General features: G+C 45.2%; 1 long non-coding RNA gene across 1 annotated transcript; it reads left to right on the forward strand.

The window, feature by feature from the left end:
• Nucleotides 1-38064: 38064 nt before the first annotated feature.
• Nucleotides 38065-44301, forward strand: LOC106601137 (uncharacterized). The gene is made up of 2 exons (XR_001327955.2): nucleotides 38065-39548; nucleotides 42188-44301. It is a non-coding gene; the product is annotated as an uncharacterized lncRNA (long non-coding RNA).
• The last annotated feature ends 27788 nt before the right edge of the window (nucleotides 44302-72089 follow it).

Genomic DNA, 72089 nt, shown 5'->3' on the forward strand with positions numbered 1-72089 from the left:
TCATCCTCATCTCTCTCTCCCTCTCCTTCATCCTCACCTCTCTCTCTCCCTCTCCTTCATCCTCACCTCTCTCTTCCCCTCCCTCATCCTCATCTCTCTCTCTCTCTCTCCCTCTCCCTCTCCCTCATCCTCATCCTCACCTCTCTCTTCCCCTCCTTCATCCTCACCTCTCTCTTCCCCTCCTTCATCCTCATCTCTCTCCCTCTCCCTCTCCTTCATCCTCACATCTCTCTCCCCTACCTCATCCTCACCTCTCTCTCTCTCTCTCTCCCTCTCCTTCATCCTCACCTCTCTCTCCCCTCCCTCATCTTCACCTCTCTCTCCCCTCCCCTCTCTCATCCTCACATCTCTCTCTCTCTCCTTCTCCTTCATCCTCACCTCTCTCTCCCCCTCCCTCATCCTCATCCTCACCTCTCTCTCTCCCTCCCTCATCTTTGTCTCTCTCTCTCTCCTCCTCCTTCATCCTCACCTCTCTCCCCCTCCCTCATCTTCATCCTCACCTCTCTCTCTCTCCCTCCCTCATCTTTCTCTTTCTCTCTCCATCTCCTTCATCCTCACCTCTCTCTCTCTCTCTCTCTCCCTCCCTCATCTTTCTCTTTCTCTCTCTCCCTCTCCTTCATCCTCACCTCTCTCTCTCTCCCTCCATCATCTTTCTCTTTCTCTCTCTCCCTCTCCTTCATCCTCACCTCTCTCTCTCTCCCCCTCCTTCATCCTCACCTCCTGTCCCTCTTTCTCTCTCCTCTCTATATATTTCCACCCCCTTGTTTGCTGCTGCAGTCTTTTGATTTAATAAAGCTTTGAATCTGTATCTACCACAGGAATAGTAAAGATACTCCATCTCTCTATGGTCCAGTCATTCCCTTCATTAAAAGTGTTGTGTGTAGGAGACACTTGGGGGTCGTTCTCTAGCCTATTTCATCACAATGACCCCTATCAACCCAACCAATCAGAACTAGGAGAGTGGAGAGAGAAGAGTCTGCGCGTAAATAACAGCACTGGGTCTGAGTGTCTAAACACACTCCCACGGCTTAACACAGAGACCTGACTGAACAAAGCCCAGTGTGTGCGTGCGTGCGTGTGTGTGTGTGTGTGTGTGTGTGTGTGTGTGTGTGTGTGTGTGTGTGTGTGTGTGTGTGTGTGTGTGTGTGTGTGTGTGTGTGTGTGTGTGTGTGTGTGTGTGTGTGTGTGTGTGTGCGTGCGCGCGTGTTTGTGTGCGTGCGTGCGCGTGTGTGTGTGTATTTACTTCTCAGGCCCAGTCACAGTGCTCTGCTCTGACCACTGGTCCATGTGAGATTCTGACCACTGGTCCATGTGAGATTCTGACCACTGGTCCATGTGAGATTCTGACGCTGTTTAATGAACGTGTCAGGAAGAATGCTGTTAATCCTGAGGAGGGGTTCTGATAAACAGCAGGAAGGCACTGATGAGACCAGACCAGGGAGGGACCAGTCGGTCACTATGGTAACGCCATGCCTGGTGACAGAGCGGTACACACCAATTCCCACAAGGTGACACAAGATGTATATCTCTGTTAACCTAGCAGCAGTGGTCCCCAGAGAGGGTCAATTACTAACACGACACAGTAAAGCAGACACACACACACCTGTCTTACCTCTCTCACTAACACACACACCTGTCTTACCTCTCTCACTAACACACACACCTGTCTTACCTCTCTCACTAACACACACACCTGTCTTACCTCTCTCACTAACACACACACCTGTCTTACCTCTCTCACTAACACACACACACCTGTCTTACCTCTCTCACTAACACACACACCTGTCTTACCTCTCTCACTAACACACTCACCTGTCTTACCTCTCTCACTAACACACACACCTGTCTTACCTCTAACACTAACACACACACCTGTCTTACCTCTCTCAATCTCTCAATGTAAAAAAACCTGACATTTTACTCCAGTTTTACTGCCACTTTGTTTTTCCACTCTCTGTGCAAGTGAGCAAGTGATGTTTGTGTGTGTGCGTGTGTGTGTGTGTTTGTACATATACAAGGTGCTAACATAGCAAGAGTACTGTGTGTCTTACAAGGACAAATAAACAAGAAAACAAAATGGTTTATCGACCTGCCTTCCACAACAACTCTCTACCCACCAAGCGAATGAACAACTAATACATACAGATGAGAAATGAATGGCATACTGAGTCCTCAATGACCTTGTAATGATTCTGATGCATACTCAGAGTCAGCTTACAGTAATTGCATTAGGCTCTCTACTGGTTTACTCAGGCATTAGGAAGCATGATTCAGCAAGCTGATAGTGAGAGTGTTGATTGAAATTCCCAATAGTAAACAAGCCATTTCTGCAATCCTGATCTGAAGTTGGGATTTAAAGCAATTTGAATGGGTGGGTGTGGCTTTGCATACCCATAATATCCATTAAACATTCCTGTGTGAGCGTGTGTGAGCATGTGTGAGCCTGTGTGAGCCTGTGTGAGCGTGTGTGAGCATGTGTGAGCCTGTGTGAGCCTGTGTGAGCCTGTGTGAGCGTATGTGAGCGTGTGTGAGCATGTGTGAGCTGGTGTGTATCTGTGTACTTGTGAGGGTGTATGTCTTTGGAAGTGTACGTGTGCATGTAGGATTTGTAATGTGTAAGATGTTTCAACAGCAATCATTCCTCCCTCCTGACACCTCATTATCATGTATCTGAAACTATATAATTGCCTATTATTGCCCATGAAAGTAGAGGATAAATATATTGGCCCTCATTCAAACTATGCTCCCTCTATTTCTTTCGCCAAGTCTTTCAGGATAACTACTGTGCCCCTAATTTGCCCCGCTCTTCCTCTCCCCTCATCTCTCTCCTCCTTCTGTAGGCTTCTCCCTGTGGGGCTGTCTCCCGTTCTCTCCCTGTGGGTCTGTCTCCCGTTCTCTCCCTGTGGGTCTGTCTCCCGTTCTCTCCCTGTGGGTCTGTCTCCCGTTCTCTCCCTGTGGGGCTGTCTCCCGTTCTCTCCCTGTGGGTCTGTCTCCTGTTCTCTCCCAGTGGGTCTGTCTCCCGTTCTCTCCCTGTGGGTCTGTCTCCCGTTCTCTCCCTGTGGGGCTGTCTCCCGTTCTCTCCCTGTGGGTCTGTCTCCTGTTCTCTCCCAGTGGGTCTGTCTCCCGTTCTCTCCCTGTGGGGCTGTCTCCCATTCTCTCCTTGTAGGGCTGTCTCCCGTTCTCTCCCTGTGGGGCTGTCTCCCGTTCTCTCCTTGTAGGGCTGTCTCCTGTTCTCTCCCTGTGGGTCTGTCTCCCGTTCTCTCCTAGTAGGGCTGTCTCCTGTTCTCTCCCTGTGGGTCTGTCTCCCGTTCTCTCCCTGTGGGTCTGTCTCCCGTTCTCTCCCTGTGGGGCTGTCTCCCGTTCTCTCCCTGTGGGTCTGTCTCCTGTTCTCTCCCAGTGGGTCTGTCTCCCGTTCTCTCCCTGTGGGTCTGTCTCCTGTTCTCTCCCAGTGGGTCTGTCTCCCGTTCTCTCCCTGTGGGGCTGTCTCCTGTTCTCTCCCTGTGGGTCTGTCTCCCGTTCTCTCCCTGTGGGTCTGTCTCCCGTTCTCTCCCTGTGGGGCTGTCTCCCGTTCTCTCCCTGTGGGTCTGTCTCCTGTTCTCTCCCAGTGGGTCTGTCTCCCGTTCTCTCCCTGTGGGTCTGTCTCCTGTTCTCTCCCAGTGGGTCTGTCTCCCGTTCTCTCCCTGTGGGTCTGTCTCCCGTTCTCTCCTTGTGGGGCTGTCTCCCGTTCTCTCCCAGTGGGTCTGTCTCCCGTTCTCTCCCTGTGGGTCTGTCTCCTGTTCTCTCCCAGTGGGTCTGTCTCCCGTTCTCTCCCTGTGGGTCTGTCTCCCGTTCTCTCCCTGTGGGGCTGTCTCCCGTTCTCTCCTTGTAGGGCTGTCTCCCGTTCTCTCCCTGTGGGTCTGTCTCCCGTTCTCTCCCAGTGGGGCTGTCTCCTGTTCTCTCCCAGTGGGGCTGTCTCCTGTTCTCTCCCAGTGGGGCTGTCTCCCGTTCTCTCCTTGTAGGGCTGTCTCCCGTTCTCTCCCTGTGGGTCTGTCTCCCGTTCTCTCCCTGTGGGGCTGTCTCCCGTTCTCTCCTTGTAGGGCTGTCTCCCGTTCTCTCCTTGTAGGGCTGTCTCCTGTTCTCTCCCAGTGGGGCTGTCTCCCGTTCTCTCCCTGTGGGTCTGTCTCCCGTTCTCTCCTTGTAGGGCTGTCTCCCGTTCTCTCCCTGTGGGGCTGTCTCCCGTTCTCTCCTTGTAGGGCTGTCTCCCGTTCTCTCCCTGTGGGGCTGTCTCCCGTTCTCTCCTTGTAGGGCTGTCTCCCGTTCTCTCCTTGTGGGGCTGTCTCCCGTTCTCTCCTTGTGGGGCTGTCTCCCGTTCTCTCCCTGTGGGGCTGTCTCCCGTTCTCTCCCTGTGGGGCTGTCTCCCGTTCTCTCCCTGTGGGGCTGTCTCCCGTTCTCTCCCTGTGGGGCTGTCTCCCGTTCTCTCCTTGTAGGGCTGTCTCCCGTTCTCTCCTTGTAGGGCTGTCTCCTGTTCTCTCCCAGTGGGGCTGTCTCCCGTTCTCTCCCTGTGGGTCTGTCTCCCGTTCTCTCCTTGTAGGGCTGTCTCCCGTTCTCTCCCTGTGGGGCTGTCTCCCGTTCTCTCCTTGTAGGGCTGTCTCCCGTTCTCTCCCTGTGGGGCTGTCTCCCGTTCTCTCCTTGTAGGGCTGTCTCCCGTTCTCTCCTTGTGGGGCTGTCTCCCGTTCTCTCCTTGTGGGGCTGTCTCCCGTTCTCTCCCTGTGGGGCTGTCTCCCGTTCTCTCCCTGTGGGGCTGTCTCCCGTTCTCTCCGTGTGGGGCTGTCTCCCGTTCTCTCCCTGTGGGGCTGTCTCCCGTTCTCTCCCTTGTAGGGCTGTCTCCCGTTCTCTCCCTGTGGGGCTGTCTCCCGTTCTCTCCTTGTAGGGCTGTCTCCCGTTCTCTCCCTGTGGGGCTGTCTCCCGTTCTCTCCCTGTGGGGCTGTCTCCCGTTCTCTCCCTGTGGGGCTGTCTCCCATTCTCTCCTTGTAGGGCTGTCTCCCGTTCTCTCCCTGTGGGGCTGTCTCCCGTTCTCTCCTTGTAGGGCTGTCTCCCGTTCTCTCCCTGTGGGGCTGTCTCCCGTTCTCTCCTTGTAGGGCTGTCTCCCGTTCTCTCCTTGTGGGGCTGTCTCCCGTTCTCTCCTTGTGGGGCTGTCTCCCGTTCTCTCCCTGTGGGGCTGTCTCCCGTTCTCTCCCTGTGGGGCTGTCTCCCGTTCTCTCCCTGTGGGGCTGTCTCCCGTTCTCTCCTTGTAGGGCTGTCTCCCGTTCTCTCCCTGTGGGGCTGTCTCCCGTTCTCTCCTTGTAGGGCTGTCTCCCGTTCTCTCCCTGTGGGGCTGTCTCCCGTTCTCTCCCTGTGGGGCTGTCTCCCGTTCTCTCCCTGTGGGGCTGTCTCCCATTCTCTCCTTGTAGGGCTGTCTCCCGTTCTCTCCCTGTGGGGCTGTCTCCCGTTCTCTCCTTGTAGGGCTGTCTCCCGTTCTCTCCCTGTGGGGCTGTCTCCCGTTCTCTCCTAGTAGGGCTGTCTCCCGTTCTCTCCTTGTGGGGCTGTCTCCCGTTCTCTCCTTGTGGGGCTGTCTCCATCCCTCCATCCCTCCTCTCCCTCTCTCCTCTCCATCCCTCCTCTCCCTCTCTCCTCTCCATCCCTCCATCCCTCCTCTCCCGCTCTCCTCTCCTCTCCATCCCTCCCCCTCCTCTCTCTCTCTCCTCTCCATCCCCCTCCTCTACCTCTCTCCTCTCCATCCCTAACCCCTCCTCTCCCCCTTCCTCTCCCTCTCCCTCTCTCCTCTCCATCCCCCTCCTCTCCCTCTCCCTCTCTCCTCTCCACCCCCCTCCTCTCCCTCTCTCCTCTCCATCCCTCTGTTTATTCAGCTCTCCTCTCCATCCCCCCCTCCTCTCCCTCTCTCCTCTCCTCTCCTCTCCATCCCCCCCTCCTCTCCAGGCTCAGTCCCATCACAATGCTTATCACAGCATCCTTTATCACATTCCAGCATCCCTTCTCTCACTCCATTTCTTTCTTCTTTTCCCCTGCTCTCCTCCCTCTCTATCTCTCTCTCTCTGTTATCTATGTTGTGCAACCCTAAAACCGCATCAAATTTAATAGAAAAACCTACGCTGCATCTAATGTGCATGATATGAAACAGTCAAATCAAAGGCCATGCGTGTGTTGGATAAGTGCGTTTGTGTGTGAGACAGAAAAAGAGAATGACGGGGGGGAGAGAAAGAGGTATAGCGAGAGATCAAGAACATGCACAGTTCACAGCCACAGAGTCTCAATAGCTCTCTGAAGGATAGCTATTGAGCCCTTGTAGTAAGTGGAGAGAGAGAGAGAACCACATTTAGACCCAACCAAATCATGAGAAAACAAAAAGATAATTACTTGACACATTGGAACGAATTAAAAAAAAACTGAGCAAACTACAATGGTATGTGGCCCTAAACAGAGAGTACACAGTGGCAGAATACCTGACCACTGTCACTGACCCAAAACGAAGGAAATCTTTGACTATGTACAGACTCATTGAGCATAGCCTTGCTATTGAGAAGGTCACCGTAGGCAGACCTGGCTCTCAAGAGAAGACAGGCTATGTGCACACCGCCCACAAGATGAGGTGGAAACTGAGCTGCGCTTCCTAACCTCCTGCCAAATGTATGACCATATTAGAGATACATATTTCCCTCAGATTACACAGACTTGCAAAAAATTCGAAAACAAATCCAATTTTGATAAACTCCCATATCTATTGGGTGAAATGCCATAGTGTGCCATCACAGCAGTGTGTATATAGACATAATATGACATTTGAAATGTCTTTATTCTTCTGGAACTTGTGTGAGTGTAATGTTTACTGTTCATTTTTATTTTTTATTTCACTTTTGTATATTATCTACTTCACTTGCTTTGGCAATGTTAACATATGTTTCCCATGCCAATAAAGCCCCTTGAATTGAATTGAATTGAGAAAGAGAGAAATAGAGAGAGAGAAATAGAGAAATAGAGAGAAATAGAGAAATAGAGAAAGAGAGAGAGAGAGAGAGAGAGAGAGAAGTGAGGGAGTAGGGAGGCTACTCCACATGGCTCACCTGTAATGATTCCTCTACAGATCCAGGCGTAGAGATAAGAATCTGGGGGCTTCAGAGTGTGCTAGTAGTATGGACTAACCAGAGGACATAATGAGGCTGTTGAGCAGGCAGAGAGGGCCTGGCCGGACGGAGCCCCCTGAGGTGATGAGGGTCTGGCTGGGGGCTAAGCAGGGGCAGGGGAGACAGATGCCTGGATCACTCCCATACTGATGCTAATGAGAACATAGCCAATTAAAAGGCCTGTCTCCAGATCACTGGGCCTGAATCCTGTAGCACTGTCTACCAGTGGACAGAGGGCACGGTGATGGGGAGAAGGGATGGGGAGGGGGGCACAGCAGGGATAGAATACAGACTGACCACCACACCCCGACCCGAGAGCTCCAACTGTAACACAGGGTGTAGGAGAGCAGTGAAGCACAATGTGACAGGCTGGCCTGCGCTGCGCTGCGGTGTGGTGCAGAGAGGCAGCGCGACCCCGTGGACCCTCGGTGACGACGCCTGCACTGACACTTGACATTACAGGCCTCCCCTGCCAGGCTGCCAACAGAGAGACACACCGTCCTGACAAAGCTGCTTCTGAGGGGCTGAGGAACCTGAGTCACATGTCTCATTATGCACTGCTGGGTCACCCAGGCCACGTCTCTCCCTACCTGACACTGAAACTGGGACACTGGAACACTGGGACACCAGGGGACAGATAACTCATCTCCAGGAGAGAGGGGCGGAATTTAGTAGATAAGGCTACAGTTGAGGACAGTGTGTGTGTGTGTGTGTGTGTGTGTGTGTGTGTGTGTGTGTGTGTGTGTGTGTGTGTGTGTGTGTGTGTGTGTGTGTGTGTGTGTGTGTGTGTGTGCGTGCGTGCGTGCGTGCGTGCGCGCGTGCGTGCGTGTGTGTGTGTGTGGGTTCAGGGATGGATGTGCTGACTAAAGGGCTCCAGGCTAATCACGACACTAACGGTAATGGTTATGCAGGGATGGCCAGATTGCCTCATTAAGGACACTCAAGTGTTGTTTAGAAAATATATCTGACTGTCCAGCTAGAGGATATATGTGTGTGTCGGAAAGAGAGAGAGAGAGAGAGAGAGAGAGAGAGAGAGAGAGAGAGTGGCAGTAGATAAACAGAAACCTTTCTTTGCTCTGTGACATCACCTTGGCAACAGTGGGATATGGGTAGAGCTGCATGTGCTAGTGCCCATAGGCAGGGCTCACATGGTAAAGGTATGGTAAGGGCATGGTAAAGGTACGGTAAGGGCACGGTAAAGGTATGGTAAAGGCATGGTAAAGGTACGGTAAGGGCATGGTAAAGGTATGGCAAGGACATGGTAAAGGCATGGTAAAGGCATGGTAAAGGCATGGTAAAGGTATGGTAAAGGCATGGAAAACAATGGCTTGACTTACATTTGATATTACCATAATTAAGTATTGAAATGTTTGTGAAGGTTTGGTATGGTGTGGCTATTATTACAGTTTTCTACAATTTCTAACAAGCGTTTACCTATACTTAAGATACTTTTTCTAAACTCTTAACACATCAACACACCCACATCACACAATTAGCCAAATAGTTCATTTCTGCTCAAAACCACCTTTTGTTCCTTAAATACCAACTCTACATTTCAAAATGCAAAAAAAACTTTATCTACATACATTAACTAGATTTTTCAAATGTACAAGGAAAAAACATTTTCTTAACTACATTTTCTTAACGGAAACACTGGTGTGTGTGTCGCATTTTGGATAGAAGCCATAGTTTTATGTGCCAGTGAGAGAGAGTGAGAGAGATGTGGAGGGAGTCCCAGTGGTAGCTCTTTAGGCCTCCACGGGTCTGGCTGCTGTGTGTGTGACGAATGAGTCAAATACGGCATCAATGACTCAGACACTATGATATGCTGTGACTAGCTCAACTTTTTAAAGCTCACACTTGCATTCCTCTACTGCTCTTTGAGTAGGATGGTGCGTGTGTGCTAAATCGTCACATGAGTATTGTGTGTGTGTGTGTGTGTGTGTGTGTGTGTGTGTGTATGTATGTGTGCAGTTTGGAATTGGTGCTAAATCGTCACATGAATATTGTGTGTGTGTGTGTGTGTGTGTGTGTGTGTGTGTGTGTGTGTGTGTGTGTGTGTGTGTGTGTGTGTGTGTGTGTGTGTGTGTGTGATTATGCAGGAAGGAATTGGTGCTAAATCGTCACATGAATATTGGATAGGATCCCTCATGCTGGGCCCGGTCTCCACGGCAACAGCTTGGTGGCAGGATTTGAGTCAAACTGAAACATCCTTGCCATGTAAAGATGTTAGAGTGTTAAAGATGTTAGAGTGTTAAAGATGTTAGAGTGTTAAAGATAATAGAGTGTTAAAGATGTTAGAGTGTTAAAAATGTTAGTGTTAAAGATGTTAGAGTGTTAAAGATGTTAGAGTGTTAAAAATGTTAGTGTTAAAGATGTTAGAGTGTTAAAGATAAGAGTGTTAAAGATGTTAGAGTGTTAAAGATGTTAGAGTGTTAAAGATGTTAGAGTGTTAAAGATGTTTGAGTGTTAAAGATGTTACAGTGTTACAGATGTTACAGTGTTAAAGATGTTTGAGTGTTAAAGATGTTAGAGTGTTAAAGATGTTAGAGTGTTAAAGATGTTAGAGTGTTAAAGATGTTACAGTGTTAAAGATGTTTGAGTGTTAAAGATGTTAGAGTGTTAAAGATGTTAGAGTGTTAAAGATGTTAGAGTGTTAAAGATGTTACAGTGTTACAGATGTTAGAGTGTTAAAGATGTTAGAGTGTTAAAGATGTTTGAGTGTTAAAGATGTTAGAGTGTTAAAGATGTTACAGTGTTAAAGATGTTACAGTGTTAAAGATGTTAGAGTGTTAAAGATGTTAGAGTGTTAAAGATGTTACAGTGTTAAAGATGTTTGAGTGTTAAAGATGTTAGAGTGTTAAAGATGTTAGAGTGTTAAAGATGTTACAGTGTTAAAGATGTTACAGTGTTAAAGATGTTACAGTGTTACAGATGTTAGAGTGTTAAAGATGTTAGAGTGTTAAAGATGTTAGAGTGTTAAAGATGTTTGAGTGTTAAAGATGTTTGAGTGTTAAAGATAATAGAGTGTTAAAGATGTTAACACCTGTCTGTTGACTCATCACCCCTCTCTCCAGTCTCTATCCTGCCATTTCAATGGATTTAGTCTTTGTTCACAGACAGACATTATGTACAAAAGGAGATTTTTCACCACCAAGGTACGAGTGATCAGATGCAAACAGCTATTAACTAAGGGAATGATCGAGATGTTCAAATGAACGTCGGCCATTTTCCTAATAGTCATGTAGCGCTAGCACCATGCTAACAGGGTGTATGAAGATCCCTCAAGGCTGGGTGGTACTGTCACGTTCCTCTCTGCTCCTCTCTCCTGGTTTCACAGAGCATGTGAGGCAGTGGAAGAGGCCTTGGGAGGGTGGGGATGTTGTGGGGAAGATTATCAGACAGGGCTTTCTGCATGAGAGGCTACGGAGCAGGGAGAGCCGAACTGACAAGTCCATTAACACACAAACACCCACACAGCGGAAACAATGTAGACTAGACAGTCTACTCCCACCACTAGGAGACACTAACAGACTATCTCATGTTAAGAGGCAAACACTATCACACACACACACGTACACCCGATTACATCCACACAGACACATAAAGACACACTGTACACAACCTCATATGCATCCAACTAAACCGTAGCCTCTGACACACGTGGATCCTCGGTTTCATCAGCAGCTTTGTAAACCTGTCTTCCCAAGGTCGACCTGTCAGGTGTACCAGTAACCCTCCTGGCCAGGCCTAGTGAGGACTTCAATCCTCACTAGCCCCCTACAGCTTGATTACTGAGCAGGATATAGGAACACACACAGTACAGTACATAACATGACGCCTCTAAAGCTGTCCCATCAATTCATTTCCATGGACGCATGCTAAAGCATGCATTTGTGAAGGAAATGTCATACTCCAAAACACATATTCCCATAACTGTTTGAGCCTAGCCTGCCGTCTGCAAAGACAGCCTTCATGATACATGAGTTTTGTATTTGGAGAAGAAAAAAATATCTAATATCTGAATTAGCCTCTCCTAACATGATAACTGCTACCCAGGAAGACATGTCCAAAACCAGCAGAAATGACATTTAGAGAGCTGTTAGCATGTTAGCATCCTTCATGTAATGGAATGATTTAACATTCAAGACTGGACTGGAGGACGGTGGGTCTCTCAGGTCTGAAGGAGAGAGGAGAGGAACAGTGTCGTAGCAGGGCAGCGGGGAGCTAGCCTTTCATTGTGCTGTGGGATAGACAGGACGGTGTGACATATCGATCTGATATCAGCTAAACAGCACTGACTGTACCGCTGCCTCCATTACAGCCCTGCCACAGCAGGCAGGCAGGCGCCACGCTGTCCTGACACATGGCCTTTTCCTCCCTTAGTTTGTAGCGCTCGCAATTAAACATTCTCCGCCACACTCTCCCAGCTATCACGTCCAAGACACCACCACTACATCAAACCACAGCTATGATGGAGGGAATTTCAACTACTTGGAGAAAAAAAGAGAGACTCGCAAACTGTGTGTGTGTGTGTGTGTGTGTGTGTGTGTGTGTGTGTGTGTGTGTGTGTGTGTGTGTGTGGACAGAAGAATGGAGAGAACAGGCATGGGTCATAAGCAGAGGGAACATCAAACACGTCCATCTCTTCCTCTACACTATTCCCACTATCCTTCCTTATTCCTCCAAATCCCAAGCAAATAGCTGTCTTCTCACAAGGCTATGCTGAGGTTATTGCTCCAACATTGCCTCAGCTTTACCTTATTACAACAGTATTTACTTGACTCTAGTTAAGAGGCTTTGTGGCTCCAGGCGTCAGGCTCACGGTGGCTTGAGCAGGCTGCTTTTGAGACACACAGCTACGCTATCAGCACCACTTCAGATGTCTTTGACAGAGTTGCACAAGGTTCTCCCGACAAGACTCACAAATTAGACCGGTTTTGTCTCTTGAAGGAGGAAGTTTTCTGTTCAATTTATTTAAGCCAGATGACTGTGGTAGGAGCACAAGAACAGCTACTCTCTTTATTGAATCCACTAATTGGCTATTTACTTGGCTTCTGCAGAGTGACGGAGGTACTCCACAATCACTTCAACTGTGTTGAAAATATTAACAGGCAGGCTCCTATCTGATGTCACACAGGGGAGGAGATGGAGGAAAGGGAACAGGAGGGCAGGAGAGGAAGACTGGAGAACATTTGAGAGAATTAGATAGAAGGAGATATGGTGCAAGCGTGAGACGGACAAAAATGTGAGAAATGGAGAGAACAAGGGAACGGAAGAGAGAGAGAGAAAGAGAGAGAGGGGGGAAGAGAGAGAGAGAGAGAGAGAGAGAGAGAGAAGGGGGGAAGAGAGAGAGAGAACGAGAGAGAGAGAGAGAGAGAGAGAGAGAGAGAGAGAGAGAGAGAGAGAGAGAGAGAGAGAGAGAGAAAGAGAGAGAGAGAGAGAGAGAGAGAGAGAGAGAGAGAGAAACTAGCAGCCAGCGTCTTAGTCTCCATTTTCCACAACCTCTGCCATGGCAATAGCTTGACGTTTCTGGGGACGAGGAGTGAGAGACAGGAGACAAGACAGACACCTGTTGTTGGGTGTGTTGAGTCAAGTGTTCTCTCTTTTACTAATGAGTGCACAGGGCTTTGGAGGAGAGGAGATGGTGGTGGTGGGGATAGGGGTAGGAGCTGAGGTGGAGTAGGGTGGGAGATAAAATAAGCATCAGTGACAACATAAAAATCAGTCGCAACATCAACACCATTAACAGCCAGTATGGCGTGTGGCAGCGCTGGGCTGACATACGGAGCAGTTGCATGGTGAAGTATGTCAGTCTGTCTGGGTGTGTGAGAGAGAGGAGAGCAGTCAGGGATGGATGCGGGACTCTGGGGAGATGGTGTGTGTGTGTGTGTGGGTGTTGGTGGTTGTGACTGGGTTTCAAGGGTTTTGTGTGATGGACGGCAGGCTAGGCAGCACAGACAGGAGGCGGAGAGGCTGTCTTTCCGTCTGTTACAGTGCTGGTGGCTGTGTGTCTGTCTGTCTGGGAGGCTCAGGCTAGAAATCTGGGTGGGTGCTGCTGGGTCGCTTACTGCAGCAGGAGAATTCTCTCAACTACACACCACACTGCTTTTAACCAGCCTGTGTTGTTTGTCACCTCCATTGCCAGCACTGTGTGTAATAGTACAAGATGTTCTGAACCATGTTCGTTTGAGTCATGATGCTGGAATATTCAATATTGTAAACGATATGCAGACAGGTGTTAAGATGAAATGATGTCATGAAATATGGATCCATACATAGTAAACCAAAATCAGGGACACTCATATTAGTATATGTTAAGTTAGGTATGGTATGTGTTCATTTGTGGAGGTCTATCATTCATTTCGTATGATATGTTACCAATTACAATTTGTATGATATGTTACGAATTACAGTTCATATGATATGTTATGAATTGCAATTCAAACAATATGTTACAAATTTATATGATAAATGGAGAGAGAGAGAGAGAGAGAGAGAGAGAGAGAGAGAGAGAGAGAGAGAGAGAGAGAGAGAGAGAGAGAGAGAGAGAGAGAGAGAGAGAGAAAACACACACACTAGCAGCCAGGGCCTCAGTCTCTATTTTCCACCATCTCTGAGAGACATGTTGTTTAGCCATGGCAACAGCTTGACGTTTCTGGGGACGAGGAGTGAGAGACATGAGACAAGACAGACACTTGTTGTTGGGTGTGTTCTCGCTTTTACTAATGAGTGCACAGGGCTTTGGAGGAGAGGAGATGGTGGTGGTGGGGATAGGGGTAGGAGCTGAGGTGGAGTAGGGTGGGAGATAAAATAAGCATGAGTGAAACATCAAAATCAGTCGCAACATCAACAGCCAGTATGCCATGTGGCAGCATTGGGCTGACATGGAGCAGCCCACCCATCCACCATGACCAACCTTCTGTCTTATGTAGCCATACCAAACGTAACACATCAGACTAATTTGAGTGTCCCGGATTTTCATTTACTATGTTACGTCTATTCTATGAGAGCAGGCTGGTCCTTTGATCCCTCCACAAGCAACAGTTCATCTTCTCCTCCTCAGCGCCACCTGATGGCTACAGAGCATCAGTGCACCTGTTAGTAATTACATTTGAGTCATTTAGCAGACACTCTTATCCAGAACGACTTACAGGAGCGATTAGGGTTAAGTGCCTTGCTCAAGGGCACAACAACATATTTAGGACCTAGCCAGCTTGGGGATTCGAAATAGCAACCTTTCGGTTACTGGCCCAATGCTCTTAACCGCTAGGCTACCTACCGAATGGAAGAGCAACATGCCACTCTCCCTCCCTCTCAGCACTGTCTTGAGGCCGGGCTCCAACAGGGTGTCTACACTGTCTACAGTATCACCTCACAGGGCATCCCCTCACACTCACTGGGCTCCAACACACAGATACCTCATATAACCCACGTAACATAAACTCTATCATACACATACATTCCCTGTGTTCTGATACTCAGATACCCAACATACAACAGTAGGTTTTCCCTGGCTGTGGCCCGATAGATACAACACCTACCGCTGTCCCCAGTAAACAGGTACAGAACACATAATCCGGGCCCACGCACAAGGGAGCTGGGAGGGGATTTATCACTGTAAGCCAGTAAGATATTAAATGAACGAGGAGCACTAAAATCCCGTCGGTACTGTATGTCTGCCTTCTGCTTTCTCATAACCTCGGAAAACCAGGAAATCGTTTGCACTCCTAAACAGTGTCCCAAATTAGTACCCTACGGGCCCTGGTAAAAAGTAGTGCACTTAATTGGGAGTAGGGTGCAATTTGGGACGCAGGCATAACCCCTGCAGCCAGACATACACAGAGAGACAGGTAAAGTGAATTTCCCAGCAGCTTTGAATGAAGTAAGCGGTTTTACAGTGTTTGCCTACACATGTAGAGAGCGGAGGGAAGCGACACGACACATACAAGACAACCCACGGTGGGGTTCCACGTAGTCAACGACGACGCCCTCCCCAGTGGAGGTGTGACTGTGCTCCGACAGACAGCAACATAAAGAGGATTAGCCCAGCAAACGCTCAGCTGCCCCATCAAACAGACAAATCCGCACAGCAGCGCTTTAGTGCGCACATGATTACCGCTCAGACTGATAATTACCTCAGGTTGAGTTTAAAGGGGAGCCGGGTGTTTTTAGGTGGGTTTGGTTTTCCTGAGTTTATTAGCGAGTGTGACAGATGAGAAACATACTGTGGGAGCGTGCTTCATCCCGAAAGGAATGCCTGTCTAAACCTGACTAGCCTTTTCAAAAGGGCATGTCTTCCGTTTACTGTTCACTGGTACCGTGACATTTACAAGGTTAGCATAGGTTCTGCAGTATCACTTTGTTTGTCTTGACATTGTTTTTGGACCTACAGACCTTTTGTCCAGCGGTCTATCAGTGTTTTGTTATTTGTCATGTTCTGTGTTTTTTGTGGACCACAGGAAGAGCAGCTGCTGCCTCTGCAAAAGCTAATGGGGATCCAAATAAACACCCATGCTATGCCTGTGATCCAATGGCAGCCACCAGGGCATGTGGATGGGATATGCCTACTGCCTGTAACACAAGTGCTCCCCAAGACAGATCTGACACATAGTAATGTGATACGGGGTGTTGTCTTGTCTCTTCCTTCCTGCAGTAAATCCCAACCCAAAAAGAGACAGTGGCAACGGGAAATCATGGCTCTTCCACAACCCAAATCCGATCCAAATAAACACATAAATAAACCTAGTCACTGGTTCAGGTTGAATGTGTCCATATCAGAGCTCCCATAGATGATGTGTCCATCATCTAGCTCCCATAATCCCCCTCTCCTGTGTTTTAGAGAGAGGAGAGAGAAAAAGAGACGGAGAGGGAGATGAGTGTGAGGGAGTGAGGGAGGTTGTTGCTCTTCATCTATCATCTCCCCTGCCTCTTGGCTCTGTGAGACTCCACTTGAGATAACAGAGGATCAGGGTTATAATAGGCTCATTAACGGAGATCTGGTGTCAGGAGGACTCAGAGGGTGTCATGGTGCTGAAACAACCAGGACCCCTGAGATCCCTGGAAGAGATTCTAGGGTCCACTGTCTGTGGCACGGAAGGGGTTAAGGAGAGGAGAAGGAAAGATAAGGCCGTCACACTGCTTGTCCCTGGTGTGTGTGTGTGTGTGTGTGTGTCTGTGTGAACGACTGTGCGTGCATGTCCATGTACGTGTGTAGATGTGTGAATGTGCACGCGCGCTGTGTGTGTGTGTGTGTGTGTGTGTGTGTGTGTGTGTGTGTGTGTGTGTGTGTGTGTGTGTGTGTGTGTGTGTGTGTTGGCAGTGTGCTATAACAAGTACGATCCAGTCATCATTCTTCAGGTCAGAGGACATGTTTGGCATTTGCTTTGTTTGTCTTTTTACATAATTGCACATCAGGTGTCGCCGGTGGAACAAATTAGAGGACATGGAGAGAGAGTGCGCTCAGTGTAAATAATTACTGTGGAACACACCGTGGAATGACAGCAGTGGAGAGAGGGAGAGATGGAGGGAGACAAGAGTGAGGGAGGGAAGGACAGAGGAGAGAGATATGCAGCAACATCTGAAATGAGAAATGTACCAGGAACAGAGATGGAAAATTGGGGTGGGGGGTAAGACAAAACTAGGGAGACAACTAGGGAGACAAACAGACACAGACAGACAGACAGACAGACAGACAGACAGACAGACAGACAGACAGACAGACAGACAGACAGACAGACAGACAGACAGACAGACAGACAGACAGACAGACAGACAGACAGACAGACAGACAGACAGACAGACAGACAGACAGACAGACAGACAGACAGACAGACAGACAGACAGACAGACAGACAGACAGACAGACAGACAGACAGACAGACAGACGAGCAGCGACATAGAGAGGGACATGGACGCCCTGTCATCCTCTGACAGTCTCAAAATAGAGTGGAGCGCACGGTGTGCCCTTGTCATCTTAACACCATGATGGTGACAGCACGGTTAGCGAACCACACGGAGGCTAGCACTCAAGGCTAATACACACAGAGCACTGGACAAATGAGAGAATGTTCAGTACTTACAGAGCCTTGCGTAGAGAGACCGAGGTCCAACAGTCTCACACAGTCACACCAGGAGGACATCAGAAGGAGAATCAACCATCTCATCACCCTACCCAATCACCTAGCACCATCTGTGCGTGTGGTGCACATGCGTGTTTCGAACTGTGTGTGTGTGTGTGTGTGTGTGTGTGTGTGTGTGTGTGTGTGTGTGTGTGTGTGTGTGTGTGTGTGTAGTTCTGTATCTACACAGGAAGATGATGACTAGATGTGAACGTGTGAAGGGGGAAGAATCAGACACAGAAGGGACGAGTATCCAATCCGCCACTCAGCCACGAGCACAGAGGAGAAAGCTCTATCTCTCTATCTCTCTCCTTCCTCTTTCTCTTGCTCCCCCTTCTTTTCCCACTCTTCCTCCCTCTCCCCATCTCTATTCTTTGCATGGATGAGTGGCGATAATGGTCAGTGTCTGTCACGCAGACTGACCCAGATTTACCCAGAGAGAGAGAGAGAGAGAGAGAGAGAGAGAGAGAGAGAGAGAGAGAGAGAGAGAGAGAGAGAGAGAGAGAGAGAGAGAGAGAGAGAGAGACAGTGAGAGAGAGAGAGAGAGAGAGAGAGAGAGAGAGAGAGAGAGAGAGAGGAGAAAACACACACACTAGCAGCCAGGGCTGCTAGCAGAGGGGATCTTTCCACCACTGGGAGTTGGGTTCCTCTCAGGTCAGAACCCCACAACCAACACTCTTCACGGGGGTGAGAAAAGTGTCTTCCATGGCTCTTCCTCACTTCCTCACTACCTCTCTATGGCGAGGGAAGGCAGCCTGGGCGTGGATGTGTTCAGCCCTGTACATAATATAATAAGAAGAATATATGCCATTTAGCAGACGCTTTTATCCAAAGGGACTTACAGTCATGCGTGAATACATTTTAAGCACGCATGGTCCAGGGAATCATTACCACTACCCTGGTGTTAGAAGCACTATGCTCCACCTACTGAGCTACAAACGACCACAGTCCAAGTCATTAGGGGCAATATCCACTGTAGTCTGCTTCTGTATTAATGATGTACTACAGAGAGGGAGCAGCTTCAGCGAGAGAGACAGCTACAGGATTCCTGAGGGGTGCCTGGCAGGGCACTGGGCTTTGTAGTTTCTCTCCAATCAAACGTGATCCCCGATCAAAAAGGCTAATGTCTATGCTCATCACACATTCCCCCAGTGGCCCCGCCCTGCCGGCGCCGAGCTGCGTAGCCACGGTTACCGTGGAGGACAGTGGGGGTGGGGGGTTGGGGGGGGAGCAGGGTGAGAGAGTCCTACAGAGGTATGTGTTTGCCTGAGGAGAAAGGGCATGTGTCAGTCGGTTTAGAAGGAAGGACGGGTGGATAGGGCGACAGAGAGGGAGATATAGAAACAGAAGGAGGAAGATGAGTGAACATGAAGGATTAGATATTAATCCTTAAGAGTCCTGTAAGTAAAAATCCTCGAAGAAAAAACTAAAATCTGTCAGTTTAAGATAGAGATATCATTTTTTGTTGTTGCCTGGGCTGCAAAATCCACTGCGTCTCAATCCATCACATTCCACCTATGTCGGCCTTCCACATCTGCGATGAAAGGTGGCCGAGGTACAGCGGTGTTTGTAGGACCAGGAGACATCCCGGAAATCGGCCTTCTCACAAAAACATCTGTAGCGTCTGAATGGTTTGGCCTACTCTTACGACCACTCTCTGTTTTGATGTACGATCCCCACATGTGTCACGGGACTCGTCTGAAGGTCACCCATACAAACGAATGAAAGTAAGTCATTTTGTGCACCAAAAAATATGGGGTTAATTATGTGTAAAAAAACTAAAATATTTTGTGAGCTTCCTATATTTCCTAGATATAGGACAGACACTTCAAGACCTTAGATTTTTTTTTACTGTCTATTTTGTCATTTATGAATGTGTTATTCAATGCTTTTCTATGGGCTATAGTAGTAAAAGCCTAATTCAATATTTTATGAAATAATTGTTAAATATTTTGTGTGGATACCTAAAGGGGTTCTACAATTCAAAATCAAATAGCTAAATGATCCATAGTATGACCATCTTAAAACAATTCCATATGTTAGATTAGTAGAACCCTCTCCCCACAACGGCTTAGACTTTAGAGGTTAAGCGAGGGAGCTGGAAGAGAGCATCCTGCCATCATATGACAGTCACTTTAGGAGTTTAGTCACCATGGTGAAGGGACTGACTGGGGAGGGATATGGATGGAGTACACATACTGGGAGGAGAGACAGAGCAAGTGATGAGGAAAACCCTACCCTACCCTTCCTACCCTACCCTAATCTAACTGACTTTACCCCACCCTACCTTACACTAATCTAACTCACTTTATCCTACCCTTCTTTACCCTAATCTAACTGACTTCACCCTACCCTATTTTACCCTAATCTAACGTGCTTCTACACCTGCATTGCTTGCTGTTTGGGGTTTTAGGCTGGGTTTCTGTACAGCACTTTGAGATATCAGCTGATGTAAGAAGGGCTATATAAATAAAATGGATTTGATTTGACTTGATTCGCCCTACCCTACTTTACCCTAATCTAACTGACTTACCCTACCCTACTTTACCCTAATCTAACTGACTTTACTATTCCCTACTTTACCCTAATCTAACTGACTTTACCCTACCCTACTTTACCCTAATCTAACTGACTTCAACCCTACCCTACCTTACCCTAATCTAACTGACTTTACCCTACCCTACCTTACCCTAATCTAACTGACTTTACCCTACCCTACCTTACCCTAATCTAACTGACTTTACCCTACCCTACCTTATCCTAATCTAACTGACTCAACCCTACCCTACCTTACCCTAATCTAACTGACTTTACCCTACCCTACCCTACCTTACCCTAATCTAACTGACTTCAACCCTACCCTACCTTACCCTAATCTAACTGACTTTACCCTACCCTACCTTACCCTAATCTAACTGACTTTACCCTACCCTACCCTACCTTACCCTAATCTAACTGACTTACCCTACCCTACCTTACCCTAATCTAACTGACTTTACCCTACCCTACCTTATCCTAATCTAACTGACTTTACCCTACCCTACCCTACCTTACCCTAATCTAACTGACTTTACCCTACCCTACCTTATCCTAATCTAATTGACTTTACCCTACCCTACCTTACCCTAATCTAACTGACTTTACCCTACCCTACCTTATCCTAATCTAACTGACTCAACCCTACCCTACCCCACCTTACCCTAATCTAACTGACTTTACCCTACCCTACCCTACCTTACCCTAATCTAACTGACTCTACCCTACCCTACCCTACCTTACCCTAATCTAACTGACTTTACCCTACCCTACTTTATCCTAATCTAACTGACTTTACCCTACCCTACCCTACCTTACCCTAATCTAACTGACTTTACCTTACCTTACACTACCCTTCCCTATACTACCCTCAGTTCAGCAATGACATGTGTGTAGAATCTGTGGGCTGCCATCTCTCACTTCTAAGGTGTTGGTCTCTTGCTGCTTGTTTTCTGTCAAAGACGCACTCACAGCCATCTCTTTCTCTCTCTCTCTCTCAATCACTCTCTCTCTCTCAATCTCTCTCTGTCTCTCTCTCTCTCTCTCTCTCAATCTCTCTTGCTGCTTCAGAACAAGAACAAGAACAGCCATCTCTCTCTCTCTCTTTCTCCCTCCGTCCTTCAGTCGTCCTTGCCTGCCCAGTGTGTCTGCCTCCCTCTGCAGCCTGCTTCACTGAGTCAGTGGGAGGTAGCTATGGGAGCTCTCAGTGTGGGAGAGGACCTCAGCCTCGCTCTCCCTCTATCTGTCACCTTCTCTCAATCACGCACACTCCTGCCATCCCTCCCGCTGTCTCCCAATCTCCCTCCCTCCGCATGTGTCGTATATCACTCTTTTACACTTTTTCTGCTCTCCTTTTCTTTGTTTTTGGAACAAAGGAGGCGTAATCTCCTCATCTTTCAATCTGTCACTCAGGCGCAGAGTGACAGAGGGGCGTACATGCAGCTTTCGAGAAAAAAAAGCCAAAATAAGAAAGAGAGCTAGTTTGATTCTTGAGTCTGTCTGGTAATTCTTCCAAGACAGCCTTTGAAAAAAAGTATTCTGGCTACACTGGATAGAAACAGGCCTTGGTAAAGTTTGACGCTGTTATGATGCTTTGTCATGGTAATGACTGTCACGTTGCCGTAGAAACGCAGTAGAAACACTGTAATCTATCAGGAACACTCCTGTAACCTGACTAACACTTGGGCAAATCTGTTTTAAACTGCAGCAGGCAGATGTGGACTTGCAGAGAGAAAAAGTCATGGGGTGATGCGCTCATCTCTTCCTGTCCCTGTCACTGCTTTAGCGTGTGGATGAAAAACGTTTGATTGAGATTGCTGCAGTACCAGAGCTAATTAACAGGATGTGATTGCGGAGGCTTAGAGCAGACTCATTATTATCCTCAGTCCTCATATCCAGCATGCAGAGCGACAAGGCAGCCAAACATCCCAACAGATGCTCAGTAAAACCGTTTGCTGATGAATCCTCCATCCCTTACAGTGACATCATCATCCTGTTTATGACGGCCATTGTTTTTGCTGTTGTAGCTGGACGTCTGGCAAGCCCTGAGAGGATAGTTATATGGCAGAATATTACGTTGGTTTAATAATGCTTAGAGAAGCGGGTGACCCCCGTCCCTGACGCCAGCTACGCTGTAGTATTTTACTCTGAGGAAGAGGAGCAGTCACAACGCTACCTGTCTGATCAAGTGATTTGAATCCTAACACGTGACACTGACAGAGGATGGGATTGTGTGTCGCACCAGTGCTTATTATAGACACCATCAAACCAGTTCCCTTTTTTCAGACATGCAGAGAGAATACCCGACTCCGTACTCGAATGCTGTGTACGATGATTCGCCATTCAACATCAGTGGGGTTCCTTGAGCATCCTCTGTACAACATGGTCTAGTGAGTCGTCAGTGGTGCTGCCGGCAGTATCCCGGCTTTTGAGACTCAATGAGAGGGAGGGATCACTTTGAAAGGAATTGACAGACTCGTACTGGAGGGGGGAGGAAAACAGGAAGTTGTGCGTCAGATTTCCTGCTGCTTCTCGTCCACGATCGGTCACAGCTCTATTTATGCCCTCCCACCATCTCCTTTCCTCCATTTCTCCTCCTCCACTCACACCATCTCATCCATCCTCCTCCTCCACTCAAGCGTTCCCAAATTGGCCTTGCATGCATTGCGTTAGATGTGCTTCACAAACACTTACATAAACACTTACACAAACACGAACGCACACACTGGCAGACAGCATATATACAAGTATACTGTACCCCCTCTGAACTATATACACACAACCATTAGGCGAGCGACTGGATAGGATTACATTAAATGTTGCCTTAGACTCGGGTGGGCAGAGACAAAGTAACAGAGGCAGCAAAGCTTGCCAGCTGTTAGTTTTAGGATAAATGCCACACCAAAATGAAAACTAACAAAGCTGACAGGAAATACTGCTGTTTGAAAAAGCACCCAGCAGTTTTTCTAAAAGCCACGCCATTTCAGGAGCCGCTGAAAGTTCACCCCTGAAGGCAAAGTCCTGGCATAACTACAGGTTTTTATAGCAGGGCTGTGGATTAAAAAATTATGCCCTTTAAAAAGCTGTAGAGCTCACAGAGCTGTACTTACCCCCCGCGGCCGCGGAGCGCTCCCTGTGTCCCAGGCTGCCTCCCTGGCTGCCTCCTTGGCCGCCTGCAGATACCCACACCTGGTAGTCCTGACCAAACATTCCCCTGGCACTGCCCAGCTCCCAACTCCACCCGTCTGTCTGTCTGCTAGCCCTAAACACACCTAAACACACTGGCTGGCCCCTGAACCCTCTACGGCCCCACAGCCTCTAGTCTACACACGGTAAACACACCCAGTCTAGTCCAGTCCAGTCTAGTCCAGTCCAGTCTAGTCCAGTCCAGTCCAGGGGATGGAGGAACACAGTGCTACTATTCATCCTATGGAATATACTACTGCACCATCATCAGGCCCTCCCTCTATATCATTACGGTTTATTGAATGTGTGTGAGAGATGGGACCGAGAGGGAGAGAGAGAGAGAGAGAGCAAGAGTTGGAGAGAGAGAGAAAGAGAGAGCAAGAGAGGGAGAGAGAAAAAAAGAGAGCGCCAGAGAGGGAGAGAGAGAGAAAGAGAGCGCCAGAGAGGGAGAGAGAGAGAAAGAGAGAGCAAGAGAGGGAGAGAGAAAAAAAGAGAGCGCAAGAGAGGGAGAGAGAGAGAAAGAGAGAGCAAGAGAGGGAGAGAGAAAAAAAGAGAGCGCCAGAGAGGGAGAGAGAGAGAAAGAGAGAGCAAGAGAGGGAGAGAGAAAAAAAGAGAGCGCAAGAGAGGGAGAGAGAGAGAAAGAGAGAGCAAGAGAGGGAGAGAGAAAAAAAGAGAGCGCAAGAGAGGAAATGAGAGGGAGAGAGAAAGTGTGTGTGTGGATAGGGAGGCTTCCTGATACACAAGACTGGTGGACCTTTGAAATATATGAGGAGAGTACACACACACACACACAGTAGCCTACTAAATTCTCTCAACATCTGTCCTCTTCAGCCGCATGGTTATTCACAGTCAGGATGGAGACGAGTGCTTGAGGGTGCCCAAGCACTTCCCTTCTCCCTCTGCTCTCTTTTCCTCTCTCTCTATTTCTTTCTCTCTTTCACTTCCCTTCCCTCTCCCGTATGTGAAAGGCCTTTTCTGGGCCGTATGAAAGGTCTGGGATGAAAGGATTGTCCTGGATGATAGCGTGATTACAGGGCTTGCTGCCCAAGGTGCTGCCTCTCTCGCTCTCTCTCTCTACTTCTCTTCCTCTCTCTCTTCCTCTCTCTCTCTGAATCCCCCTCATCTCCACAAAGAGCCACGCGCACACACACACACACACACACACACACACACACACACACACACACACACACACACACACACACACACACACACACACACACACACACACACACACACACACAGTTACAGATTACTTCACCAATACACCCAATCAGACACTAATGATCTGTACTGTACTGAGATCCTGTAATGCACAATATAATATTACTTCACACAGGCACTACACATTAACACACACTGCCACACGTACAATGAGTGCAGTGACACATATATCTGCCTATGTTCACGTCTCACTTTCCTTGGCACTATTCCTCACGCTCACACACACGCTCACATTAATGACCAGACACTCCTACCACCTCAATACTCAGAGTTTCTCTCCCTCTCTCTCAGATACGCTCACACACCCACACACGTACGCACATGCCCATGTCAACACACAAGGACGTTCCTCCGTGTTTCTAGCCATGTTAAACGCCACTCAGAAAAGGGCTGAGGACATGGGAGCCGGACGGAGCAGGCAGCAGGACTTGGTGTTTTCTCCTGATGCAAAGCGGGCCACATTCAGTAACTGGGAAAGCAAGACACCACAGACGACATGTTGGAAGGAATACTACAGGGCTGGTATTAACAACGTGCTTAAGTCAGTTTGAACGCAGCTGAACACGCCCTCCGTGTGGACATGGCCCTGTGACATCAAAAGGTCGTTTGAATGACGCGTGTTCTAAACACCAGAAAAAGATAGCAGTGGAGGTGAGGCGGATTGGAGGCTTGCCTGATGTGGTGCCTGTGGAACCATGGCCCCTGTGAGAGTTCTATCCAAATGCTACAGAGCGCCTTAGGAGAGGACAGCACCACATAGCATGGCCTGAGCCTACACGGTGAGAGGACAAGCACAGAGAAAAGCAGCCCACCAACGAGCAGAGATCAATAATGCTAATTCGTATTACCGCAACCACATTTTACAGTCACTCCATCTACTGCCAAGATTTAAGCAACACCTGTAAATCTGCCATAGAGGCGCCATGGATGTGATTCCATTCAAATAGAAGTGATTGAAATTACTTGGCCTTCATGCAAGCTGTATAGTATGCATGTTTTCCTTCAGAGAATATAAGTTATGAAGCGTAGTGAATTACAGGAGGCTTTCAGAGTCCAGTAACAGCCAGGCAGTATGTGTCAGGTGCTAGTTAGCCCCATGCAGCCACTGAAGTTTGCTTCTCTCAGACGGACAGTCAGTCAGTCAGTCAGTCAGTCAGTCAGTCAGTCAGTCAGTCAGTCAGTCAGTCAGTCAGTCAGTACAGTATTTAACTCTGCTGTACACACGGCTGAAGAGGACCCACCTACCGCCAACCTGAAACTGCTGTACTTGCAGCGACGCAATTACCCTCCATTCAACCCAAGAGACAACACACTAACACACTAACACACAAACACACTAACACACTAACACACAAACACACAAACACACTAACACACTAACACACAAACATAACTCCTATTTCCTTCAAATTTGCCCGACGCCCCCCACCCCACACACACAAAATTGTCTCTTATTTTTTGCTAGCGTCCAATTAGAGTGATTATGTTTCAGAGAGGGAAGCGTAATATGGTGATTATGATAACGGTGGTGTAACAGAGCCTTCTCGAATGCAGCACAGGTGCAAGAGAAAAGAGAAGTCATTGATATTCCATGCCTGAGCCTTGGTGCACAAGAGGCCTGAATATGTTTCAACCGAGGGCAAAAAGATGAGGAATAATAAGGAAGCCTTGTCTTCTCTGTGACAGAGTCGTTTATGCTTGATTTGGAATGGAAGTTCGAGGTGTCTCGCCCTGATTTCTCTCATTTGCTCTGAAGCCAATTCGAGTGAACCGCTGTAAGAGCTGTAGGAACACAAAAGCCATTCAAATGGTCTACGGATTTTCATAGGCTCTAGCTAAGAATCTTCACGGAGTTGTAGTGGAATGGTCGGATTCACAGACACGAGTGTGAGAGAGTGAAATCACAACTGACGACCTTCACACTCGTCAATGACATCAAGGCCCCATTCTGACTGCATCTTTGAATCTTCAAAGTGCCCAGTAGACTATTTGAAATGATACATTCATTGTTGTGCTGTCAACCTGTCCTCCCAGGTGGTCAAGAGGACAGACCACTGGTCTGATTAATGACAGTAGCCCTACTGAGCTTAAAGCCCATTCCAGCCCCACTGGAGTGGAGGGACAGAGTGTCCCTGTGGAGTCTGGGCCATCACAGGGTGTGGTCTCTATGATGGGGAGGCTTTCACATGGCAGCAGCCAGGCAAAAAAGTTGGCACAGTGAGGTATCTGGATGGACTGACCTGAGGTGCGTCCGAAATGGCACCCTAAGCCCTATGGGCCTTGGTCAGATGTAGTGCACTTTATAGGGAATAGGGTTCCATCTCAGCCCTGGGCACAGGAAGAGTATGGAGAGGAGAGCAAAAGAACAGAACAAAGTGTCCCTTGACTTATGCGTCAAACACCCACCGACAGAACAGAAAGAGAATAAAAATCAATACGGCCTCACACTATGGCCAGGCAGCGCAGCGGTACATTCAGCTGTGGAGATGAGACGAGAGGGAGAAGGAGGGGGAGAGAGAGAGAGAGAGAGAAAGAGGGAGAGAGAGATAGAGAGAGAAAGAGAGAGAGAGAGAGACAGGGGATAGGAAGGAGAGAGAGAGAGACAGGGGATAGGAGGGAGAGAGAGGAGATGAGAGCAGAGAAGGGATCAGGGAGGTCTCCGGAGCATTCTGAAGGCCAATGCTGCTCTTTCGTAACATCGCTGCTCTTTCCTTCTCACTGCACATTGTTGATGCTTTCTCTACCTGAACTCTACCTCTCTCTCCTCTCTGTATGCTGTGTCTTCCCTCTCTCTCAATCTCTCTGTATGCTTTCTTCCCCCTCTCTCTACCGCTCTCTACCTCTCTCTCCTCTCTGTATGCTGTGTCTTCCCCCTCTCTCTACTGCTCTCTACCTCTCTCTACCTCTCTGTATGCTGTGTCTTCCCCCTCTCTCTACTGCTCTCTACCTCTCTCTACCTCTCTGTATGCTGTGCCTTCCCCCTCTCTCTCCTCTCTCTACCTCTCTGTATGCTGTGTCTTCCCCCTCTCTCTCCTCTCTCTACCTCTCTGTATGCTGTGTCTTCCCCCTCTCTCTCCTCTCTCTACCTCTCTGTATGCTGTGCCTTCCCCCTCTCTCTCCTCTCTCTACCTCTCTGTATGCTGTGTCTTCCCCCTCTCTCTCCTCTCTCTACCTCTCTGTATGCTGTGTCTTCCCCCTCTCTCTCCTCTCTCTACCTCTCTGTATGCTGTGTCTTCCCCCTCTCTCTCTCCTCTCTGTATGCTGTGTCTTCCCCCTCTCTCTCCTCTCTCTACCTCTCTGTATGCTGTGTCTTCCCCCTCTCTCTCCTCTCTCTACCTCTCTGTATGCTGTGTCTTCCCCCTCTCTCTCTCCTCTCTGTATGCTGTGTCTTCCCCCTCTCTCTCCTCTCTCTACCTCTCTGTATGCTGTGTCTTCCCCCTCTCTCTCCTTTCTGTATGCTGTGTCTTCCCTCTCTCTTTCCTCTCTGTATGCTGTGTGTGTGTGTGTGTGTGTGTGTGTGTGTGTGTGTGTGTGTGTGTGTGTGTGTGTGTGTGTGTGTGTGTGTGTGTGTGTGTGTGTGTGTGTGTGTGTGTGTGTGTGTGTGTGTGTGTGTGTATAGAACTTACGTCGATTCTCCACTCATCAATCATTCAAATGACAGAAAATGTTGGGCAACTCAGATACTACATTCTATAATCAGATAAAGTAGACTCAGCTACTACATTCTATAATCAGATAAAGTAGACTCAGCTACTACATTCTATAATCAGATAAAGTAGACTCAGATACTACATTCTATAATCAGATAAAGTAGACTCAGCTACTACATTCTATAATCAGATAAAGTAGACTCAGATACTACATTCTATAATCAGATAAAGTAGACTCAGCTACTACATTCTATAATCAGATAAAATAGACTCAGCTACTACATTCTATAATCAGATAAAGTAGACTCAGATACTACATTCTATAATCAGATAAAGTAGACTCAGATACTACATTCTATAATCAGATAAAGTAGACTCAGCTACTACATTCTATAATCAGATAAAGTAGACTCAGCTACTACATTCTATAATCAGATAAAGTAGCAGTAATGATCTACAAAGTGTCGTTAACACATGCCATATAAATAAACTATTAATGCACAGGTAAGTGTATGTATCAAGCGTCTCCGAGTACGAGTGCTGATCTAGGAACAGTTTTACATTTTGGATCATAATAATTAGGGTCACATGGGCAGGGGGGGACCTGATCCTAGATCAGCACTACTACTGTGAGAGGCTTTATGAATCGGGCCCCTGGTGCTGAGAGCAGGTGCTGAGCAGGCAGTGTCCCAGGGGGCTGGGTGACTCATGAAGGACCTCAGCTTCTACAGGACATCTGGAGTCTCTACAGCATTACCTAGGAATCATTCAAACACACCCAGACCATCACCACCTGACCACACACACACACACACACACACACACACACACACACACACACACACACACACACACACACACACACACACACATACATATACACACACATATATATATACACACATATACACACATATACACCCACACACACATATATACACACACACACACACTTATACACACACACATATATACACACACATATGTACACACACATATACACACACACACAGACGCATACATATACACACACACACGTATACACACACACATATATACACACACATATACACATTTACACACACACACACACACACACACATATACACACACACACATATACACACACATATATATACACACACATACATATACACACATATACATATACACACAGCAGGAGGGCTCTGTGTGACACACACACATATACACACACACACACACACACACACACACACACACACACACACACACACACACACACACACACACACACACACACACACACACACACACACACACACACACACATTTACACACACATATACACACACATTTACACACAGCAGGAGGGCTCTGAGGGACACACACACATATACACACACACACACACATACACACAGCAGGAGGGTTCTGAGGGACACACACACAGACACACAGCAGGAGGGCTCTGAGGGACACACACACACACACACACACTACACACAGCAGGAGGGCTCTGAGGGACACACACACACACACACATATACACACAGAAGGAGGGCTTTGATGGACACACACACACACACAGACACACACACATACATATACACACAGCAGGAGGGCTTTGATGGACACACACACACACACACACACACACACACACATATACACACAGAAGGAGGGCTTTGATGGACACACACACACACAGACACACAGCAGGAGGGTTCTGAAGGACACACACACACACAGACACACAGGAGGGGGGCTCTGAGGGACACACACACACACAGACACACACACTGAGAGGATAAACAATGGACAGGAGACACACACACAGACAGACACACAGCAGGAGGGCTCTAAGGGACACACACACAGACACACACACACACACACACACACACACACACACACACACACACACACACACACACACACACACACACACACACACACACACACACACACACACATATACACACAGCAGGAGGGCTCTGAGGGACACACACACACAGACACACAGCAGGGGGGCTCTGAGGGACACATACACACACTGAGAGGATAAACAATGGACAGGAGACACACACACACACAGACACACAGCAGGAGGGCTCTGAGACACACACACACACACACACACACACACACACACACACACAGACACACAGCAGGAGGGCTCTGAGGGACACACACACACACACAACAGGAGGGCTCTGAAGGACACACACACATTTACACACAGCAGGAGGTATCTGAGGGACACACACACACACAGACACACAGCAGGAGGGCTCTGAGAGACACACACACACACAGACACACACACAGCAGGAGGGCTCTGAGGGACACACACACACACACTGAGAGGATATACAATGGACAGGAGACACACACACAGACAGGGTAGGACACACACTTCTCAAGAGGACACAGGTATTTAGGTGAACATAACATACTGACAGGTCGAGGTGGACACACAGAGTCTATTCACAAACACACATTTACATTTTAGTCACCTCCTGGCTTGTAGTGGGAACAGCCATTTTTCCAAAGAGCAGCTCTGTTCGCATGTTGAGCTGCCTGCAACTGCTTGTGGTTAATGTGCTTCTACACCAAACGCACACAAACAGACTGCTAATGAAAAAGCATGATCACTATCTCTTATGTGTTCAAGGGCCGACTCTCTTCTCTGTATACGTCAATGATGTTGCTCTTGCTGCTGGTGATTCTCTGATCCACCTCTACGCAGACGACACCATTCTGTATACTTCTGGCCCCTCTTTGGACACTGTGTTAACTAACCTCCACACGAGCTTCAATGCCATACAACTCTCCTTCCATGACCTCCAACTGCTCTTAAGCGCAGGTAAAACTAAATGCATGCTATTCAATCGATTACTGCCCGCACCTGCCCGTCCGTCCAGCATCACTACTCTGGACGGCTCTGACTTAGAATACGTGGACAACTACAAATACCTGGGTGTCTGGTTAGACTGTAAACTCTCCTTCCAGACTCACATTAAGCATCTCCAATCCAAAATTAAATCTAGAATCGGCTTCCTATATCGCAACAAAGCATCCTTCACTCATGCTGCCAAACATACCCTCGTAAAACTGACCATCCTACCGATCCTCGACTTCGGTGATGTCGTCTACAAAATAGCCTCCAACACTCTACTCAACAAACTGGATGCAGTCTATCACAGTGCCATCCGTTTTGTCACCAAAGCCCCATATACTACCCACCACTGCGACCTGTACGCTCTCGTTGGTTGGCCCTCGCTTCATACTCGTCGCCAAACCCACTGGCTACAGGTTATCTACAAGTCTCTGCTAGGTAAAGCCCCGCCTTATCTCAGCTCACTGGTCACCATAGCAGCACCCACTCGTAGCATGCTCTCCAGTAGGTATATCTCACTGGTCACCCCCAAAGCCAATTCCTCCTTTGGCCACCTTTCCTTCCAGTTCTCTGCTGCCAATGACTGGAACGAACTGCAAAAATCTCTGAAGCTGGAGACTCATATCTCTCTCATTAGCTTTAAGCACCAGCTGTCAGAGCAGCTCACAGATCACTGCACCTGTACATAGCCCATCTGTAAACAGCCCATCTATCTACCTACCTCATCCCCATACTGTATTTATTTATCTTGCTCTTTTGCACCCCAGTATCTCTACTTGCACATTCATCTTCTGCACATCTAACATTCCATTGTTTAATTTCTATATTGTAATTATTTTGCCACCATGGCCTATTTATTGCCTTAACTTACCTCATTTGCACTCACTGTATATAGACTTTTTGTTTTCTTTTGTTCTACTGTATTATTGACTGTATGTTTGTTTATTCCATGTGTAACTCTGTGTTGTTGTATGTGCTGCACTGCTTTGCTTTATCTTGGCCAGGTCGCAGTTGTAAATGAGAACTTGTTCTCAACTAGCCTACCTGGTTAAATAAAGGTGAAATAAAAAAATTAAAAAAAATAAAAGGGTGTAACCAAGATGGTTCAGTGAACCCCTCTCATGTGATGAGTAACAATGCCTAAAACCTGAAGACTTGCAAGTCTAACATTGTCTTAGGAGCCATGGGCTTCAACCTAGTCGGTCAGGTATGTGTGTGTGTGCATCTGTGACTACTGCTTACCATCCTCTTCCTCACTTAATAGCTAGAACTGGGTCTGGGCTGTGTCTATAGGCTTTTAGTCTAATGGGTTGATGACAACTGACTGAAACAATGCTTTGAAGTACACAAACAAATAAGTGAAACCTTGCTAGACACAAGAAAGTGTTTGCGTGTCTCTGTCTGAGTATGTAACTTACTTAGCTGGTGAGCCAGTTCGATTTTGTGTGTTTGTGTCAACATGGCAGAAAAAGGGCCAATGTGATGAGAGAAAAAGAATGACTGCTAATTAGTACCTCTCTCTTCTGCATCCAGACATGAGTTTTATTGTACTTCCGTCTACCAGTGTTTTACTGTTCTCCAGCTGCCTATATCATATTACAGAGGGGGAAAGCACCAAAACAAAGTGTTTTTTATATTTCATTTATTTTTGGAAGGCAGAGTCAGGAAAGGCATAAACCAATAAGGAGAGGTCCACAGTGACATGCAGCTAACTTTTCCCTGGCATTTTCTACTATGGCAGAGAAGCAGAATGTTTTTACTGAAAGCGGTAATATACAAGCGGCGCCCTGGGAACACAACCCGCATCAATAATTCTGGAGCTGTATGAATATCTGACGCTCCATTCCTGGGGTTGGTGTCAGCAGAGTCGTGAGTGGAAAAAAAGAAGTGATTTACGCTGTTACCCAAGTTTTTAGCTGATGCACACATTCTACCTGTATTATAATCTGGACAGGGTTTGGACTGAAGTAGGGCAGGCCAGCCCTCTGGGTTGTGTGTGTGTGTGTGTGTGTGTGTGTGTGTGTGTGTGTGTGTGTGTGTGTGTGTGTGTGTGTGTGTGTGTGTGTGTGTGTGTGTGTGTGTGTGTGTGTGCGTGCGTGCGTGCGTGTGTGTGTGTGTGTGTGTGTGTCTGCCTGCTTGTGTGTATTGAACAATAAACACAAATGCAGCCTCATGTGATTGATCCTTTTTTTAATGGATGTATTTCTGTCCTTGTCTATTAATGTTCTGTATTATGTCATGTTTCATGTATTGTGGGGACCCCAGGAAGAGTAGATGCTTTTGCAACAGCTAATGGGGATCCTGATAAAACACCCAATATTGACCCTCTGTCTCATTTAAAGTAGATACCATCTCTGGGGCATCTGTTTGGCAGCAGGGGGAGCGGAGCAAGCTGTGGTCGATATGCCCCTCTCTCTGCCAACACTGATTGGGCACTAGCCTTTCATTACAGCCCTGCTGCCATTGTTGTCGGTCCACAGGAGGGGAGCGAGGCGCTGCCATCCAGAAGGAGGACTCATCCTTTACCCGTCCTGCCCATCGATTGGCATAGTACCCTGGTGATCTGAGATACGGTCGGTGTAATACAAACAGCTCCCCTAGCCTGGCAGACTACAGTAGCAGGACACCTGGCGGACTACAGTAGTAGGACACCTGGCATACCAACCCCAGCGGAGCAGCTACAGGGAGCTACACTGAGACGTTCAGCCACTCACTGCAGAGCTGGAGATGCAGTAATCAGCAGTAAACACAGGTCTCTGATTAACAATACACACACACACAGGTTAGCATCCTGCCGACACAGAGAAGGGGTCATAAGGTCAGAGCTGCTCCAGTTAGTTTTTGAAACAGGTGTTGGTGGATTTGTGTTTGACGTGTTGCCAACGGGGATGGGAACGCGCGCAGAACGACGTGAGCTGTTGCTTGGAAGTCTGTCTGGGTAAACAGAGGAAACGGATACATTCACTGTGCTAGAAACAGAGAGCTGAAAGGCTTTTGAGGGAGCAATGGACTCTTGTGTGTGTGTTTGATGTACTCTCTCTCTCTCTCTCTCTCTCTCTCTTTCTATACGTAGTGTGCAGTAGAGGTAATTGGCCGGATCAGGGTGTGAGTGAGTGAGTGAGTGAGTGAGTGAGTGTAGTGGTATTGCCGTGGCGATGCCAGTGTGATAAGCAGCATCGATGTTTCGTTCCACCGCTTTATTTCACAAGAGCTGGTTGAAGCCGGCTTCTTGTCTCCACATACCCCTTTACTGCCTATCCCTACCCCGCTTCAACCTCTCAGCATCCACAACAACACTGGTGAGATCACGTCTTTCTGGTTTCCTAGTAACTGGGGGAGGAAAGAGGAAGTGGGAGGAGGGAGAGGAATGTGGAGGTGCATTTTCACCTTCTGTGTGTGTGTGTGTGTGTGTGTGTGTGTGTGTGTGTGTGTGTGTGTGTGTGTGTGTGTGTGTGTGTGTGTGTGTGTGTGTGTGTGTGTGTGTGTGTGTGTGTGTGTGTGTGTGTGTCTGTGTGTGTCTGTGTGCGTTTGTGTGCGTTTGTGTGCGTTCGTTTGCGTGCGTGTGTGTGTGGTTGTGTGTAAATGGTGCTCATTATGGGCGGTAGAGGAAACATGTTTCCCAGCCATTACAGCATTCACACTGAGCTCTGTGTTTGGCAAAGCGGACCTCCACACCCTCTACTCCCTCCTCTATAGGAGTGTTATTGACCAAGGTCAAACATCAGGGGCCTTCCTCTCCCTGCAAAAAAACAGCCCTGGAAAAGTCCCTCACCCCCAGTCACGCTCTATAACACACACACACACACACACACACACACACACCCACCCTGGTTCATTATCCCCTTTCTATCCAGTTGTATATTTTCTCTTCACATAACATGATAACTCACTCTCCCATTACTCTCTATGCTGCTTGCTTTCCTCTCACAGCCATTAACAGACACACATTGTGGTCCTCCCACTATCTCCCACTCACTGTCACTGGCATCTGAACAGTCTTTTCTTCAATGTGAGCAAACTATAGGCTAAGGGCTGAGGATGACTTTCTAGTGTGTTCTCCACACAGGCTGAATACACAATAACATCTGGACACAGTGTTAAACACACCAACACCCAATTAGAGACAAAGAGATTGTCAGGTGATGATGATTAAAGCCAGACCTTGAGAGAGGACAAGCCTCCACACACACGCACGCACGCACACACACACACACACACACACACGTGACAGGTGTGACTCATTTGCATGTAATCAGAAACAAGAATTTTGAGTGGGTAATTGACTGGTCATGTGATTTGAGCTGAATGTACTTATACCCCCCGCCCACAGGAAGTAATACAGTCCGGAGGCATGGTGGAGCCTTGTGTTAGAGAGCACATGGCTGATGCGTTTGGTGAGAGAGCACATGGCTGATGCGTTTGGTGAGAGAGCACATGGCTGATGCGTTCGGTGAGAGAGCACATGGCTGATGCGTTCGGTGAGAGAGCACATGGCTGATGCGTTCGGTGAGAGAGCACATGGCTGATGCGTTCGGTGAGAGAGCACATGGCTGATAGAGTTTGTGCTGTAAAAAAGATGGACACCTGCTGGGCTGGGCTGGGCTGGGCTGGGCTGTGCTGGGCTGTGCTGGGCTGGGCTGGGCTGGGCTGGGCTGTGCTGGGCTGTGCTGGGCTGGGCTGGGCTGGGCTGGGCTGTGTCGCTTCCTGTGCCCCTTTGTTTTCTTTGTCTTGGTTTGTATGTGTCTATGTTGGTTCTTACTAGGTTTTTAAAGCTAAACGTAACCAAAAATTATATTTATGTCAATGAAATATGAAGACAAAGAAATTGAATTGAAATGAGACAAGGAAGTGGAACCGTGATGAAAACGATGCCTTAAAATAAATGTGTTAAACTGTCATTTTGTTATATGCCTCTGCATCACTCGGCCTGCTCAACCCAGACTTAGAACCTGTCACTATCCACCTTGTGATGCGCACACACACACACACACACACACACACACACACACACACACACACACACACACACACACACACACACACACACACACACACACACACACACACACACACACACACACACACACACACACACACACGCAGCTACAGAAGTTGTGGCCAATCTGGCCAGTCTGTATCTTTGTCGACTGTAAATAGTGGACCAAACAGCTAATGTATTGGGCTGTGTTAAAGTCCTTCCTTTCCCATTGGTGCTTTAGACTGAGTCATAGGAGATAGATGCCACCCAGCTAATCGATCAGGAGACACAACGCCTCGCTCTCTCCTACAGCCCTATGCTGCTGGAATGTGGTGAAGACCTGACCTTTTCACACAACACTCTCTAATGTTTTATGGCACTGCCCTGGCAACCAGGAATCATCGGTCATCGCTCACATGGCTATCATGGAAACGACATTTAGGGGATATTGCTGTGAGGCTTAATCTATGTTAAATGTATATTATTTTAAATCCATTCTGGAAAAATCCTCCCATTATACTATAGCCTACTGGATAATTGAAGTGAATTTGTAGTTCCTCTAGTTTAGACCAAATGCTATTTGCTGGTTAGTACTCATTAATATATTACAGTAATACGATATGAATAGGATTCCTTGTGGAAAGGGTAATTCCTGGTGGAGAAGATGAGAAATGAATTGACTTGTGTGCCACAAGGTCACAGCACTGAACATACTTCTGTCCAGCAGAGACTTATGTTCACATGAGGAGGCACAACCCATGCACGCACAAGCACACACATTCTCTCTCTCACAAAAACAAACAAGCCCTCATTTCATTAGATTATTGCTGACTGTTAGAAATGCAGTGTATTTTACCATTAATTGTTGTTGGGTTCTAATTTGAAATGTTCCTATACTAGAAGTTAACAAGTTCATGTATGAGGAATGTACTGTATATGGTGGGGTCATTGGAGGTTGAATAAGTTGTTTTGGTCTGGAAAGTTACTAAGTAAGGGAAAAGGTAATAATTTGGTTGGGGTCACTGATAAGGCAGGATACCTGTGGAGTAGTGAGGAATGTGGCCCGAGGTCAGGTTAGGTTAGATGAAGGGAGAAGGACAGTTTTATTACACACATCACTTAACTTCCTGCCTAGCAACAAATATGTATTGCTTAGAGGTGCAAGGAGGAGACTCTACCTAAAGGAGGGTATGAATACTTGTGCTGGTGGAATCATGTCTTTGTCTTTGCAGCAGTTTGACCCAGTGGGTGAATAAACTTGGTTTGAGATTTGACTAGTTGTCCGTTAGTTTTTCACTGTTTGTCAGAACCTAACATTGTAGAACAAAGCTTATTCAAAGAAAACATGAAATATACATTTAAAAAAAAATCTAGATATTATTTTTAGGCCATATCACCCAGCCCTAACCTGGAACCAAAAAGGGTTCCTCCAGGGGTTCTCATATGGGGACAGCCGAAGAACCATTTTAGGTTCTAGATAGCAAATATTTTCTAAGAGTGCAGTTGTGTGGCATATCTCTCTCAGACATTCTGGATCTTAGTATGTCCTAGGCTAAATATAAGCCGTCCATAACCATAAGACCCACTGATAATGTAATTATTTTATACAAATAGTTTAACCTACTTTTTACTTTTTTTTCAATAATCACTGATCTGGCTTTCAAGTCTGTCTATGAAAATGCCCCTGAAGTCAGGCGCAGGAGACTTAGGTACGTGAAACACGTTTAATGAAGAATGCAAGTCCAAAGAACCGAACCGACAAGGCAGGGTAAAAATAATTCCAAAACAAGACAAACACAGTCTAGGAATGTAGCGGGACGCAGCCCAGCAACCCTAATGCCAAAACGCGTAACGTATTCTTAAGGACAAGAAAAAATGATCTCCCAACCTACAACAACAGACACAAAACAAACCCGCACAACCCCCACACACAAAACAGACAGACTAAATACCCCACTAATTACTAAACACAAAACAGGTGCTACCCTAACCAGACATTACCAAACGAATCAGAAAAGGAAAATCGGTGGCAGCTAGTAGGCCGGCGACGACGACCGCCGAGCGCCGCCCGAACGGGGAGAGGCGCCACCTGTGGACGTTGTGACAAACAAATGCATAATGCACATTCACTAAGAATAACAAACTTCTTGTAGCAGGCATTATAGAAAATGTACACGTGTCTCGTAAACAATCGCTCAATCACAAGCATACATGCTAGTAAGTAGCCAGCTAATCTTTATATTTCAAGTTTAGCCAACTTGGACCTTTTTGCTAGCTAACAAGGTAGAACAGAAACTTCTGTCTGTCTCCAACTGTTTGAACATCATAATAGCCTGTCCACCTTGTTAAGATGTTGAAATCAAGTGGTCTACCTTATTTCTCAGAAATAGAACGAGTTGCCAATTCCTTATAGACCTGGGTTTTATGTTTATAGCACGTTTATAAAACACAGACTAGAGAGCTAGTATAACAGCCTTTGGCTAAAATGCTGCTAGCAGTTTTCCAGAATCAATGTTCATTGATACTCCTGTTTTAGTAGTGTCTGCGCACAATTTGAGGAGTTGAGACATAGTGTGTCTGTTTAAATGGGAAGGTGCTTTACAACAGAAAGGGAGTGAATGAAACGAGACCAAAAAGACAACAGGAGAACAAGAGGACATAAATGCTCATAAAAACTAGAAGAAAAAAACGTTGATTCTCGTGATACAGGCATTTGGAATACCGCGCTAAAACATACATTTGAATTAATCAAATTAGATACCTTATTCCAGGTAGAACATTTTGGTTCCAGGTAGAGCCCTTTCGGGTTCCATAAAGAACCCTTCCCACAGGCTTCTACCTGAAACTGAAAAGGGTTATCTTATGGAGAACCATTTTTTCTAAGAGTGTGGTAGTAAACCGTAGGGGATAGAGGTGATGGGATTATTGAAATGTGGAAGGCAAAGCAGACCATCCTTGATGATGCTGCCTGACAATTTTTGCAAACTGATGAATCTCTGTTTACAGTAAATGTCAGCGTTTAGCATTGCACGGGAGGAAGGAGGGAGAAGTAGAGGGAGAAAGGGCCTGCCATGGCTGCTTTGTATTCTGGACCAACCATTTCAATGTCATTTGGTAGGAATGAAAAGCAGAAATACACTGTATTTTACCATTCATTGTTGTTGGGTTCTAATTTGAAATGTTCCTATACTAGAAGTTAACAAGTTCATGTATGAGGAATGTACTGTATATGGTGGGGTCATTGGAGGTTGAATAAGTTGTTTCGGTCTGGAGTAAGGGAAAAGTAGGGGAAAAGGTAATCATTTGGTTGCGGCCACTGATAAGGTTGAATAGCTGTGGAGTAGTGAGGAATGTGTGCCAAGGTCAGGTTAGGTTAGATGAAGTGAGAAGGAACAGTTTCATTACACACCTTACTTAACCCCAAAAGGCTTCTACCTGAAACTAAAAAGTGTTCTCTTATGGAGACAGCCGAAGAAGGCTTTTGGAACCCTTTTTTCTAAGAGTGTGGTAGTAAACTGCAGGGGATAGGGGTGATGGGAGAAGAACAGGCTGAGGGAGAAGTTGGATGATGCATGCAACGTCTGAGCAGGGGGAACGCAACCTCTGTTCAAGTGTAAAAAGGTGAACCTGCTAGCAGCATATTATAACTGACTTGGGGGCATACACAAACACACACCTGAGCGGTCTGCCAGGTTAGTGGGTGAATGTGTGACTCATTTCCTTTCCTGGAGACGTCAGTCTTCTGCCGGGCTGTAAAAGGAGGTGAGGTGGTTCCGTGTTCACGAGATCAGAGGACGGTTCACCAGGAACACGGTAAGATCATTTACTAATGCATACTTTTTATCTTAAATTCTCTTATTATTTGTGTGCAGTTAGGAATTGTAAAATGCCTAACAGTGTTTATGATCTTATAACTGTTGTATCTGATTACAATGAAAAGCCATTTTTTTTCCCTAAATGCTCGCTTGTATTACGCTTGCAGTTAAGAATTGTACTGCAAATTCTTCACAGCATTTGGGCACGGAGGAAGGAAAGACAAAAGAAAGCTCCAATAGTGGACATTAGGACTGGGAATTGCCTGGGATATTATCACGATACTTAGGTGCCGATACCATTATGAATTGCATTTCTCATGATTCTATATGTATTTGACAACTGCACTGTCGGTTAGGGGCTCGTAAGTAAGCCTTTCAATGTATTCGGCGCATGTGACTAATACAATTTGATTTGATTTGTGATTCGATACTGCATTTATATTGCAATTTGATGTTTCAAACATGTCACTAACTATATGTCTGCCGCAGAAAGACAAGAGAGAGCATGAGAAAATTTGTTTTGATTAACAAAACACAGGTTGACATTAACAAACATTAACAATACACAGGTTGACATTAACAAACATTAACAATACACAGGTTGACATTAACAAACATTAACAATACACAGGTTGACGTTAACAAACATTAACAATACACAGGTTGACATTAACAAACATTAACAATACACAGGTTGGCATTAACAAACATTAACAATACACAGGTCGACATTAACAAACATTAACAATACACAGGTCGACATTAACAAACATTAACAATACACAGGTCGACATTAACAAACATTAACAAAACACAGGTTGACATTAACAAACATTAACAATACACAGGTTGACATTAACAAACATTAACAATACACAGGTTGACATTAACAAACATTAACAATACACAGGTCGACATTAACAAACATTAACAAAACACAGGTTGACATTAACAAACATTAACAATACACAGGTTGAGATTAACAAACATTAACAATACACAGGTTGACATTAACAAACACTAACAATACACAAGTCGACATTAACAAACTTTAACAAAACACAGGTTGACATTAACAAACATTAACAATACACAGGTTGACATTAACAAACATTAACAATACACAGGTTGACATTAACAAACATTAACAATACACAGGTTGACATTAACAAACATTAACAGATCGACATTAACAATACACAGGTTGACATTAACAAACATTAACAATACACAGGTTGACATTAACAAACATTAACAAAACACAGGTTAACATTAACAAACATTAACAATACACAGGTTGACATTAACAAACATTAACAATACATCGGTTGACATTAACAAACATTAACAATACACAGGTTGACATTAACAAACATTAACAATACACAGGTTGATATTAACAAATATTAACAACACACAGGTTGACATTAACAAACATTAACAATACACAGGTCGACATTAGTAACAAACATTAACAATACACAGGTCGACATTAACAAACATTAACAATACACAGGTCGACATTAACAAACATTAACAATACACAGGTCGACATTAACAAACATTAACAATACACAGGTTGACATTAACAAACATTAACAATACACAGGTTGACATTAACAAACATTAACAATACACAGGTTGACATTAACAAACATTAACAATACACAGGTCGACATTAACAAACATTAACAATACACAGGTCGACATTAACAAACATTAACAATACACAGATCGACATTAACAAACATTAACAAAACACAGGTTGACATTAACAAACATTAACAATACACAGGTCGACATTAACAAACATTAACAATACACAGGTTGACATTAACAAACATTAACAATACACAGGTCGACATTAACAAACATTAACAATACACAGGTTGACATTAACAAACATTAACAATACACAGGTTGACATTAACAAACATTAACAATACACAGGTTGACATTAACAAACATTAACAATACACAGGTCGACATTAACAAACATTAACAATACACAGGTTGACATTAACAAACATTAACAATACACAGGTCGACATTAACAAACATTAACAATACACAGGTCGACATTAACAAACATTAACAATACACAGGTCGACATTAACAAACATTAACAATACACAGGTTGACATTAACAAACATTAACAATACACAGGCTGTGGAGCATGACAATTACACTGTGAGATGAAAGCTTCTGTTTATTTTCTGTATCTAGGCAAAAATATATAGCAGCCGTATATAGCTACCTACAGTAGCAGAAAAAGGACATCAATATATCAATATAATATATGATATTGCGCTATGTAAATGCATAGACTTTTCCCCCCACAAATCCCTTATTTGCTAAGTTTGCTGTACATTGCTCTATGTTACTATTTTTGGTATCTGCATAAGCACAGTATACATGATCCCATTTCTAGCTCCAGGAAGCTGGCAGTTTGAAAAAAAGGGAAAATCGATTGTGCTGATTTATTGGCGCATTGAACCATGTCGTACACTGTAGTTTAAAAACTCTGTGGGTAGTGCTAAAAACGTCATATTTTCAATTCTCCATCTTTATGCACCTTGGTCATTGTAATCAATTGCAATCAATCAATCCATTTTTTTCCCTCAATTTCTCCCTAGGTTGTTGTCAAGACTTGAGGTACTGCTGCCATCATACAGTCTGTCTCTCTCTCACAGGATTACCATGGAGAGAAAAGGCTTGCTTTGCATCTTTGTCTTGTTGCTACCACTGGCCTTAGAGTCTGCAGACATATGTCCTTAACTCAACAAAAGACCTCAGGAACATCGAGTTTGGCCACAGATTCCCTCGTCAGGGCCTAATGCTGCTACACTTCGTCTCTGGCGGCCTAAACGTCGATAACAACGATGCACTCATACCAACGTTCTTACCAGAAAGGGGAGACTGGGGCTTCCATCACTTTAATAACTATAAAGTTTTCCACAACTGCAAAATCAGAACAGACAGGGTTACTACGAAGTTGAGAATATCAACACACCAACAGCATACTCACTCGATCCTTATGTCACTCTCAGCTATTACCTTACCCCAGGAAACGTAGAGAGGAACATGGACAGGTTAGTTGTCAGAACAAGCCCCAACAGTCCACTGTTAGAGGCAATCTACATCACACAGCACTATCGAAGAAGCAGTGAGTATGACCCCAAGAACCCCTACCAGATCAGCCCCGCCCCCCTGAGGGAGATCAGGACCCTCTCGCAAAACAGGGTGAACAGTGTGGACGTGTTTCTGTACGCTGCCGGCTATGACGTAGACTCCAGAACCTTCCCATGGAACTGCTCTGCCACTGATAGTACGTACAAGGTTGAAGACGCAGGCAGAATGACTCTAAATGAGTCCCCTGCTATAATGAAAGGGGCAGTGGTGAATGACCACCACACAGAGTGCTATGCTGTTGTGCTCCAGGTGAAATCCACAGAAAGTGGGTACGCCCGGCTGGGCTAATGTCCCTGACAGCCTGCTGGATGTGAGGGTGATGCTGGCACTCTTTAATAAAGATGGAGAGAATCTCTTATCTCTCTCTCTTGACACGCGCAGCTACGGAACCTATGACCCCAAAAAATGCCTTAACCACGGCCTACAGGTCAAGCTCCTCTCCAAGGACGGGTCAGATGTCTTCATGAGAGGACCTAAATATGATGACGCAGACAGGAAGGTTGCTGTTGGCATAGAGGGGATTGACGCCAGTCTCCAGCTCTACACCTGAGATGGCTACGGATGCACTCGCCTGTTCATCAATAAGACCTTCACCGATTGGAAGACTGATTTAAGATTGAAGTACTCGTGGGTTGGATTCTACTCCAATCACAACTATTCTAGTCATTGTTACCATACTTACCAGTATGTTATCTATTTCACTAAACAGGATGACACATATGATTTAAATATGATAAAGATGATATATATTCGTATGAGCCTAGTTTGTCCATTCAACCTGGAGCTCAAGCTCGATTCTTCCTCAAGGAAACATATGATCAAATTCTGGCAAAAACTAAACCATGGGAATGGTAAAAAGGTGTCTGGAGGATTGCTGGTATTAGTATTAGTGTCTCCAGCCGTGAGCGAGGTACTTAACCCCTCAGACTGTTGAGCAAAAACGGTCATTTAGGGAGAAACCAGCAGAATCTTACAACACTTGGAAATAAATTGGAAAGCAACAGTGTAAATTTAAAGCACCCAACAGAGAACACCTCAGTCATGTGATTACCAAAGAGCCCTGTCTCCACCGCTTACACGACACCACGCCGTCTCCGTGGCGACAGGGGGCAGCCAATCACCATGCTGACGACAGTAGAGAGCAGACAGGATTGGACACATCTGACCCTTCTGTAACTCAGAGACTGATTACTACTAAAATATGTTTAGTCTCAGGTAATAAGATGGAGATGTAGGGAGCGGATGAGTGAATTAATCAAAAGGCATAAATCAGCATAATGCCCTGAGGTAGTTAATCAACTACTCTAAGCTACCTGACCTATGATAACTTCATAACTGCAATTGAACAAACTACCCTGACCAGACCAGACCAATCGAACACTGATGTCTGTAATGTCTACATGTCAAATGTTTGTATTGTCTACTACCGTCAATTGTGTTACAGTTTTTCAATATAAATTGTAAAGTATGTTTTGTTGTGTTCATGGATCCCAGGAAGATTAGCGGTCGTCATGGCGTCAGCTAATGGGGATTCCAATAAAGATAAAGATGAATAACATTGTGTTATATTGAAGGCCATGATTATCAAGATTGATAATGGATGGGTAGATTTGTTTGGGCTGGTTAGACTCACAATCTAACAACAGAGGAGCAGAGGGTTGCAAAATTCTGGGAACTTTCAATACATTTCACAGAAATAAATATATTTAAAGCAGTGGAGGCTGCTGGGGAAAGGACGGCTCATAATAAGGGCTGGAATAGAGTGTATTGGCTGAAAATGGAGTGAATGGAATGGAATCAAAACACATGAAAACCAGCTGTTTGATACCATTCCCTTCACTCTATTAAAGATAACTTATGGTCAATTTGTTTTCTATTAACTTGCCTGTGGGCCCTGCATTAAAGACCATAAATGGTTAAATTAAATTGTAATAAATAAAAACATTTTCCAATTTCATTTTCCAATTTCAACCAATTTCACTTAAGGGCCTAAAAATTGACAGCTGTGCCATATAATTGCAAAATAGTTTATTTCCGATATACCCATTCCATGGCACATGGTTTATGCATTGACATGCAAAACAATTCCGGATTCAAAACTTCGAATTTTATTAATTTTAATTATTATACAAAATTCTTGCAACCAATAGAATGTTATATATATGGGGGATACAATCTTCCCAGCTCTGCAGATTTTGCTGTGAGGAGGCAGAGTCATTAGATCATTTGTTTTGGTACTGTCCATATGTAGCTCGTTTTTGGTCAGGAATGGCTGAAGAAATGCAACATTTGCCTAGAACTAACACTGCAGATTGCAATACTAGGTGATTTGAAAAGTCATAGTCAATCAATCAACAATATAATAATTATTTTTGCAAAAATGTTTATCTTTAATTTACAATCTGTAGAAGCTATGAGAATAGAAAGGTTCAGTACTTTTGTGAAGCATCACAGCACAGTTGAAAAATATATGCCAAATAGAAATCCAAAATGGATGGTGTTAAGAGATAGATGGGAGCTGAAGTTTGAAGGGAGCTGAAGGGTGGGACTATTAACAAGATAACCAATGTAAAACATACAGGGTATGTAAAATGTATATACAGTTGAAGTCAGAAGTTTACATACACTTAGGTTGGAGTCATTAAAACTCGTTTATCAACCACTCCACAAATTTCTTGTTAACAAACTATAGTTTTGGCAAGTCGGTTAGGACGTCTACTTTGTGCATGACACAAGTCATTTTTCCAACAATTGTTTACAGACAGATGATTTCACTTATAATTCAATGTATCACAATTTTATTTACTTTTCTGCTCTTTTTGCACACCAGTATCTCTACATGCACATCTTCATATGCTCATTTATCACTCCAGTGTTAATCTGCAAAATTTTATTATTTGCTCCTATGGCCTATTTTATTGCCTACATCCTCATGCCTTTTGCACACACTGTATACAGACTTTCTTTTTTTCTACTGTATCATTGACTTGTTTATTGTGTTATTGGCTTGTTTGTTTACTCCATGTGTAACTCTGTGTTGTTGTCTGTGTCACACTGCTTTGCTTTATCTTGGCCAGGTCGCAGTTGTAAATGAGAACTTGTTCTCAACTTGCCTACCTGGTTAAATAAAGGTGAAATAAAAATAAATAAATAAAAAATTCCAGTGGGTCAGAAGTTCACATACACTAAGTTGACTGTGCCTTTAAACAGCTTGGATGGTGTCATGGCTATAGAAGCTTCTGATAGGAAAATTGACATCATTCAAGTCAATTGGAGGTGTACCTGTGGATGTATTTCATGGCCTACCTTCAAACTCAGTGCCTCTTTGCTTGACATCATGGGAAAATCAAAAGAAATCAGCCAAAACCTCAGAAAAAAAATTGTAGACCTCCGCAAGTCTGGTTCATCCTTGGGAGCAATTTCCAAATGCCTGAAGGTACCAGGTTCATCTGTACAAACAATAGTATGCAAGTATAAACACCATGGGACCACGCAGCCGTCATACCGCTCAGGAAGGAGACGCGTTCTGTCTCCTAGAGATGAACGTACTTTGGTGCGAAAAGTGCAAATCAATCCCAGAACAACAGCAAAGGACCTTGTGAAGATGCTGGAGGAAACTGGTACAAAAGTATCTATATCCACAGAAAAACGAGTCCTATATCGACATAACCTGAAAGGCCGCTCAGCAAGGAAGAAGCCACTGCTCCAAAACTGCCATAAAAAAGCCAGACTATGGTTTGCAACTGCACATGGGAACAAAGATCGTACTTTTTGGAGAAATGTCCTCTGGTCTAATGAAACAAAAAAATAGAACTGTTTGGCCATAATGACCATCGTTATGTTTGGAGGAAAAAGGGGGAGGCTTACAAGCCGAAGAACACCATCCCAACCGTGAAGCGCGGGGTGTGGCAGCATCATGTTGTGGGGGTGCTTTGCTGCAGGAGGGACTGGTGCACTTCACAAAATAGATGGCATCATGAGGGAGGAAAATGATGTGGATATATTGAAGCAACATCTCAAGACCTCAGTCAGGAAGTTAAAGCTAGGTAACAAATGGGTCTTCCAAATGGACAATTTTTTTTTTTTTTTTATTTCACCTTTATTTAACCAGGTAGGCTAGTTGAGAACAAGTTCTCATTTACAACTGCGACCTGGCCAAGATAAAGCAAAGCAGTGCGACACAAACCACAACACAGAGTTACACATGGAATAAACAAGCGTACAGTCAATAACACAATAGAAAAAAAGAAAGTAGTAGCGAAATAATTACAATTTAGCAAATTAACACTGGAGTGGTAGATGTGCAGATGATGATGTGCAAGTAGAAATACTGGTGTGCAAAAGAGCAGAAAAGTAAATAAAAACAATATGGGGATGAGGTAGGTAGATTGGATGGGCTATTTACAGATGGGCTCTGTACAGCTGCAACGGTCAGTTAGCTGCTCAGATAGCTGATGTTTAAAGTTAGTGAGGGAAATATGTCTCCAGCGTCAGCGATTTTTGCAATTCGTTCCAGTCATTGGCAGCAGAGAACTGTAAGGAAAGGTGGCCAAAGGTGGTGTTGGCTTTGGGGATGATCAGTGAAATTGTCACGTCCTGGCCAGTATAAGGTTAATTGTTTTTGTAGTTTGGTCAGGACGTGGCAGAGGGTATTTGTTTTATGTGGTTCGGGGTGGTGTGTTTGTGTAAAGGGTGTTTGATTTAGTATTTCCGGGTTTTTGGTTGATGGTCTATGTGTTTGTATTCTATGGTTAGTCTGGTGTGTGTGTTTCTATGTTTGGTTAATTGGGGTTGGGACTCTCAGTTGAAGGCAGGTGTTGTCTATCTGCCTTTGATTGAGAGTCCCATATATTAGGGTGTGTTTGTGTGTGTGATTGGTGGGTGGGTGATTGTTCTGTGTTGAGCCTATGCTTTGCAGACTGTCAGTTTATCGTTCGTTTTCTTGTTTGTTGTTTTTGTATTCGTGTTGATTTAATTAAATGTTCAAAATGAACAACTGCACACCTGCTGCGTATTGGTCTACCTTTTCCGATGACGATTTCGCATTATCGTCAGAAGACGAAGATACTTGTGACAGAAATATACTTGCTGGAGCGCGTGCTACGGGTGGGTGTTGTTATCGTGACCAGTGAGCTGAGATAAGACTTATAGATGACCTGGAGCCAGTGGGTCTGGGGACGAATATGTAGCGAGGGCCAGCCGACGAGAGCATACAGGTCGCAGTGGTGAGTAGTGTATGGGGCTTTGGTGACAAAACGGATGGCACTGTGATAGACTGCATCCAGTTTGCAGAGTAGAGTGTTGGAGGCTATTTTGTAGATGACATCGCCGAAGTCGAGGATCGGTAGGATAGTCAGTTTTACGAGGGTATGTTTGGCGGCGTGAGTGAAGGAGGCTTTAGGAAGCCAATTCTAGATTTAATTTTGGATTGGAGATGTTTTATATGAGTCTGGAAGGAGAGTTTACAGTCTAACCAGACACCTAGGTATTTGTAGTTGTCCACATATTCTAAGTCGGAACCGTCCAGAGTAGTGATGCTAGTCGGGCGTGCGGGTGCGGGCAGCGAATGGTTGAAAAGCATTTATTTAGTTTTACTAGCATTTAAGAGTAGTTGGAGGTCACGGAAGGAGGGTTGTATGGCATTGAAGCTCGTTCGGAGGTTTGTTAACACAGTGTCCATAGAAGGGCCAGATGTATACAGAATGGTATTGTCTGTGTAGAGGTGGATCAGGGAATCACCCACAGAAATTGCGACATCGTTGATATATACAGAGAAAAGAGTCGGCCCAAGAATTGAACCGTGTGGTACCCCCATAGAGACTGCCAGAGGTCCGGACAACAGGCCCTCCAATTTGACAAACTGAACTCTGTCTGAGAAGTAGTTGGTGAACCAGGCGAGGCAGTCATTTGAGAAACCAAGGCTGTTCAGTCTGCCGATAAGAATACGGTGATTGACAGAGTCTGAAGCCTTGGCCAGGTCGATGAAGACGGCTGCACAGTACTGTCTTTTATCGATGGCGGTTATGATATCGTTTAGTACCTTGAGTGTGGCTGAGGTGCACCCTTGACCAGCTCGGAAACCGGATTGCACAGCGGAGAAGGTACGGTGGGATTCGAAATGGTCAGTAATCTGTTTATTGACTTGGCTTTTGAAGACTTTAGAAAGGCAGGGCAGGATGGATATAGGTCTGTAACAGTTTGGGTCTAGAGTGTCACCCACGTTGAAGAGGGGGATGACCGCGGCAGTCTTCCAATCTTTAGGGATCTCAGACGATACGATGAGAGATTGAACAGACTGGTATTAGGGGTTGCAACAATGGCGGTGGATCATTTTAAAAAGAGAGGGTCCAGATTGTCTAGCCCAGTGGACATGTTGGGGTCCAGGTTTTGCAGCTCTTTCAGAACATCTGCTATCTGGATTTGGGTGAAGGAGAAGCTGGAGGGGCTTGGGCAAGTAGCTGTGGGGGGGTGCGGAGCTGTTGGCCGGGGTTGGGGGTAGCCAGGAGGAAAGCATGGCCAGCCGTAGACAAATGCTTATTGAAATTCTCGATTATCGTGGATCTATCGGTGGTGACAGTGTTACCTAGCCTCAGTGCAGTGGGCAGCTGGGAGGAGGTGCTCTTATTCTCCATGGACTTTACAGTGTCCCAAAACTCTTTGGAGTTAGAGCTACAGGATGCAAATGTCTGTTTGAAAAAGCTAGCCTTTGCTTTCCTGACTGACTGTGTGCATTGGTTCCTGACTTCCCTGAAAGTTGCATATCGCGGGGACTATTCGATGCTAGTGCAGTCCGCCACAGGATGTTTTTGTGCTGGTTGAGGGCAGTCAGGTCTGGAGTGAAACAAGGGCTATATCTGTTCTTAGTTCTACATTTTTTTAAAGGGGCATGCTTATTTAAGATGGTGAGGAAATTACTTTTAAAGAAGGACCAGGCATCCTCGACTGACGGGATGAGGTCAATATCCTTCCAGGATACCCGGGCCAGGTCGATTAGAAAGACCTGCTCGCAGAAGTGTTTTAGGGAGTGTTTGACAGTGATGAGGGGTGGTAGTTTGACCGAGGACCCATAGCGGATGCAGGCAATGAGGCAGTGATCGCTGAGATCCTGATTGACAACAGCAGAGGTGTATTTGGAGGGCAAGTTGGTCAGGATGATATCTATGAGGGTGCCCATGTTTACAGATTTAGGGTTGTACCTGGTGGGCTCCTTGATCATTTGTGTGAGATTGAGGAAATCTAGTTTAGATTGTAGGACTGCAGGGGTGTTAACTTTTTAAGGCTAGGGGGCAGTATTCGGAAGTTTGGATGACTGAGGTGCCCAAAGTAAACTGCCTGTTGCTCAGGCCCAGAAGCTAGGATATGCATATGCATGGTAGTATTGGATAGAAAACACTCTAAACACTTTAAAATAAAGTTTGTGAGTATAACAGAACTGATTTGGCAGGCGAAACCCCGAGGACAATCCATCTAGGAAAACATTTTTTGAGGTCATTGGACTTTTCAATGCTTTTCTATCGAAAAGTCGAATAATTAGGATCCAGACTGCAGTTCCTATGGCTTCCACTAGATGTCAACAGTCTTTAGAAATTGTTTCATGCTTGTTTTTTGAAAAATGAAGAAGTATTCGTATTCTTTCGAAGTATCCCTCAAAAGTAATCTAGTCTTTTGGCATGCGTGAATGAGTTCGCGTGCCTCGTTCTTTTTCTCCGGTATTGAACACCTTATATTCCGTCTTAAATCTTAGCGATTATTTACATATTAGGGTACCTGAGGTTGGATTAGAAACGTTGTTTGAATTGTTTGGACGAAGTTTACAGGTAACTTTTTAGATTCCTTTGTTGACATGTTGGGCGAGTTGGAACAGGTGGATTTCTGAATCAAACGCGCCAAATAAACAGACATTTTTGGGATATAAAGAAGGACTTTATCGAACAAAACGATCATTCATTGTGTAACTGGGACCCTTTGGATTGCAAAAAGATGAAGATCTTCACAGGTAAGTGATTTATTTTATCGCTATTTTTGAGTTTTGTGACACATGAATTCATGTTAATGCAGGAAGTGGGTGAGGCGCTGTGGGTCAGACGATCAAATGCTGTGCTTTTGCCTTAAAGCCTATTGTAAATCAGACAAAGTGGTTCGATTACCAAGATTCTAAGCTAAAGAATGATGTAAAACACTTGTATTTTTATGAATGTTTAATATTACTACTTTTGTATTTTGAATTTCGCGCTCTGCAATTTCACCGGATGTTGTCTAGCGTCCCAATGATCCGAAAGAAGTTTAGGATATCCCAGTTTAGGTCACCTAACAGAACAAACTCTGAAGATAGATGGGGGCCAATCAATTCACATATGGTGTCCAGGGCACAGATGGGAGCTGAGGGGGGTCTATAACAGGCGGCAACAGTGAGAGACTTATTTCTGATGGAAAATGTTGTAGTTGGGGATGGAAATCTCAGAATTTTTGGTGGCCTTCCTAAGCCAGGATTCAGACACGGCAAGGACATCAGGGTTGGCGGAGTGTGCTAAAGCAGTGAGTAAAACAAACTTCGGGAGGAGGCTTCTGATGTTAACATGCATGAAACCAAGGCTTTTTCGGTTACAGAAGTCAACAAATGAGAGCGCCTGTGGACACGTTGAGGAGGAGTAGGATGAGGGTACTGCTAAAGGCTATCAGAACTGGTCGTCTAGTGCGTTGGGGACAGAGAATAAAAGGAGCAGATTTCTGGGCGTGGTTGGATAGGTTCAGGGCATAATGTACAGACAGGTGTATGGCAGGGTGCGGGTACAGTGGAGGAAAAATACAAATGTACACGGGAGAAACAACAAACCATGTCTGCACTGCTACGCAATCTTGGAAGAGACCACAAGCAATAACCCCAAGCATACTTCCAAAGGCAAAATGTCTTAAAGACAACAAAGTCAAGGTATTTGAGTGGCCATCACAAAGCCCTGACCTCAACCCTATAGAAAATTTGTGGGTAGAACTGAAAAAGTGTGTGCGAGCAAGGAGGCCTACAAACCTGACTCAGTTACACCAGCTCTGTCAGGAGGAATGGGCCAAAATTCACCCAACTTATTGAGGGAAACTTGTGGTAAGCTACCCGAAACGTTTGACCCAAGTTAAAGAATTTAAAGGCAATGCTACCAAATACTAATTGAGTGTATGTAAACTTCTGACCCACTGGGAATGTGATGAAAGAAATAAAAGCTGAAATAAATAATTCTCTCTACTATTATTCTGACATTTCACATTCTTAAAATAAAGTGGTGATCCTAACTGACCTAAGACAGGGAATTTTTACTAGGGTTAAATGTCAGGAATTGTGAAAAACTGAGTTGAAATGTATTTGGCTAAGGTGTATGTAATCTTCTGACTTCAACTGTATGTATGTATGTGGATATATATATTAACCCCCAAAATATATGGAGGATTTGAAATGATGCAGACAATTACATTGATGTAAGCAACAATCTTTCCGCAATAATGGAGCTGATCCACCCCTTATAAAATATATTTTTTTTATAACAAAAAAATACTATTAAAAAAACGCTCCATTTAAAAACCCTTAAAAATCCCAATTTGTAGATGAACATGTCGACCCATTGTCTAAGTATCCACCATGAGTAAAGTAAATCGGTCAGTCTATTAAAGATACTATAATTTGTGTTGAAATTGTACTGGCTAAATAACATAACAAAATTCTGGATGTGAGTAGAGAAGAGAGAGACGGTGAGTGAGTGAGAGAGAGAAAGAAAGAGAGAGATTGACATTTTCGGCAAATAAAGTATGCAAATCTTCAGTTAGATAAATGAATGCTACTTTTCCAACAGTCATAGGCTTTGACGGCTTAGCAGGATAGAAATGGTCAACAACAAATCATCAAATGTGATTAATTTCAGTAAAGCTCATTTCAGGACTGTTATGGGTATATATTTATTCATGATCTGTAAACACACTTAGGCCTACAGCTTAGTGTAAAAAATATATAAATCGAAGTGAACTGCTGTGGAAAATCGGAATAAAATATTCAGACGTTCATAATGATACACAGACATAAAAATCTACCCTGTACTGATCTTAGTATGAAAACAGGGACCTTTGATAAACACATGCAGTCTTCAAACCCTTGAATCATGAATGACCTTCAAAGCTTAGTAGTACAACTGTGACTGATTCCTGATACGCGCTAGTCCTTTTGGAAGGATCCAATCTCAAACACAGAGAAAGGGGAGGAGGCCATGTGATTGGTTGGGAGAACCCCTGACTTCTCAACAACAACAAAACAGTGAAACTAGGGAGGGAGTATGGAAGGAAGGAAGGCTGCCCCAATCAATATGTCAGAGTAAAAGTTGGCTCTGTAGAAGCGCTGTCATCCATCTTCTCCCACAGTGATGAAGCCCCTATGAATGCAGAGAGAACCTGTAAGGACCATCTGCTGACAGAGAAGGATTGAGCACCATCACACACTATTCTAAACCAGTACGTGGGCTCTCTCTCAGACACACACACACACACACACACACACACACACACACACACACACACACACACACACACACACACACACACACACACACACACACACACACACACACACACACACACACACACACACACTGTGACAAGGACACTGTAAGAACTGCTCCTCCTTCATGGAACAACAGCATGCCAAATTGATTGTAGACAAGCTGTGTGTCCTGAAGGGTAGCCTATTGCTTTGTGTGTCTGTGTTCTGAACATACTTTGTAATGTATGTGTTATCTGGTTTGCTATCACTACATTGATGCAAAGCTACTCCCACTTGGTTCAATTACTTCCAAAAAGCCCTCGAACCAAACAGCTATGCTGCCATAAAGCATTGCATCATCACCAGCCAATCGGCAGGCAGCAGTCATGTGCTTTGTGAAACAAAGACCTGGGGAATAAGCAGGTGCATGGCAAGAAAACAATGAAATATAGTCACATACCATATAGTATAGACAAATACACAGACACGGTACAGAAAAATGCATAACATTAAAGCACACACACACACACACACACACAAGTTTCCGCAATTGCTATTCCCTGCTTGAAACAGGCCCATGGACAGACTGAAATGTTTGTTTGTGGCTGTATCTCTTCGATTCACGCACGTGTCTCTTCTAATGAAGAGGAGAGAGCAGGTAAATAGAGGAGAGAGCAGAGGTACACAAGCCTTCTCAAGTGTTATTTTAAATAACTACTCCAAGAGCTACCTTGAGACACTGTTGCATTAGCCCTATGCCAAGGCAGGGTGAAGCTGTACACACGCACGCACAACCACACACTGACGCGCACACACTGACAGACACACGCACGGACGCACACACACAAGAACACGCACACACACGCACACACTTCATTCCACTCATCCCCTTATACAGTAGGCTGTGTTTGTTATCCTTCCGACATCGACAGTCATGCCGTGGTATTAGAATGTTTCCATCCCTCAGAGTAGTGTTATCTCCCTTCCATACAGTATTACAGCATCCTGTCACTAGGTAACATGGTTTCTGTAACATGGTTTCTGTAGCATGGTTTCTGTAACATGGTTTCTGTAACATGGTTTCTGTAACATGGTTTCTGTAACATGGTTTCTGTAGCATGGTTTCTGTAACATGGTTTCTGTATCTGTAACATGGTTTCTGTAACATGGTTTCTGTAGCATGGTTTCTGTAACATGGTTTCTGTAACATGGTTTCTGTAGCATGGTTTCTGTAGCATGGTTTCTGTAACATGGTTTCTGTAACATGGTCTCTGTAGCATGGTTTCTGTAACATGGTTTCTGTAACATGGTTTCTGTAACATGGTTTCTGTAGCATGGTTTCTGTAGCATGGTTTCTGTAGCATGGTTTCTGTAACATGGTTTCTGTAGCATGGTTTCTGTAACATGGTTTCTGTTTCTGTAACATGGTTTCTGTAGCATGGTTTCTGTAACATGGTTTCTGTAACATGGTTTCTGTAACATGGTTTCTGTAGCATGGTTTCTGTAACATGGTGTCTGTAACATGGTTTCTGTAGCATGGTTTCTGTAGCATGGTTTCTGTAGCATGGTTTCTGTAACATGGTTTCTGTAACATGGTTTCTGTAACATGGTTTCTGTAACGTGGTTTCTGTAGCATGGTTTCTGTAACATGGTTTCTGTAACATGGTTTCTGTAGCATGGTTTCTGTAACATGGTTTCCTGTAGCATGGTTACTGTAACATGGTTTCTGTAGCATGGTTTCTGTAGCATGGTTTCTGTAACATGGTTTCTGTAGCATGGTTTCTGTAGCATGGTTTCTGTAACATGGTTTCTGTAGCATGGTTTCTGTAGCATGGTTTCTGTAGCATGGTGTCTGTAACATGGTGTCTGTAGCATGGTTTCTGTAACATGGTTTCTGTAGCATGGTTTCTGTAACATGGTTTCTGTAGCATGGTTTCTGTAACATGGTGTCTGTAACGTGGTTTCTGTAGCATGGTTTCTGTAACATGGTTTCTGTAACATGGTTTCTGTACCATGGTTTCTGTAGCATGGTTTCTGTAACATGGTCTCCTGTAGCATGGTTTCTGTAGCATGGTTTCTGTAGCATGGTTTCTGTAGCATGGTTTCTGTAACATGGTTTCTGTAGCATGGTTTCTGTAACATGGTTTCTGTAACATGGTTTCTGTTGCATGGTTTCTGTAATGTGTACTGGTCAACCTCAGTCAAGGGCTTAAGATAGACTTGCTTCCGTTTCATCATTAGAAACTGAATGGTGATATTTTTCAGGCTACTTATTGCTGGCCTTCAGTTACCTCACTCAGCAAGTGGGCTACAGGCATACGGCTGACCTCGGCTGTGTCCCAAATGGCACCCTATTCCCTACATGGTGCACTACTTTGACCGGTGGCTATGAGGCTACGGTCAAAAGTAGTGCACTAGGTAGGGAATAAGTGGCATCTGGGACGCAGGCCCTCATGTCTGTTTGGAGGAAAAGAAGCCAGTGGCTCAGCTATTCAGCCTACTAATCCATTTCAATCCTTCCAAAAACTAGACAGCAGACAAAACCCCAAGGACGAGCAGAATGAAGGATAGCGGACAGACAGACAAGAGTCCAAAGCAGCCCCGGCACATTTTGTTCTGGATATGACCGTTGACCAAAGCATTTTAGGATACTGCAGTTTCTTTCTTTCTTTCATCTCTTGACCCTTTTTGAAAGTGGCTTTTCCTTTCAGGCATTTCAGGTTATGTGTTTCTGGATGGCTACATCAATAGAATCACACTTGTCTTTGAATCTAGTGTAACCTCAGTCAGGACCAAGTCATCATCACTAAGAGAAAAGAATCTCGTTCAACTCCACCTCTCTCCTCTACAGTACTCTGCCATCTTCATTGTCATCCACATCCTCCTATTACTTACAGTGCATTTGGAAAGTATTTAGACCCCTTGATTTTTTACACATTTTGTTACGTTACGGCCTTATTCTAAAATGGATTCAATTATTGTTTCCCCTCATCAATCTACACACGTACCCCATAATGACAAAGCAAAAACGTTTTTTTTTTTTAATTCTTGCAGATTTACAAAAAATAAAAAACATAAATACCTTATTTACACAAGTATTCAGACCTTTTGCTATGACACTCACAATTAAGCTCAGGTGCATCCTGTTTCCATTGATCATCCTTGAGATGTTTCTACAACTTCATTGGAGTCCACCCGTGACAAATTCAATCGATTGGAAATGATTTGAAAAAAATTAACACCTGTCTATTATACAGTTGAAGTCAGAAGTTTACATACACTTGGTTGGAGTCATTAAAACTCGTTTTTCAACCACTCCACAAATTTCTTGTTAACAAACTATAGTTTTGGTAAGTTGGTTAGGACATCTACTTTGTGCATGACACAAGTAATTTTTCAAACAATTGTTTACAGACAGATTATTTAACTTATAATTCACTGTATCACAATTCCAGTGGGTCAGAAGTTTACATACACTAAGTTGACTGTGCATTTAAACAGCTTGGAAAATTCAAAAAATAATGTCATGTCTATAGAAGCTTCTGATAGGAAAATTGACATCATTTGAGTCAATTGGAGGTGTACCTGTGGATGTATTTCATGGCCTACCTTCAAACTCAGTGCCTCTTTGCTTGACTTCATGGGAAAGTCAAAAGAAATCAGCCAAGACCTCAGAAAAAAAATTGTAGACCTCCACAAGTCTGGTTCATCCTTGGGAGCAATTTCCAAACGCCTGAAGGTACCACGTTCATCTGTACAAACAATAGTACGCAAATATAAACACCATGGGACCACGCAGCCGTCATACCGCTCAGGAAGGAGACGCGTTCTGTCTCCTAGAGATGAATGTACTTTGGTGCGAAAAGTGCAAATCAATCCCAGAACAACAGCAAAGGACTTTCTGAAGATGCTGGAGGAAACAGGTACAAAAGTATCTATATCCACAGTAAAACGAGTCCTACATCGACATAACATGAAAGGCCGCTCAGCAAGGAAGAAGCCACTGCTCCAAAACCGCCATAAAAAAAGCCACACTACGGTTTGCAACTGCACATGGGAACAAAGATCGTACTTTTTGGAGAAATGTCCTCTGGTCTGATGAAACAAAAATAGAACTGTTTGGCCATAATGACCATTGTTATGTTTGGAGGGAAAAGGAGGAGGCTTGCAAGCCGAAGAACACCATCCCAACCGTGAAGCACGGGGGTTGGCAGCATCATGTTGTGGGGGTGCTTTGCTGCAGCAGGGACTGGTGTGGATATATTGGATATATATATATATATTGAAGCAACATCTCAAGACATCAGTCAGGAAGTTAAAGCTTGGTCGCAAATGGGTCTTCCAAATGGACAATGACCCCAAGCATACTTCAAAAGTTGTGGCAAAATGGCTTAAAAACAACAAAGTCAAGGTATTGGAGTGGCCATCACAAAACCCTGACCTCAATCCTATAGAAAATTTGTGGGCAGAACTGAAAAAGCGTGTGCGAGCAAGGAGGCCTACAAACCTGACTCAGTTACGCCAGCTCTGTCAGGAGGAATAGGCCAAAATTCACCCAATTTATTGTGGGACGCTTGTGGAAGGCTACCCGAAACGTTTGACCCAAGTTAAACAATTTAAAGGTAATGCTACCAAATACTAATTTGAGTGTATGTAAACATCTGACCCACTGGGAATGTGATGAAAGAAATAAAAGCTGAAGGACATTTCACATTCTTAAAATAAAGTGGTGATCCTAACTGACCTAAGACAGGGAATTTTTACTTGGATTAAATGTCAGGAATTATGAAAAACTGAGTTTAAATGTATTTGGCTAAGGTGTATGTAAACTTCCGACTTCAACTGTAAGGTCCCACAGCTGTCAGAGCAAAAACCAAGGCCTGAGGTCGAAGGAATTGTCCATAGAGCTCTGAGACAGGATTGTATCGAGGCACAGATCTGGGGAAGGGTACCAAAACATTTTTGCAGTATTGAAGGTTCCCAAGAACACAGTGGCCTCCATCATTCTTAAATGGAAAAACTTTGGAACCACCAACTTCCTAGAGCTGGCTGCCCGGACAAACTGAGTAATCGGGGGAGAAGGGCCAGAGTTCCTCTGTGGAGATGGGAGAACCTTCCAGAAGGACAACCATCTCTGCAGCACTCCACCAATCAGGCCTTTATTGTAGAGTGGCCAGACCGAAGCCACTCCACAATAAAAAGCACATGACAGCCCTCTTGGAGTTTGCCAAAGGCACCTAAAGACTCTCAGACCATGAGAAACAAGGTTCTCTGGTCTGATGAAACGAAGATTGATCTCTCGTCACGTCTGGAGGAAACCTGGTGCCATCTCTACGGTGAAGCATGGTGGTGGCAGCATCATGCTGTGGGGATGTTTTTCAGTGGCAGGGACTGAGAGACTAGTCAGGATCGAAGGAAAGATGAACGGAGCAAAAATACAGACCGATCCTTGATGAAATCCTGCTCCAGAGCGCTCAGGACCTCAGAAGGTTCACCTTACAACAGGACAACGACCCTAAGCACACAGCCAAGACAACACAGAAGTGGCTTCGAGACAATTCTCTGAATGTCCTTGAGGGACCCAGCCAGAGGTTGGACTTGAACCTGATCGAACATCTCTGGAGAGACCTAAAAATAGCTGTGCAGCAAAGCTCCCCATCCAACCTGACAGAGCTTGAGAGGATCTGCAGAGAAGAATGGGAGAAACTCCCCAAATGCAGGTGTGCCAGCGTCATACACATGATCATGGTCACCTAATCATCTCCAGCTTACAATTGGCTCATTCATCCCCCTCCTCTCCCCTGTAAATATTCCCCTGGTCAATGCTGTAAATGAGAACGTGTTCTCAGTCAACTTACCTGGTAAAATAACGGTAAAATAAAAATAAATACAAATACCCGAATACACTGTATTGTCTAGCAACCTTGTGTCTTTGTACTGCTCCTGGCCTGTCTTCCCTGAACCGTTACTTACATTACCATCTCATCTCTCCTAAACTCTCCTTTATTCTGTCATTACTTTCATTCTCTCTCTCTCAACCTCCTTATCACTCTCTTCTCAACTGATTTTCCCTCTAGCAACCAGACAGTCCCTGGCTGATGGTAAAATAAGAGCAGTGGAAGGGGAGGGAAAAAAAGAGGGGAAGAGACAGGAAAAAACAGAGAGGGAGGGAAAGAAAGGTAGCAGAATTCCCCAAGCTATATTCCTCCCTCCACTCTGAGCAGTCAGCCATCCCTCCCTATTCCCATTTGCTCTGCCTCTGTGTTTCTGTTACAGCTCCCTCCTTCTCTGGCTTATCAAAGACGCACATCCATCCCATTAGGGCTAAGGCATGCCTAAAGCATTTTTTTATCCACCCATTTCTGTCTTTACATCCCCCACCCCCCGACATACACACACCCTCTCACTCCTCTCTTGCTCTCACTCTCTCTAAGAATTCCTCTTTCTTACACTTGTCTCCCTCCATTTTCAGGGGTGTTTCAGCAAACCAAACCTTTTCCAGTTAGGAAACAGAAAAAGAGGGTAAGAAAGAGAGAGAGAGAGAGAGAGAGAGAGAGAGAGAGAGAGAGAGAGAGAGAGAGAGAGAGAGAGAGAGAGAGAGAGAGAGAGAGAGAGAGAGAGAGAGAGAGAGAGAGAGAGAGAGAGAGAGAGAGAGAGAGAGAGAGAGAGAGAGAGAGAGAGAGAGAGAGAGAGAGAGAGAGAGAGAGAGAGAGAGAGAGAGAGAGAGAGAGAGAGAGAGAGAGAGAGAGAGAGAGAGAGAGAGAGAGAGAGAGAGAGAGAGAGAGAGAGAGAGAGAGAGAGAGAGAGAGAGAGAGAGAGAGAGAGAGAGAGAGAGAGAGAGAGAGAGAGAGAGAGAGAGAGAGAGAGAGAGAGAGAGAGAGAGAGAGAGAGAGAGAGACAGACAGACAGACAGACAGACAGACAGACAGACAGACAGACAGACAGACAGACAGACAGACAGACAGACAGACAGACAGACAGACAGACAGACAGACAGACAGACAGACAGACAGACAGACAGACAGACAGACAGACAGACAGACAGACAGACAGACAGACAGACAGACAGACAGACAGACAGACATCAAAAGCACACCAGCAGGAAACAGTACTAACCCACCCATTCCTCCATTAACAGCACCATCCCATTTTACACACACACAAACAAATTGACTGTGCTCTACACACCCTTTCATTTCCATCTCGCTTTCTCTCACACACACAATCCGTGGAACGCTTAACTTCCCCGAGGCTTCCCATGAGGCTGATAGATGCAGCTGTTGTCACCGCCACCTCCACACACCGGTATTTCCACCTTCTGTTCACCTCACACACACGCACACAGTCAAACACCCACAACACACACACACACACACACACACACACACACACACACACACACACACACACACACACACATCAGCAACTCCTGCCTCAGTAATGACCGTTCTATTCCCTCAGCTCTACACAAGCCCCCTCCCATTTCCCGGCTCTTCCGCACATGCATGCATCCTGCAACCTCCACCCAATCCATCCAGCAGCTCCCAGTATCTCTCTCATCCACAACCCCACATCCCCGCTCCCTTTCCCCAGCCACCCTGCATCATTGTCCCCCTCATCCGCCTGGATCTGTTCAGAGCATCACATTCTTGCAATGCCTCATCGCCAGCGCCCACATCCAACCCCCCCACTCCCTGCTGGGAGAGAATCTGATAGCACAGCCAGCAGATTGGAAAATAAAACACATTGCAAAATAAAATTGAGCTGCTACTTATGTATACATGGAGATAGTAGCGTTGACATGCCTTGGGATGGTGCATTGCCCATGCTGCGACGCGGACAGCTAGAGCCGAGAGTGATCGCGTTTCCTGTTCCTCCTCTTTTTTCTCCTCCCTCCTGTCCCTCGCGTTCTCTTCTTCACACAAGCGTTTAGTCTCTCCTTCCTCGTGCCGTCCCCGCTTCCTATTCGTTCCTCTCCTTCTTCTGTCCTCCTTCCCTTTGTCTCTCTCTCTCCGTTTTCCTCTTGCTCTCTTGGATCCTCCTCGGCGAGATGGCTGTGATCCAGCAGCCGAGCTCTGATAGCTGTGAGCGTGTGTGTGTGAGAGAGGCGTACTCTTTAGCAATAAGTGCCTAAGAAGAGAGTGTGTGTGCCTGTGCAGAGATGCTCAGCACACGGCTAAGAATGAACAAAAATGTTGTTGATGATAGTTTATTATGCTCTCTATGTCTCTTTCTCTCTCGATCTCTCCTGTTTCTCTCCATTGCACACCTCTCTCTCTTTCCATCTCTCTCTCTCTCCCTCTCTCTTAAAGGCACAGGCAGTGCGTTGCATTGCTACAGTCCTGAGGGCGCATCTCTCGCACCGAGAGATGATATGGTAACCAACAGGAGCCAAGGGACTTGGTCTTGTGGAGCTCAGAACCAGAGCTAGGAGGAGGTGGGTGGAGAAACGCTCCCCAGTAATGAGAGAGGAGGCTGGGGCAGATAGTGATCCTTTCTAGGTCCCTAAACCACACACTCAATCTGAGGAAGATTGTGTGCAATGTGTATACAAGAACATATGGTGGATGGGGGAGAGAGAGAGAGAGAGAGAGAGAGAGAGAGAGAGAGAGAGAGAGAGAGAGAGAGAGAGAGAGAGAGAGAGAGAGAGAGAGAGAGAGAGAGAGAGAGAGAGAGAGAGAGAGAGAGAGAGAGAGAGAGAGAGAGAGAGAGAGAGAGAGAGAGAGAGAGAGAGAGAGAGAGAGAGAGAGAGAGAGAGAGAGAGAGAGAGAGAGAGAGAGAGAGAGAGAGAGAGAGAGAGAGAGAGAGAGAGAGAGAGAGAGAGAGAGAGAGAGAGAGATGGTGTACTGTACCAGCAGTCTTTGGCCCATGCAGAGAGGGCATTAGCTCACTATCACAGAGAGTGTTATGCTCTGTCAGCCCACTTTCCCACTCCACTGATGACCACAACAATAAAGTTATGAGTTCAGTTTCATACTTATAAAAAATGGTGAGGTGAAAATACCGCCCTGTGACGGGAGCAGCTCGGGATAGCTCTGTGGTGGGCGGGTCAGAGGCAAGGTTACTCTTGACAGGCAGCAGCAACACAATATCAGTCCACAGGGATAAAAACCTGAGAGGGGGTGACATGATGGAAATGTGGAGAGCGAAGGTTACCTTGGTAACCCTGGCATCGCTGTTATCAAATGTTATTAGTCACATGCTCTGAATATAACAGGTGTAGACCTTACAGTGTAATGTTTACTTACGAGCCCCTAACCAACAATGTAGTTTAAAAAAATATGGATAAGAATAAGAAATAAAAGTAACAAGGATTTAAAGAGCAGCAGTAAAATAACAATAGCGAGACTATATACAGAGGGGTACCGGTACAGAGCCAATGTGCGGGGGCACCGGTTAGTTGAGGTAATATGTACATGCATAGATGATAACAACAGAGTAGCAGCGGTGTAAAAAAGGGGGGGCAATGCATATAGTCTGGGTAGCCATTTGATTAGGTGTTCAGGAGTCTTATGGCTGGGGGTAGAAGCTGTTTAGAAGCCTCTTGAACCTAGACTTGGCGCTCCGGTACTGCTTGCCGTGCGGAAGCAGAGAGAACAGTCTATGACTAGGGTGGCTGGAGTCTTTGACAATTTTTAGGGCCTTCCTCTGAATCCGCCTGGTGTAGAGGATGGCAGGAAGCTTAGCCCCAGTGATGTACTGGGCCGTTCGCACTACCCTCTGTAGTGCCTTGCGGTCGGAGGCCGAGCAGTTGCCATACCAGGCAGTGATGTAACAAGTCAGGATGCTCTCGATGGTGCAGCTGTAGAACCTTTTGAGAATCTGAGGACCCATGCCAAATCTTTTAAGTCTCCTGAGGGGGCATAGGTTTTGTCGCGCCCTCTTCACAACTGTCTTGGTGTGCTTGAACCATGTTCGTTTGTTGGTGATGTGGACACCAAGGAACTTGAAGCTCTCAAACTGCTCCACTGCTGTTCCATCGATGAGAATGGGGGCGTGCTCGGTCCTATTTTTCCTGTAGTCCACAATCATCTCCTTTGTCTTGATTATGTTGAGGGAGAGGTTGTTGTCCTGGCACCACCTGGCCAGGTCTCTGACCTCCTCCCTATAGGCTGTCTCGTTGTTGTCGGGGATCGGGCGTGAGTGAACAGGGAGTACAGAAGGGGACAGAGCACGCACCTCTGAGGGGCCCCTGTGTTGAGGATCAGCGTGGCGGATGTGTTGCTACCTACCCTTACCACCTGGGGACGGCCCGTCAGGAAGTCCAGGATCCCGTTGCAGAGGGAGGTGTTTAGTCCCATGGTCCTTGGCTTATTGATGAGCTTTGAGGGCACTATGGTGTTGAACGCTGAGCTGTAGTCAATGAATAGCATTCTCAAATAGGTGTTCCTTTCGTCCAGGTGGGAAAGGGCAGTGTGGAGTGCAATAGAGATGGCATCATCTGTGGATCTGTTGGGGCGGTATGCAAATTGGAGTGGGTCTAGGGTTTCTGGGATAATGGTGTTGATATGAGCCATGACCAGCCTTTCAAAGCACTTCATGGCTACAGATGTGAGTGCTACGGGTCAGTAGTCATTTAGGCAGGTTACCTTAGTGTTCTTGGGCACAGGAACTATGGTGGTCTGCTTAAAACATGTTGTTATTACAAACTCGGACAGGGAGAGGTTGAAAATGTCAGTGAAGGCACTGTGCTTCCCTTTGTAGTCTGTAATGGCTTGCAAGCCCTGCCACATCAGAGCCGGAGTTGTACGATTCGATCTTAGTCCTGTATTGACGTTTTGCCTGTTTGATGGTTCGTCGGAGGGCATAGCGGGATTTCTTATAAGCTTCCGTGTTAGAGTCCCGCTCCTTGAAAGCGGCAGCTCTAGCCTTTAGCTCAGTGTGGATGTTGCCTGTAATTCATGGCTTCTGGTTGGGGTACAGTGGGGCAAAAATGTATTTAGTCAGCCACCAATTGTGCAAGTTCTCCCACTTAAAAAGATGAGAGAGGCCTGTAATTTTCATCATAGGTACACTTCAACTATGACAGACAAAATGAGAAAAAAAATCCAGAAAATCACATTGTAGGATTTTTTATGAATTTATTTGCAAATTATGGTGGAAAATAAGTATTTGGTCAATAACAAAAGTTTATCTCAATACTTTGTTATATACCCTTTGTTGGCAATGACACAAGTCACACGTTTTCTGTAAGTCTTCACAAGGTTTTCACACACTGTTGCTGGTATTTTGGCCCATTCCTCCATGCAGATCTCCTCTAGAGCAGTGATGTTTTGGGGCTGTCGCTGGGCAACACGGACTTTCAACTCCCTCCAAAGATTTTCTATGGGGTTGAGATCTGGAGACTGGTTAGGCCACTCCAGGACCTTGAAATGCTTCTTACGAAGCCACTCCTTCGTTGCCCGGGCGGTGTGTTTGGGATCATTGTCATGCTGAAAGACCCAGCCACGTTTCATCTTCAATGCCCTTGCTGATGGAAGGAGGTTTTCACTCAAAATCTCACGATACATGGCCCCATTCATTCTTTCCTTTACACGGATCAGTCTTTCTGGTCCCTTTGCAGAAAAACAGCCCCAAAGCATGATGTTTCCACCCCCATGCTTCACAGTAGGTATGGTGTTCTTTGGATGCAACTCAGCATTCTTTGTCCTCCAAACACGACGAGTTGAGTTTTTACCAAAAAGTTATATTTTGGTTTCATCTGACCATATGACATTCTCCCAATCCTCTTCTGGATCATCCAAATGCTCTCTAGCAAACTTCAGATGGGCCTGGACATGTACTGGCTTAAGCAGGGGGACACGTCTAGCACTGCAGGATTTGAGTCCCTGGCGGCATAGTGTGTTACTGATGGTAGGCTTTGTTACTTTGGTCCCAGTTCTCTGCAGGTCATTCACTAGGCCCCCCCCGTGTGGTTCTGGGATTTTTGCTCACCATTCTTGTGATCATTTTGACCCCACGGGGTGAGCTCTTGCGTGGAGCCCCAGATCGAGGGAGATTATCAGTGGTCTTGTATGTCTTCCATTTCCTAATAATTGCTCCCACAGTTGATTTCTTCAAACCAAGCTGCTTACCTATTGCAGATTCAGTCTTCCCAGCCTAGTGCAGGTCTACAATTTTGTTTCTGGTGTCCTTTGACAGCTCTTTGGTCTTGGCCATAGTGGAGTTTGGAGTGTGACTGTTTGAGGTTGTGGACAGGTGTCTTTTATACTGATAACAAGTTCAAACAGGTGCCATTAATACAGGTAACGAGTGGAGGACAGAGGAGCCTCTTAAAGAAGAAGTTACAGGTCTGTGAGAGCCAGAAATCTTGCTTGTTTGTAGGTGACCAAATACTTATTTTCCACCATAATTTGCAAATAAATTCATAAAAGATCCTACAATGTGATTTTCTGGATTTTTTTCCCTCATTTTGTCTGTCATAGTTGACGTGTACCTATGATGAAAATTACAGGCCTCTCTCATCTTTTTAAGTGGGAGAACTTGCACAATTGGTGGCTGACTAAATACTTTTTTGCCCCACTGTATGTACGTACGGTCACTGTGGGAACGACATCATCGATGCACTTATTGATGAAGCCAATGACTGATGTGGCGTACTCCTCAATGCCATCGGAGGAATCTCGTAACATATTCCAGTCTGTGCTAGCAAAACAGTCCTGTAGCTTAGCATCTGCTTCATCAGACCACTTTTTTATTGATCTAGTCAATGGTGCTTCCTGCTTTAATTTTAGCTTGTAAGCCGGAATCAGGAGGATTCGTCTATGGTACCTCTATGACTCTTTTCGCCTCTTAGGATGTTTTTCACTGTAAGTATTGATGTATTCTTCTGTTGTCTGGGCAACATACACCTCTCAGACATGAACACAACCAGGATCTAGGGCAGAGCCCAGCTACATACACAAGAACAGTTTACAAATAGAAAAATCTATATGGCTATGAATTTTTGTTGCACGTAACAATATGGTATCTGACAGAACAAGGTAAAGTATGAGCCACTAGTGGTGAAATCACGCACGCTATAGCGGGGGTCAGGGACATACCAAGGTCGAGGGAAAGAACCACAGGCATAATGGGTGAGAGGAAGATCCTGAGCATTGCAGTCGAGGGACAAAGATTGAGGGGAGAGTGGGAAGAGAGTACAGCAGCTAATGGACTGTGAAAGATGGAGGAGAGAGAAGAGGAGGTGAAATGCCAGAAGATGGAAAGAGATAAGAGGAGGAAGGAGAAAAATAGTTTTTAATGATCGGATTGATAAATAATGTATGGAAGAGCCAGGCTGCCCAGAACTTTAAGAACATGCTCGTCTGTCTGTCTGTCTGTCTGTCTGTCTGTCTGTCTGTCTGTCTGTCTGTCTGTCTGTCTGTCTGTCTGTCTGTCTGTCTGTCTGTCTGTCTGTCTGTCTGTCTGTCTGTCTGTCTGTCTGTCTGTCTGTCTGTCTGTCTGTCTGTCTGTCTGTCTGTCTGTCTGTCTGTCTGTCTGTCTGTCTGTCCGCCCGTCTGTCCGTCCGTCTGCCTGTCTGTGGTCCAGCTGGTTTACAGGCAGAGAAAAACATGAGCCTGTTGCCTGCTGTCACTCCATCTCTATTGGAAACAGAGTCAGAGGCATGGATGGTAGAAGCCTGCTGTACTTCACATAACATACCATAGTGTTCCTTCCCGAGGAGGGAGGGAGAGAGAGACATCTCCTGAGTCCACGCTTTTATCCCAGTCACTCCCCTGTGTTATACAATCTTATAAGAGCTGCCAGTCTTGGGACTCGCGTACACACAGGCACAAACATGCCATTCTGCATCTCACTCTGAGATCATCAAAATAATGATGACAGCCGGTAATGATTGTCATGATGGGAATGATTTTCACTTATCATCATCATAAACAGATTGGGTGGTTGTGTGCCACAATGTGTCATGGCAGGTTTGATTTCCACCGAGTGAGTGAGTGAGTGAGTGAGAGAGAGAGAGAGAGAGAGAGAGAGAGAGAGAGAGAGAGAGAGAGAGAGAGAGAGAGAGAGAGAGAGAGAGAGAGAGAGAGAGAGAGAGAGAGAGAGAGAGAGAGAGAGAGAGAGAGAGAGAGAGAGAGAGAGAGAGAGAGAGAGAGAGAGAGTGGGGGGGTTGACATTATTACTGGTACTCAACAGCCCAATATGGAAACAAGACCATCATTACTCATCACCAGTATGTACATTTTCTATACCGTACTTAGTCCGCCAATTCTAATCAGTTACTATGGATGGCAGCTGGGCAGTGACATTTCACAACATGCCATAACAAAACACAAAGCCAACTATGGGATATCCCATATTTATCAGTCATCTATCGTTCTAAACCCAAACAATTAGCCAGTCACTACTCTGATGAACCTCTCATGCCAAAGGAGAGGGAGGCCCTATTAGTGACAACAAAGCCCCCAGAACAACAGATAGGCCTAAACTAACGTACTGTATTACAGCTACAGAGAGAAAACAAAAAACTCATTTCACTGTAATTTAGTGCAGCTCCCTCCGGCTCTTTTGATGGCAGCAAGGTGATGTGCTTAATATAGTTTTGTGGAGCGCAGAAAGAGGATGTCTTCAGTGGCCATTAAAAGTCATTCAGGCCTAGATCACTGTGTGTAGACTACAAGGGGAAAGGAGCACCTGACTGGACTGCACAATGACTGGGTTAGCTAAACAAAACAACACATTCAACATTGCACATACAACTGAAGGCTTAATGCTGCCTGTACTATGACCTTTTCAAAAGCCCCAGAAGGGTAGAACAGTCCTGCCTTTAAAAGACCATTGGGATGCCAGTTATATACTATAGAGATGCTTCTCTATAGCTCAATATCAAAGTCCTCACTTGTTAGAGCATGGTGCTTGTAATGCCAGGATTGTGGGTTTGATTCCCACGGGGGGGGAACCAGTATGAAAATATATGGACTCACTACTGTAAATGTTATGCTATAACAAAAATTTTGAAAACAGAAATCTCATAATTAAGGCTACACACTCACTGGCAAAAACATGTAGCCTATAGGCTACTATGGAATGAGGGACAGTCTTGTATGGTCATGGGCTTCTTCTTTAAACTACATATCTTTGACTTTAACTGGACAGGAGAACATTTCAACAATGTTTGTCACAAACATTCTCCGGTTAGACTAACATTTCTTTTTGAATTGTTATGTGCAAAGTAGGCTAAAGCTATTTAATGTCTTTGTTGGCAGGTTGTTCTGCCGAAGTGCAGACACATTTCTACCAAACGGTCAATACAAAAAGAGAAGGAAAAAAAGCGACGCACCTGCAGAGGCCATGCAGACAGATGGAGACAAATTGCCTCTAAAAAAAGAACCACGTTGCAAAAAAAAAGCAATTCCGTTATGATGAAATGGAAGCTTTTCCCCCATGTCCTCCTATACTGGGCTACATTAAGTGAGAGATATTTGTAGCTTTTTTGTCAAATATGGATTAGACTCTAGAGTATGCTAATTTCAATTGTTCACGGCCTCTCAAAATTCGTTGACATTTATGACAGTCCGCTGTCTTTTTCATCTTCAGCAACTTTGTACACCACTGTGCCTTTGTCTGCAAGGGCTTCAATCAGCATACAAATTCGACGCCCATACAAGGCATGATGGCAGCGATCTAAATGTCATCAGAGATTTTTTTGAAATTCCTAGAACATGGCTGCAATTATGTTTTCTCAATTATATTCAAGAGAAAATGGGCCCTTTTCTTTATTAGAACAGCCAACAGCCAACAGCTCAACAATGACAACAATGTTATCTCCCCTTGTTCATGTTTCATTCACCAGTGTTCCATCCTTGCACAAAGGTTACAAATGTTATCTGTGTTATCATATATGTTTGTCCCTAAAGATTCTTGCTTGCACGAAGTTACATATGTTCTCTGTGTGTGGATGAAGAAAACATTATCATTAGAAGCAATAGCAAGCAATGGTGGCAGCAACCCGTATGAGTTTTGCCTGGGGGCTTTCTCTCATCGGGTCGTGGTTGTGGATTGAGTGAGGCCAGGGAACTGGTTGTTGTACAAATTGCTCAGGAGGCCGAGCTTCATCGTAGCAGCCCTGCAGTGTTCTGCTGGACTGCAGGCTCGGCTCCTGCCTTCTAATAACATGACATATACTGTTAGCCTCTTCACTCTGGAGCTGACTTCATTTGTAGTGAAATATAGTCCTACCCTATACCCACCCTAACCGCCTCCTCTCCTTGACATCCATAGCTTTTCAGTTGGCTCTTTATGTGTGTGAATTAGATGTAGGCCTACCCATCCTCCCCACCCACACAACTAACCCACATACCCATCACTGTCACTTTAATGGACATGCACATCAATCGGGGAAATCTGAGTAACTGCCTTGCACTTTGTTACTTTCTTAGTACAAGTCTCTCTGCATGCTGGCTGGGGGGGATGCACAGTGGCGGGTTTACAATTAGGTAGAAGAGGCAATTGCCTCAAGTCTCACATCATCAAGGGGCCTTGTGAGCTGGGCATAATTTAATAAAATAATACAAGTAATCTTTTATTAAAAAATATATCATTTCTTGGCTTGAGACCCCGGCTGCTCCACTCGATACATATACATACATACACAGTTGAAGTCGGAAGTTCATATACACCTTAGTCAAATACATTTAAACTCAGTTTTTCACAATTCCTGACATTTAATCCTAGTAAAAATTCCCTGTCTTAGGTCAGTTAGGATCACCACTTTATTTTAAGAATGTGAAAAATCAGAATAATAGTAAAGAAAATTATTTATTTCAGCTTTTATTTCTTTCATCACATTCCCAGTGGGTCAGAAGTTTACATACACTCAATTAGTATTTGGTGGCATTGCCGTTAAATTGTTTAACTTGGGTCAAACGTTTCGGGTAGCTTTTCACAAGCTTCCCACAATAAGTTGGGTGAATTTTGGCCCATTCCTCCTGTCAGAGCTGGTGTAACTGAGTCAGGTTTTTAAGAATCCTTGCTCGCACATGCTTTTTTCAGTTCTACCCACAAATGTTCTATAGGATTGAGGTCAGGGCTTTGTGATGGCCACTCCAATACCTTGACTTTGTTGTCCTTAAGCCATTTTGCCACAACTTTGGAAGTATGCTTGGGGTCATTGTCCATTTGGAAGACCCATTTGCGACCAAGCTTTAACTTCCTGACTGATGTCTTGAGATGTTGCTTCAATATATCCACATAATTTTCCTCCTCATGATGCCATCTATTTTGTGAAGTGCACCAGTCCCTCCTGCAGAAAAGCACCCCACGACATAATGCTGCCAACCCCGTGCTTCACGGTTTGGATGGTGTTCTTTGGCTTGCAAGACTCCCCCTTTTTCCTCCAAACATAACGATGGTCATTATGGCCGAACAGTTCTATTTTTGTTTCATCAGACCAGAGGACATTTCTCCAAAAAGTACGATCTTTGTTCCCATGTGCAGTTGCAAACCGTAGTGTGGCTTTTTTTATGGCGGTTTTGGAGCAGTGGCTTCTTCCTTGCTGAGCGGCCTTTCATGTTATGTCAATATAGAACTCGTTTTACTGTGGATATAGATACTTTGTACATGTTTCCTCCAGAATCTTCACAAGGTCCTTTGCTGTTGTACTGGGATTGATTTGCACTTTTCGCCAAAGTACGTTCATCTCTAGGAGACAGAACGCATCTCCTTCCTGAGCAGTATGACGGCTACGTGGTCCCATGGTGTTTATACTTGCGTACTATTGTTTGTACAGATGAACGTGGTACCTTCAGGCATTTGGAAATTGCTCCCAAGGATGAAACAGACTTGTGGAGGTCTACAATTTTTCTCTGAGGTCTTCACTGATTAATTTCAATTTTCCCATGATGCCAAGCAACGAGGCACTGAGTTTGAAGGTATGGCCTTGAAATACATACACAGGTACACCTCCAATTGACTCAAATGATGTCAATTAGCCTATCAGAAGCTTCTAAAGTCATGACATAATTTTCTGGAATTTTCCAAGCTGTTTAAAGGCACAGTCAACTTAGTGTATGTAAACTTCTGACCCACTGGAATTGTGACACAGTGAGTTATAAGTGAAATAATCTGTCTGTAAACAATTGTTAGAAAAATTACTTGTTTCATGCACAAAGTAGATGTCCTAACCGACTTGCCAAAACTATAGTTTGTTAACAAGAAATTTGTGGAGTACTTAAAAAACGAGTTTTAATGATTCCAACCTAAGTGTATATAAACTTCCAACTTCAACTGTACATATACACTGAGTGTACAAAACATTTGGAACACCTCCTCTTTCCATGACATAGACTGACCAGGTAAATCCAGATGAAAGCTATGATCCCTTATTGATGTCACTTGTTAATTCCACTTCAATCAGTATAGATGAAGGGGAGGAGACAGGTTAAAGAATGATTTTTAAGCCTTCAGACAATTGAGACATGCATTGTGTATGTGTGCCATTCAGAGGGTGATTGGGCAAGACAAAATATTTAATTGCCTTTAACTTCTTATGGCTTGGGGGCATTATTTCCACATCTGAATGATAAGTGTGCCCAAAGTAAACTGCCTGTAACTCAGGCCCAGAAGCTAGGATATGCATGTAATTGGTAGATTTGGATAGAAAACACTCCAAAGTTTCCAAAACTGTTAACATAATGTCTGTGAGTATAACAGAACTGATATGGCAGGCGAAAATCTGAGGAAAATCCATCCAGGAAGTGGGATTTTGTTTGATGTGGGTACTTTTCAATTGAATGACTATAGAGTTTCTAATGGGTTAGGACCCAGATTGCAGTTCCTATGCTTCCACTAGATGTCAACAGTCTTTAAACATTGTTTCAGTCTTGTTTTCT

Source organism: Salmo salar, chromosome ssa03 (assembly GCF_905237065.1).
Source record: "Salmo salar chromosome ssa03, Ssal_v3.1, whole genome shotgun sequence".
In the NCBI taxonomy this organism is placed as follows: domain Eukaryota; kingdom Metazoa; phylum Chordata; class Actinopteri; order Salmoniformes; family Salmonidae; genus Salmo; species Salmo salar.